The sequence below is a fragment of the Cupressus sempervirens genome, chromosome 5 (assembly GCF_028749045.1).
Source record: "Cupressus sempervirens isolate cs-2001-9-10 chromosome 5, ASM2874904v1, whole genome shotgun sequence".
NCBI lineage: Eukaryota > Viridiplantae > Streptophyta > Pinopsida > Cupressales > Cupressaceae > Cupressus > Cupressus sempervirens.
The window spans coordinates 358,269,817-358,341,905 of record NC_143122.1 but is presented as its reverse complement, the minus strand read 5'-3'; the positions used below and the strand labels follow the sequence as shown (position 1 = coordinate 358,341,905).

Sequence of the window (72,089 nt, the reverse complement as noted above, 5' to 3'; positions counted from 1 at the left end):
GGTAGGGGATTGTTTGGTGGACGATTTTGAGAGGGCATTGGATCATTTGGTGGAGGGTTATGAGGAACATGATTTCTTGCCTTAGTATCATCATTTTGGTCAGCCGTACCTATTAATTTGCAAAACATGATTTCTATTAAAAATAACCTAAATTTCAACAATTTCTATTTAAAAAACCTAATTTTTAACAAATTCAATTAAAAATAACTAATTTACAATAAGATTCATTCAAAACATTAAAAAAGACAAAAAAAACTTGCTAATATCTAATACCCGTTATGAGAACCTATACCAGAATAGAGGGAACTCTGAAACACAAAGAAAATGCAATGTGAAAAGAGCCCTCAGGTTTTTTTTTTTAAATCATTGCAACAGGTTTCAGGTATCTGATGTCATATCAAATACTCGATAAGGCTTGGTCCTAACTTTTTAGCTTTGGTATCAAGATGGGTGGAAAAAAGTCTGAGCGGATTTTGAAACACTTTTAGACATTTTCAAACTCTACTTTTTTCTCATCGCCATTTTTTGGTGCACCATGATCTTGCACATACCCACATACATCACAAAATCCCAACAAAATTTGGGTAGCACACAAAATGAGGCAAAGATAAAAATGTCCAAAAGTTCAACTTCTTAGATTTTGACAAAAATGAAAACCCATTTCCAAAATGTGGTCAAAATACCATAAATCTAATAACATTCTCAATCTGAATTCACATGCATTTATTTCTTCTACTTTCAATTAGGAGAAAATACAAGAATAGAGTGCACTAAACTCCACAAAGAGCAACACAATAGGCACTCAAGGACAAACATGGACACCAATAAAAGACTCCAACTAAGGGGGTCATACATGAAAACTAACCATAGTAAGGCACATTCATTCCAATTGTACTCCAAGGATTGACATAGTCACATTAGATATCATTCCATAACAAATGGCATCATTACCACTATTGCCAAGGTATCCATGCACAAGGACCACACAAGTGTTACTAACCACTCAAAATCCAAGAGAATCACACCAAAAAAATGGTCTAAATTATTCTAACGACGTTCTCAACAAGTACTATCATCCATCCCTGATAGGTGCATAAAATTATGAGATTCACTTCTTTCTCACCTTACTTGGGTCAATGTCACTAGATGAACAAGTTTATAACACTAGGTACCCTAGTAAAAAGACACTATGAGATCATGAAACTAAACACACATGATCACTCGTCCACAACATCTACTATGTAGGTAAGATATGTATAGAGATCCTAATGCTTGAAAATGTGCTTTGATACCAAACATAATGCCCTACTGGTGAATCCTTGAAAAACAAGGATAAAACATACACTGGCATTTTTCTTTTAAATAAAGATTAGATACATGCACACATCAATCAAAATGATCATATAAAGAAAACTTAAATAACTCACAAAGATTCTTAAGTGTTCCATTACTTACAAACACATACATTTTCATCTAGGTGATTAATCATACAACGTAAATCCCATTAGTCACCATGTTACCCTATCAAACACTTCTAGGTTGGGATACTTGTGAGAAGTCACTCCACATGTCCACCCATATATACCCATGCTTCTCAAAAAATGAGTGCTCGTAGGCAATGCAAATTCCCAACCCAGCCCCAAATGAACAATCACTCAACTAGCCTAAATCTGGGAGTTTAGGTCTCGCAAGATCCTAGCATATGCATGCACACATGCTTGCAAGTGGGCACAAAAAAATCCACTTAATATCATGATAAAACCAATACAAGGGTTAGATTCAAGAAATTCAAGAAAAAGAATCATGTATAAAAGTTCACACAATCGATCATCTTGTCAAGAGACAAATTTTCCAATGAATCCAAAATCCACAAAGTAAAACTAGAGGATAAAGGAAAACATAAAGTACAATTCATTTCCATTATCAAAACATATGTCAAAAAATCCCAATAAAATATTGTGGCACATAAAATGAGACAAAGATAAAAATGCCCAAAATTCTAACTTCTCATATTTCAACAAAAATGAAATCCCACTTCCAAAATATGATCAAATACCAAAAATCCAATTAAATTCACAATCCAAGCTCACATGTAAATTTTAGCAAGAGCTAAAAGTCCATATTTACAACTAGAAGCATACTTTCAAATTGGGATATAAAATATCTCAAAATGTCATCGAATTGTTTTGACTTCATGATCCTACTCTTTGTAGAAGAGACTACTAACTTAAAATCCAACTCAAGCTAAACAAGGTGACAGACAAATATTTGATGGCGTGCAAAACAAGACAACATCAAAACCACCCAAAATTCAAACATCTCAAAATTTGATGAAATCAAAAAACCACTTCTAAAACATGCTCAAACTCTTAAAAGTCAAATAAATTTCAAATTTCATGTATACATGCAAAATCCGGTAGCATTGCAATACCAAGACTTACAAAATTCGCATGGAAAAAACATAAAATGCTCACACCTTCCTAACCGAATGGAGCAATCAAACACGAACATGGGGGATGCTAATTCTCAAGCCATGATCCTATTGCAATTTATTTCATTCAAAATAACGAAGCTATTTAAAAATGGTGAGATTTCCTATCTCGCACATTTGTCAAAAATCAAGAAAAGGAAAAGAAATTTGAAGACATTGCCTAATTAGTTGAAATCTTTGACAAAGTAGAGCAATGCTCTAATGAATCCAATAGAATGCTCCACACACAAATCAAACAACTTGATCAAACACAACGAGAAACAAAAGGATTTTCTCCAAGAGGGTTTGATAGAAAATCCTCCATTTCTCATAACAAGAAAATAAGAATGATGCATGGATCAACCAAAAATAAAGGCATTATTGCCAGGAATATTTAAATGATGTTTACACCATAGAGAAGAGACGTGTCTCTTCTCATATTTATATGAGATCCAAATTTGTATTTGGAGACAATCAATAACAATAGCTAGGATTCTACAGTTGTAGAAATTATCCTAAAATAACATGGTATCAGAGCAACAATTTGAAAGACAATTTTGCTTTGCATCCAGATTCGGCTCTTGGGTGTGATTTCTGCATCTAGCTTTAGCTCCCACGTTTGTCTTTATGGTGGCCACTCCGGCTTCCATTCTAGCTCCAACTTTCGCTGCTTTTTGGTCTAGGGCTTATGCTCTGGCTTCTGCTACTTTTCAAGCTAGGGCTTCTTTTAATCCTAGTGGGATATTCGTTCCCCAGGAGCTGTGGGTGGTTTGACCATTTTCTATGCTGATGTGGCTGCTTATGAGGCTAGTCTTGGTGGTTAGGTTGTGCGTCAAAGGCCTTGTGATGTTGTGCCTACTGCAGTTAGTAACCTAATAATGAATAATTTAGAGCCTGATATTGTTGATGAGGTCTCTACTTATGTGGATGATCTCTCCTCCAATGTTGTTATCTTTCATTTTAAGAGTTTATAGCCCTCTTTGTTGGAGCTACATGCTTGGATCACCCGTGTTTGGAAGCCCTTGATTTCAGGTACAGCTCAGATATACCCTATGACAAGGGGTTTTTTCATTATGAAATTTGAAACTTTAGAAGATAGAAATGTAATCTTGCACTATGGTTTCTCATGGGGGGAGAAGTTTCCTTTGATGGCTAAACCTTGGTATAAGGAGTTTGACTCGACAATGAAATCTTTTAATAAGATTCCTCTGTGGGTCATGTTGTTGAATCTCCCCCTTAACCTTTAGGTGGATTTTGTCTTAGAGGCAGGGGGAAGCCCTTAGAGACTTCTTGATGGTAGATATTGCATCTTCCAATGTGTTTAGGATGATGTATGCTCACATCTTGTTGAGATTGATGTCTCCAAGGGACTCCCTAAAATGATTACATTGAAATCTTTGCATGGCCCTTAGATTGGCCTCTTGATCATGAGGGCATCCCCTTCGAATGCAAGATATGTCAAAAGATTGGCCATTATGCTACCCACTACTCCTCTGAAAATTCTAGACCAAAGAAGTCTCCTTCTTGGTGGAAGGAGGTCTCGAATGATCACTACACAGTTCAAAAAGATTCCTCTGATGGGAATGGTGACTCTTCTCAAGACATTATGGTGGCAGACTCGACTGCTATTTCTAATGGCATGACTGTCCCTATGGTGTTGACCTCTTCTAATAACCTTCTTCCATATTCTATCTCTAGCGATTCGACTGTTGCCCCATCTGTGGCTTTGTCTCTAGATTTTGTTGCCCCATCTCTAGAAATTATTGATTCTTCTACTGCGGTTCATTCCTTGGCTGCAGGGGTTTTAGGGGATGGTTGTGGTGTTGTTGACTTTACATGGCAGAGGGCAGCTGGTTTGGTGGAGGAGGGATGGCCAATAGTAAAAGGTAAAAAGGTTAGGCCCTCCACTCCTTTTGATATGACATTACGTTCTCAAAAGTTGGGAATGAAAGGAAAAGCTTGATTACGATTGTCCCTTTCATTGGTTTTCCTGGTTCTTTTGGCATGTTGTTCTTTGTTGTCTAACATTGTAAGGGACCTATTGTCTATTATTCTTTTTTACTATGGGGTTTCAAGTGCCTATTCAAAACCTGTTTGTGTGGCTAATGAGTACTATGTTATCTGCGATGCCACCCTAGTCACTGTGTCTTGTTGGGTAACCTATTTCACCTTTGGACTGTAGTTTTGTTTGGTTTGGGCTTATTTGAAAATTTTATGATTTGTAAAAGGTTTGAAGCTCCCTTCAAAACCTATTTTTTATATCAAAAACATGGTATCAGAACAGGTTACAAATGTAAGAGTTATCAAAGCACTATGGAAATTTATCTCAAATAAAAGAGACTCTTTGTTGAACAATTAGAATACCTTACTAATATTAATAATGGATGATAGAAGTACAATGTTTATTGTTGTTTACAATGCAGTGGAAGTTTATATTGAACTTGTCAATTTTCGTTGAGCCTTGGAGCTTGGGAAGAACCGTTATGGCTTGGTACTGAGATGCCTACCTATCAAGGGTTTGGAGAATCAACTATTATAAGTGTCACTGAATTTCATGGATACTCCTCTATCGCATGGTTGTCGATTATAAATTTTCAACTTGATAAACCTTATTAATGCATTTTAAGAGGGATAGAGATTATTGACAGAGTAAGAGATCTTCAATCGGTTTACCTCACAATTATCCAACATAATTCTAAATTTAGGGAAAGCCTTAATGATGATGTGACTATATACATCTCTGCAATAATCATGGAAGCATTGATTTTTATTTTGTCCAAAGTGGTGCATAGATAAGAGACTCCTTGCAAGACAAATGAGAGCAATGTATTGCATAAATGAAATTACAGGTCATAGAAGTGCACGACATTTCCAGTGGGGTTTCAATAGTATTTGTGCACTTACATGCTAGAAATACAAAGACCAAGAGCATAATTTCAAATTCGGTTTCCTTTTCTTCATACAATGATTTCTTTTTCTAGATATATGATTTGAATTCTGAGGTGGATGTCACTAATCAATGATATCACGGGTTTGGCAGGCATGTGAAGGAGCAAAATGCCCTCATCTTCAATGCAAACAAGTGACAATGGTGCAATATTTATTTTATTGCTTATTATAGCTACTCTCTCCTGGAAGCAGTTAATATAGACCACGATACATAATCAGTAAGGTGACAAGGATTGTACAAATAGGTAGAAGCAGACATCGGTTGTCAGACATCGAGCCTGTGCAAGTGATAAAAGGTCGACATTAAAGAAGCTTCATACCCAGTTGACATTGAGGATGGCTGAAGGCTTTGAGCAGCAAGAACACAACGATCCCTAGTGACGGTATAGAATGAGAAACATCAATCCCAAATTACGCTATATAATGAGAACACATCGATCCCCACATGATGGTTAATGAGACCTCATTCATCATTGAATATGTCAGATTCCAGAACGACCATCTGAGCAAATGGAACATGAATTGTTTCGTTAAACAGTCCGAATCACATATATTTAAGGTTGATATATGTGGCTATAAAGGGTTTGAACACTGCCTGAACAAAATTTAAATCTTGTCTCCATCTAATAACCCTCAGGAATGATGCATGGGTCAACCAAAAATAAAGGCATTATTGCCAGGAATATTTACAAGTCACGCAGCAGAAGAGGATGAACTTCATTGGCATATTTGCTTAACCACTGATTGCATTGTAAGAGGAGCCTTTGCTGTAGTCGGTAAAGGGACGAGAAGGAACCCATATATGTAAGGAAACAACCAGATTATGGGGCCTGTGAAACTATGAACTGTCCACAGTGGAAGAAGACACAGGACGAGCCACCGGGAAGGTGTTCAAATAAAAGCCATCCACGTGGCATTTATCTAGTAACGAAAGGACTTAAAAGGCACTATCACTTTATTTCACTTTAGAAGCATTGAGCGAATTTTTATTGGTGAATCAACCTCGGGTAAGTCAAATCGTGGGTATAGTGATATCCTTAGGTACCCACCCCACACGGTAAGTATAAAGGTATGTTATACTTTCTTAAATATTAATCTATATGAGATGATATTTTTATAAATAATAGGAAGGTTTTAAATATATGTAATAATAATATATGTATTATTGTTACATATAATGGAATTGGTAATATAAATGTTAAACAATATAATTTATTAGTATTATGTTCAGTTACTAATATTGTTATTGAATATAATGAAATATGAAATATAATTATAAACAAGAAAAATAATCAATGATCAATAAGATATCATCTTGAATAGAGTAATTATGTTATTTTGAAGGAATAATATTACACTGTTATGATTATTATGAATATCTTATTATTCCTAATATTATCATTATCCTTGAGTATTATAGTAGTCATGCTCTTACTTTTGTATTTGTATACGTACTATAAGAGCTATATGCTTTGATCTTTTCTTCTGAGAATATTATTACAGGTAGAGTGAGCAAGATAGAGGATATGATTTAGTCAAGCTTTGGTGATTTTGATCATTGATTTAGAGGGAGTAAACAATGTTGAAATGGATTTCTCTAGCAATCAATTAATTGTCGTTATCAAGAGGACCGTGTTTCATACATCGTGACCATGTGATTTTATTGAGCCTGCCCCCTATGTACATCATGAGAAAGTGATGACTTCTAAATGATGTCACTTGTATTTACAGAAGTTACTGTAAGGAAATTTCAGTTGTTGTGAGGCATTAATAAAGTTTTTAAGAATTCATTTCAATCATCTACGAGTCTCTCCTTGATGAATGAAACTTGAAGTATGAGTTGTAAAGTCATTCATGTGGCACAACTATACTTAATCAAGATATTGATGTATTGTGGACGAGTTTGATAAAATGGAAGGGCATGTTCATTTCTACTATTAAACTAAATGAATGTTTGGACCTTCAATGGACGAAAAGAGCAAGTTGGAACTTAGAAAGAAGTTGTCATATTTGATACAAAATTGTTCAACAATATAAGAATGAGTGGAAATTTTACATTGTGTGTTGGGGGGGGGAGAGGAGGGATAATAGCCAATGTTTTATTTCCACTTGAACCTTATTTAGAAGGGAAATGTTTCATTCTCAAATAATCTAAAAAGACAATTTATGAATTTTCATGTGCAGATAAGTATTTTTTTCTTTTACATTTATCTACTCTTTGTTGTCTCTCTTATTTGTAATTCTATACATACTATAAGGGTTATTTACCTTGATCTTTTCCTTTATGTTTGAAGATATTCTTACAAGAAAAGAAGGTCGGTACTTTACATATGCTACCAAATATTGTGTAGACTCAATCTAATGATAGTAGTTCCAAAGACCATGATGATCAAGATGGATAAAGTGAGGCTCTTGAAGCAAACAACTTTGATGATTGAGATTATGAGATTCTTCTACATTAAGAGGGAGTATGACACTTATTCTAAAGTAACCGAGGAGCTTAGAAGATTGATACTCAAAGGGAGTCTAGAAATACATGTGTAACTACATGATTTTGATGGGCCCACTCCTATATATATCATAACGAAGTGATGACTTATAACTAGAAAATTAGATATCCGATTCAAAGTGAGTCTAACAAGAATCCTTGGGGAAGAGAGTCTCTAAGGGATTAACTATTGGCCCTGACTTCCCAAGATCATTGTTCAGAGGGAGAACTTTTTGAGGTGCAATCCTTTGCAAATGATATCTTTCGTATGAGGAGAAGTTCTAAGTGAAACTCCTTGTAATGCATTCTTTTTTGTGAAAGAAAATTAAGGTGAAAGCCTTTATACCACCCTCTGACTGGGTTCATGGGGGTTACTATTTCACATATGATATGTAATGAAAGGTGGTGATCTTTTGTTGACATGTATAAATAGAATGTAATCATTGTAAGATGACAATCTTATAAATGGTAGATATGTTATCATGACAAACTTCATTAAATTGTTGCCACAGAGTGTTGGAAGTCATGATAACAAACAAACAGAAGGTAACCATTGTAAGGTGGTGATCTTATAAATTGTAGACTTGTTATCATAGTTCTTGGGGCCGAATTTTTCCGGACACAATGATAACCAACTCATCATGGTTCTTTGGGCCGCATTTTGCCAAACACCATGATAACCAACTTGTTATGGTTCTTTGGGTCGGATCTTGTCAAACACCATGACATAGTTACTATTATAGACCACACTTAAAGGTGTTGTTTAAGCTTATATTAAAGTTATGGAATTTAGTTCAATTGTGTGTTATAAAATATGAGATGATATCTATTCATGCACTTGAGAGCATAATGTGTTCTATATCAATCCTCCCTAACTAAGAGGGAGTGTTAAAGTTGTAGCTTCAGTTGGATTGATTCAATCTAATACACATTATTGTTATTGGTAATCATCATTCCCTATATATACTTATCGATGTTAATATATATACACACACATATCATTATTATTCATGTTAATATAATATTATTTAAATGATGTTTACACCATAGAGACATGTCTCTTCATGAGACATGTCTCCTCTCATATTTATATGAGATCCAATTCTACATTTGGAGACAATTAATAATAATGACTATGATTCTACATTAGTAGAAATGATCCTAAAATAATAGTCAAAATCACCATCTCCTGATGCCCACTGGTGGGGATATAGGTACACACTCGGATCTTGAATTCGGGGTGAATATACCTAGTACCTATTCAGTAAACAACAAGCATCAAGTGCAGATGCTCAATATATAAATAGTCAAAACACATAAAGACACATAGTCACATGGAGAATGGGGCATTGGGTAGATCTCGCAAACAAGTCAGTACGTCTATGTTCCCACTTCGTACTTGTACCAACAAGCAATCCACACATAACACTAGTGCAGTACAATATAACAACATATAATTACATGATATTATATTTAAATAATCATGTCTAGTCTTTTGAGCATATATATCAATTGAAATTAAAAGATAGATATCCACAACATAGAGGCACAATAATCATGAGTTCAAATGAACATCTTCCATATCCAAATGCAATCCATAATACTAAACCCGAATATAGATAAATCATTTCCTGATTATTCTAAGCATATATCAATGAAAATAACAATTGAATTACTCAAAAACATATATGTCATAATATTTGACAAATCACAAACAGACATCCCAAAGCAACCATCAATAGCCTCACATGTAAAATACACTAGAAAACATCATAAGGCACCATTATATAAATATGATCTAAATACTACTAACAACATAATCAAATATATGAGTTAATACTATTATAGGAACTAGAATTGGGTGCAGTAGTCCAATACATCTCACAGTTCAACCATTGTTCATTGAATAAAATTGTAATACCATATGTTGGCTCCTGATTTAACAGAATTTGAATAACCAAGTATGCAAGGCAAGAATGCGTCTGTGGGCAGCTATCTCCAATAATGGACACAATTCACCAAGAACCTGGGCCAACTATAAGGCTACACTCCTTCTACACTTTAGGCTCTACAAAATCTAGGCGGGTGAACCTCTTAGGATCCAATTATGTGACCAGTGCAATGAGCATAATCAGAATCTAGAATAACAGAGGAAACCCCTAATTCTTCTATACTTAACCAAGAAATCACAAGCATGAAATAGCTAAGAACATAACTCATGGAAATGGCAAGCTAAGTGTGGTTTAAACCTTGAATAGCTTTCAACATAAAAGGGAAAAGATGATTAATATGTTGATATCAGCAAGTCCCAGGTATGAATAACAAAACCTAATGATCCTATCTTTGATCAGTACCTTATCTATTGGGCAATCACATGAATTATAACCATACATCTTCTGGAAATCCTTGACATAACTTCTACATCAAGATCCCTGATCTATCTTTCACCTTGTGAACAGACATCTACTTCAATATGAATCTCATACTTAGACAATCCCATCACGAAATCTGCAAACCCTGTGATAAACACCAAGCAATTACATGACTCTTTGTTCCATCAACAAGACATTTTAATCACATACATTCCAAAACAAAATGCAACCTAATTTATGCTCTCGATTCACAAATTAGAAAAGATTACATATCCATGAGCAAGAGACAAGATTCAGAGTGAATTTGAAACACTTTGCTGCTCTTTATTTGCTCTCCTTGAAACCAAATACATGAAAGATGTACAGAAACACTTCACAAATCACCTAACAAATCTGAGCTATCTGCATAAAACATAAATTGTTGTTCATACAAGAAGAAATGTTGAAGAATGGTGTCTCAGTAGTGAGCGATTTTCTTCTCAAAACCGGAACCTCTACAATGGATGAAAGAAAGAAAGATATAGAAGATAGATGAATTCCCGGATCTGTTATGCAACTAACATCCGTCCACTTGAAATTCAATCCTTTGCAACTGAATAACCTCTCTCTTCTTTCTACTATTTTGATTTGATTTGATTTTCATCATTACCTTGTAATAAATTAGAAAATATTTTATGTTTAATGATGAAAACCCTTTTGCTTGCCAAAATATCTGATCTGCCTAATGAAATGTTGGTGAAATTTTGAGTTTGTATTGATTGAATGTGATTAGAATTCAACCCCAATTGCATTTTCCCTGTCTTTTATGCATATTCAAGTCATTACCTTGCTAAAAATCACAACTGAACTCTGATACTTGAATGCAGTTGCAAGTTAGAAATCTGGGAGAAAACTTAGAATAACTCGAACAGGCTACTTCCTATGCAAAAATCAACTTCGTATTTGAACAATTCAATTTCTCCCGGTTCCAGCAATATATAACATCGCATATCTAACCTTTCGGAAACCCCCTAAATCTTAATTTGAAAATACAATCCCGTGTTATAAGACTTTGGCTTGCAACTTTAAATTTTAAAATTTCAAAAATTTTAAAGTCTAAACTTTAGAAAATAAACTTTTGAATTTAAAATACCATATCATTCTTTTGAAAATATAATTTTAAATGACATTTTAAAATCATTTTATTTTTTGCCCTCATATTGCCCCTCAAGTCAACCTTCCTTTGACTGGGCCCTGACATGTGCCACGTGGCATGCTACCATTGGCTGCCCAACTGCTCCGTCACCTGCTGACAAGGTCACCATGACATTATGCACCCTGGGCCCGCTGCCACGTGGCACCCGAGGGCATGCCCGCATTACTTAACATCCACGCAACTCCATATTGCAAGCATGCGACATCCACAGGATGCGCCACGTGGCGGCATCTTGTGCGTCGCCACCACATCAGCGTATGGGTGCCATCGTTTAAAATTTCTCCACAGTCGAATCCAACTGTTAACTATGTCTGACGCACGGGTGGGACCCCCGTGCAAGCTTGGCTTCCACAAAAACCCAATTTTTTTAAGACGTTAACATTATTGTGTACATTTGTATTTAAATAGATAAAATACTCACCCCGCCACCCATGTGGGATAAAGACCTTGGCTCTGCATTTTTGACTGCTCACGGTTTCCTCATGGCGTATTTGTTCTTCTCTACGTGAGCTTGTTCCTTTGTTTAGCGTGATTTTGTGGGCTTCATTTTAAACATAGCTCTACCTCTTTCTTTGCAAGCGCTGAGCCTTCCCTCTTTAAATGGGCGGCTTTTTACTTGTTTATGCATGGAGTGTTCTTTTTACATTGGCGTCTACTGCCTTTGACCTGCACTTCTTCCTTGTCTACTTCCTGCGTGAGGCTTATTACTTACTCTGGCTTACTTATATGCATATGGCTTGAATCTCCTTGTAATTGCCTGTCATTTGTGTGCCAACTGCCCTCTCCAATCGTGGGAGTCTCCTTATGTCTATTCTTGCTCACATTTGCGTGAGGCTCTTTCAGTATGGATATCTCTCTGTTGACTAGCTAGGCATGAGCTATCTTCAATAGCGGCTTATCAATTTTGCATTTGACTGTGACTTTTGATGTTGATATGTGGACGCCTCTTTTGTTCCCCCTTTGCTAGTAGTCCAAAAGGCGGAGTGCGTACTATGGTACTGCCATATTCAATGTTATTCCAGGCAGAAATGGCAGAAGTAATATTTGATTTCTTTAGTTGTGGACTATGGGCATCATATCCCTGTGCCTTAGGAGCCATTGTATTGTCTTTGACAGGTGTGCTCCGATCTAGTTCTCCTTCTATTGGACTACGCACTGGGATTTCTGGTTTAAAGATGTATTTTTGCAATAACATGGTTCCATGAAATATCATCATGTTCATATTTTTTAGTTCATGTTTTTGTGAAGCTTTTTTACGTTTAGTAATATTAGCATCTTCTCAATTGTGTTCACAAGCCGGCGGCACATGCCCTGATGTCTGTACGGTTCACAAGTTGCAATAAGAGGCATCTTATTTAATAAATCCTCTGCCTCATCAAAGTGTCCAACACGGCCAAGAAAGTCAATCATACATACATAATGATCTGGCCTAGGTGCAATCCCATAATCTCGGCGCATGGATTCAAAATAGTGATCAACTAAGTTCACTTGAGTGCATGCACATCAACAAGAGCACTTTCCACAAAGGAGCTCTCATCCAAGTCGCTTCTGATTATATGGCCATGAGCTTGCTTTCCCAATTCTAATGCTGATTTCATTGCACATGCACTTAATAAACTAGCAAAAGTAAAATGATTAGGCTTCATCCCCGCCATTTGCATTTGAGAAAACAAATTCAAGGCCTTCTCGCCCTGCCCACTCTAAACAAGCCTCCCAATCATAACAGTCCATGAAACCACATTTCTGTCATGCATTTTCTTAAACACTTGGCATGACTTTTCCACTCTCTCATATTTGGATCTGATATTTGTTTACTGTAGATAATAGTGGGTAGCTCTTTTACACATTTAATCTTTAGTCCTATATTTTCCAATCTGGCAAGATTAGTCAAGCCCCAAAGTGGGTCCGGCTAAAAAAATTTCATTTTCGAACAACTGAACTGCAAAACTAACCAACTAAACATCTCGAACTGATTAGAATCAAGTTCGATCACTGAACCATAATTTTAAAACTCATTTTACCATAGATCTACAAATTGTCAAATTTGTGTCAGGAGGCCCTTTGACTGGCTTTAAAAACCGATCTAAACACCTGGTCGAACTTTGCAAATAGGCATACTGACTCTCTCTTCTACATTCTTGCACCCTATCAAATCTCGTCTCATGATGAATTCAAGGTCAAAATATATTCGTTGTCAAAGTTAACCCTTTCGAACTACCTGCATGAAAACATGTCAGAAAACAATAAGCTACATTTGGATTTGGCTTTGAAAACTGGGTAAATCGACACTTGGGAGAACGAAAACTGGAGCGCTGGTTCTCTGTCATGAGGAGATTATAAGTCTGGGATTTGGGCTCATGACGAATAACAGGTTGCAAATGGCGAGTGGTCAAAGTAGGCTACTTGGATTTTACTATTTGGAAATACTGACAGAAAGCATTTTTTATGAATGGAATTGACCTGGGAAAGTGTGCAAACTGATCTGTCAAGACCTAAAAATTGGTACACTTGAAGTATTTTCAGAGGACAACATAATGGTACAATCCATTCGATCTCACCAATCATAGATTAGGAGTTATAATGCCACGAACAGGCATTTTGACAAATCTGCAAATGCTGACACTAGTAAAAAGTTAGAAATTGTGTTTGGAATCACATTTGAAAATTGATCAAATAGATTCATCATGAGATGAAACTTGAAACATAACAAGTCTCTGACGTCTACAATGCAACACAATAGAAATTTTCTCATTTTGGTCAACTAGTCAAAAGTTATAGCACGTCAAATAGGGCTTCCCAGAATTCTAAACTAATTGCATTAGCATGACAATATTAAATGACCAACCTTTGAGGGATTCAAAACCTAGTCAAACAGACTGTCATGTCCCCAAATTTTTTGGTGACAGTTCGATTTAATTAATTTAATTAATGGTTGTCCAAGGACGACTAATTAATTATTTTAATTAAATAAATAATATTAAAAGATAACCTTGTATTTAATAAAGTGACTTGGAAAATATTTAATAAAGTCACTTGAGGGATAAGATCAAAAATGTTCTAGAAGTCTCTGGAGAGGATGGAGGGAAAAGAATAAATAGGCACCCCGGGGCTCCATTCGAATCAAGCAGTTGATTATCTCTCTTTGATTTTTCAGATTGTGATTCAATCACGGGTGCATTGTGGAACCTAGGGTTTCTGCAATTGTCACAGTTGACCATTGAGAACGATAACTCTCAATCGGTACGCAATGTTGAGGGTGTGAAATATCATCCGAATTATTGCAGATTGGAGGTGACAATCAGTCATTTCATCAGGGCGTTAATCTGTGGCTTAAGGCCAATTTTTGTGGTTCTCGCATCACTGCTCATTAAAGGATCAGCTAGTGTGGAATTAATTGCCACCTACACAAGCATTGAAGAACTGAAGACTCGCAACTCATTGGTTAGTTGCTATTCATCAAGTTAATAAGCTAAGGAGGAGGATATTAACAGTCCAGAATCTGATTCATGCCCCAGGTCTGAGGGTTGAGTTTTTGAGGAAATTATAAACACCGATCTTTTCCCAAGCAAGTAAGAACCTTGTCATCCGGCTCGGGCGACCTTCCACACGAAAATTCCTTCATCATTTGGCGATCCATTCTCAAGCAAGACTGGAAGATTTGCGGGTGACTATTGTTTCCGCTGCGCGAGATCAAAGGCGGAACACGGGCCAGATTGAAATCATTTTACCACGCATTTTGCTATACAAGCAGATTATTTGTTGAACAGGGCCGCATAATCCATACTAGTTTTGGGCGCTATCTTTGGAAGTCTATAAATTATATCAAAATCGCACAAGAGTCGGATTGGTCATCTGATCTCTGAGATCAAAGGGCAGAGGCGCATTTGGTGTTTCCAACCGGCATCGATTTCCTTCGCAACCAGTTGTCTTGACTTCCATTTGCATATTGCGATTTGATCCAACATTACTACTTTCGGAACACCAAATTAAGGAGAAGAAATCGTATCAGTTCCACCGGAAGTTCATCATAGCCGACCATATCGCATGCGGGAAGCGCACATCGGAGACCTGGCGGAGTATGAACTGCAGGTCGATTTGCCTGAACGTTTACAGAGCTCAACCCGATCCTAGTATCGGCACCAACACTGGAAAAGAGTGGCAGTAAATTGGTGGTATCAATCTACGTTTTCAGATAGGGTATATTTTGGCAATAATATTGCATTGGCCGTCAACGCTTTATATTGTGGTTCCTGGTCGTTCTTCCTTTCCACGGGGCTTTGTGGGAGGAAGGATCTCATCAGTTTTGATTAGTCGTTTGGAGCTATGTCAGAAGCCAGAACCTTAGCATGTTATTATCCAGTTTTCGAATCTTACAATAAGCAATAAGTCAGGGCTATGGTTTGGAAATTGGATTATGGTCAAGCATAGTAACATTTGATTGAAATAAGACTTCCTCCCTGAACATTGAAGGTACGATTACATTTTGCATTTGATATGTCTTGGTGAATTATGTGAGAAATTACTCCATTCACGACAAATCCCATAGGGTATTAGTACAACTCTGATTACAAGAATAGAATTTGACATCAGTTTGTAACTAGTTCGTTAAACAACCTTGGTTGCTAACTGTTTGACGAAATGTCAAACCCTTGAAGTTTAGTATTTTGGTCGGGGTTATTTCAGTGCTTGCAAATTATTTGACGAATTGCCACAGTACAATATTGGGATTTAGTGACCTTTATAGCTAGGGTCATTTCACAGACTCAAAATGACTCAAAATCTGAAACATACGTTCTTGGATATGGACACTAGACACTCCCAAAGCAGTCTGTCATGAAACATTACTAGGTGTGAGATATTCAGTTGCAAACACAGCCTCTTGTCGTTGTTTGACACAAGCAAAAAATGCAGATTTGACAATTACTCAAAATGGGACTTCACGAAATGGCTCGAAATGTCAATTTAACTTTATGGAACATATGGACATACTGAATGAAAGGTGCTAAAACCATTAAACACCTCTTAGACCTCAGGCTGATAGCTGGGTACAAACTCATCAAAAGCATTTATGGGGCTTGATTTTCTCAATGGTACTCAAAATCGGGAAGGCAATTTTTTGTCCTAACACCATACAAATATAGGTAACCACTAGCGCAAACCTTACTAAAACCATTGAATACAACATAAGTCTCATAATTCAAACATAAAACCATAATCAATTTGTTGATACAACAATACAAATCAAATCAACCCAAGAGTGTAGACCACTCATGGGCTGCAACCTAATCACTTTGAAAGAAAGAACATCAAGGTCACATCCATAAGGAAAGCATTCAAGATGTAAACGAGTGAGGTGCTCCAAAGTGTTGGAAATTGAACGTTGAGAGCCTGCAGGTTGTCCTCGAGCCCCACGCCCATCTACCCTGTCAGTTTGTTTCCCATAGGCATCCATGGATGATAGGCATTTATTTTGGGAGGTGATTTTGAAATTTGAATGTTGGTGAGAAGAAGGAAATACAAAATATGTTTTTTGCCCCTGGTATGAAGCACTTTTGGATACACATCTTCCATGGGAGGAGCAAACATATTGAGATCAGATCTCACTTCATCAAAGAGTTGGTGGAGAATGGGGATATCAAGATGGAATTTTGTAAGTCTGAGTAGCAGCTAGCAAATATTTTCACAAAGCCATTAAGCATTGGAAGTTTTGTACACCTAAGAGAGTGTCTTGGTTTAGTTGATTTGGATCAACAGTGATCCTTGTTTGTGGGTCTCAGGACAAAGGGGGAGTGTTGAAAATTGAACGTTGAGAGCCTGCAGGTTGTCCTCAAGCCCCACGCCCATCTACCCTGTCAGTTTGTTTCCCGTAGGCATCCATGGACGGAAGACATTAATTTTGGTAGGTGATTTTGAAATTTGAACGTTGAGAGGGTAAATAGAATATGACAAAAAGAATGTTTTCTACATTCATTCATTCATTCATTCATTCAGAGAGTCAATTCAGTAGAGCAGAGAAGATAGAAGTTGTAGAGCAGAGCAAAGCAAAAGGAAAGAGATCAGCAGATCTAGTTGGCAAGTGTTTCCCTTGTTCACTCTGTAAGTTTGCTATTGTTGGTTTCGTCCTGTTGAAGCAGTGATTGCTCCAGGGACCATTGTATGCAGCCATTAGAGTTGCAAGTTTAAAGTTCATTGAAGTTTGAAGTTTTACCAGTTTAGGGTTATTTTAGGATTTTCTAGTTGAAGCCGAATGCTCCCAGATTTTGTAATGTTTTTAATCAAAGTTGAATAAAAAGCAAGCAAGCATACTTGAATCCATTGCTCTTCCTCTATTCATTGTTTTCTGAGAAGTTTATTATTGAATACTTCAGCTTGGCTCTTTGGTTTAAGTGATAAAAAAATATTAAGTATATGAAACAAAACAATTGGCATCCTCTGTATCACGTTGTAGTGATTGCCAGGCATTTTTCTTTTGATTGCCGAGCTCTTCTTGCGCCGAGCTAACTCGGCACCTACTACCTGTCACTCGGCAATAGTTTGTGCCGAGCAAACTGTCACTCGGCACCTTCACGTGCCGAGCACATTGCCACTCGGCACCTTCATGTGCCGAGCAAAACTGGCACTCGGCAATTGTTAGTACTGAGCAAATTTTAAGTTTAGGGTTGATTGTGTTATTTTGATTTATATTTCTCACACAAAGGTGTCTTGGACATAGAACTCATAGAACCTACCAGTTGGTCCAAGTAGTTTTCTCCTTTGTTATTGTAGTTTAGGTATCTGTAGCATTTTGTATCGTTGAATTATTGGAATATTTGTTATTTTGCATTATAATCAGCTTGTTTTCTCTTTAGCTCAAATTTAACCCCCAACACAAGCACGTACATATCTATATTGATTTATAGTGTAATCTTTTCTCCTATGCGTGCATATGTCACCTAGCTACCACACAATCAAAAGTGCTCATACAATTTCACCCACCAAGTCATTTCTCATCTTTGCATGCCTATACATCCACTTGTTAGCAATGTTTGTCATCAGCAAAGCCAAAACATATACATCCTCTAGAATAGCAATGCTCCCTACTTAAATGTATTCACTCAAGAATTCCAACTCTTAAGAAACATTTGTGGTAGCTCTCCATACATACTCGATTATCCACATGATGCCCCAAACCCCCAATTTGTTTGAGTACTACAAAATCGTGTTCAAATGATCCACAAATCACAATTAGAACCGGGTCCCAAGTCAAGTAGCCTCCACAACGATGGTATGTTAACATGTGAAATATACAACTAAAAACAAAAAATTACTATGATTGGCATTCCCATGGGCTTTTATTTTACTTATTAGAGCTACAATTACAAAATGTCTAGTGATTTGGACTAACATCAACCATTGTTGTTTTAAATTGATAACTAGGTTAAAGATGTCACAAAAAATCAGTGATTTATTTTGAAGCTTGCCATCTTATCTCTGGATATATGACAATCCAAAGAAAAGAAATAATCCAGGTTGTTCTATTTGTGCTCACATTATCCCTAAGGTTTAGGAGGAATACCATAGTGACGGAAAACAAGTAGCCAAGAGAGGACTTTCAAATATTTGAGGAAAGAGATGTTTGTAAATATATACCAAATAACTAGTCCAAATGTGGCATAGAGGGATATGCATTCATCTATAATCACCTCTTTGAATGCTGAAGATAGTTAAGATAATGATCCTCCATGTCAACCTCGAATATATATATAACGTTGTCCTCTTACATTTCAGTGAGTTGTATTTCTTATTACCATAGTGTTTTTCCATATTCCCTCTCACCATTATGTCTTCGCATTTATTTGTGTCCCTTGCATTCTCCATTTTTATTTTTATGTCTTTACATCATCATGTGTATCCACCATGCGAGGCTGACTCCCTTTACCTATTTAAAGGTGTTTATTCAACACTAATCTTTCGTCATACTTTCCATTCATCAACAGAAATCTGATCATTCCATTAAAACCTTGATGTTTGCTTACAAACCATACCTCTAATCGATTTTCTGTAACTTACTATTTGAATTATCCATAAAAATTTAACACCACACGTAAGTATTGACAAATGACCACAACTAAGATGTTATGAAAAAAACTAAGTAAATAAAAAAATCAAAATTCCTTTACAAATCAATGTATTTTGCAATTATTTGGAACATAAGGGGGGCAGAGAGGAGAGTAGTACGCAGGAAGGGAGCAGGGAGAGGGTGGGTTGCAAAGGAATAATTCAATTTTTTAATGTGTAGGTTACTTATAATTTTTTACATGTGTGCACGATATGCTCATTTCTGTACTGATTTAGATTTGTCATATACGCAGTATGTAAGTGCAAAATTATTTGTCTACTATCTTGAACATTTAGTCTCCTCTTCTAAATGTTATTGCTGCGTCTGGAAATGCTCCAATTCATTTTGCCTTGCAGTATCTGTTGCGTAGCATATGTTGGTACAGCTTTAGGCAGCTTTGTCTATGCATTGGTTGAGAACTGTTGATTTTCCTTAATACTAGTTTGCTGGGTGCCCCTATTCGGTATTTTTTCCAAGGGGAGAAAAAATGCTTTTCAAATAGTCAATACCAGATGACAGTTCAATGTTTTCAATTATTTTCTTATTTCTAATTCAAGGAATAAGTATTTTTTTGGATTTAGATATATCTATTGTTGTGAAATTAGCATTCAATAATCATTAGTTTCTACTTTTCAGTTAATTAAAGTGGCTTCAATCTTTCTTCCCTTTTTCAAGGAGAAGAATAGCATATTGAGATTTAAGGCTATGTTTTCTTTTTTCGTTTATTGGTCTAACTGCCAAAGGCCCCCATGATGATCAAATAGGATGACACTTTAAAAGACCTACAAAGGGATTGGAGAAGGTAAAGGATTTATGTGTGATTAAACCCCAAGCTTTGGTATGTTGAAAAATTTATACCAGACTCTTAGAGGACAATGGTCACAATTATATGCCTCCTTGTAGATCAAAGCTTATAAATGGCATGAAGTCTTGTGATGTACGTGGTTTGAAACTTCCTAGCTTTGGGATAAAAGTAAGTGTTACCAGGATTGCAATCTTCAAAGCAACAGTTGAGTTATTTATGTTGCAATCTTGACATTTTAATCTGTGCCAATATTGACCTTGTCACCTTTGTCAGTCTTCACATTTAGTATTGGCACAGCCTACCATTTGAGTGTCAACCATTACATTATTGCAAAGTGTTATGCAAAACTTGAGGTCTCAAATTTGACAATTTGCAGCAGGTTTGGACACACCCAATAACACAAAACATCTGCACAACCTTATACTCCTAATTCAAACCTTATGACACATCTTTACCATGGTACCCCTTTGGAAGAGTGAATACTCTCAAGATCAACCTTTGATAGACCTAAGTTGTAAATGTGTTTTTATTGTTATTAGATATGTTGTGTTTGTCCGCACTCTTTTAACTCTACTTTGTTTTGTTGTTCACATTGTGGACCTGCTATATCAGCCTCCATGAAGCTTTTATTCATTGCAAATGTCCTTTATCCTGGAACAGGTAACCGATAACGAGGGAACATAAACCGATTGAACCATGGAAATTGAGAGAAAATGGTTACTAAAATTGTCTCGTGCTTCCCTAAATGTCATGAAGACGGGCAAGTAGAAATCCTGAAATCGTGCACATCTAACAAACAAAAATTTATGAACAATCCACCAATCTTGAGCCCTATCATTCAGGTAAAATAGTTATAACCTTTAACTATAAAACCCAGCAGCAGGAATCGTGATTATTCTTATGATTATATTTTATAGATTAGTTTCAAATAATCAGTTTTTTAAACCTGCATTGGATTTTGTTATGATTTGCACAATTCACTGCTCCTCTTTAGAAATTATTAAATATTTTTAGTTTTGCAAAATCTGTTCTCTAATTACTCTTCAAGGAGAATCTCAGAATTATAAAGCCTTGCAAGGAAAGCATACCAATCAACTGTATGTCATCTGTGAATCTACTGTAGATGGCTATGTCAAAGGGAAAGCATACAAAAAAAGATCAATATAATGTGGGTACACACTTTATTTCGCCAAGACTATCATACAAATGAAATGAACTAAGATCATAACATACAATTTCACCAAGCAAATGTTTTAAGCACAGGATTAATGAGAGGGAACTTATGTAAGCAGCTACACAACAGGGGAGCCACACAGAAATCCATATTCAGGAACCCAAATTTTGAAATAAAACATAATAAAGCCCTTCAATGTTATACATATTTAGTGCAGTATTACTCCCAGAATGTGAAACTAAGAAATATCATGCTCCAATATTTATCTGGCCTGCAACCACCACACTTCCAAAGACGAGAAATCATAAACTGAAAAACAACATCCATAAATTAGTTTTCCTATCTGATCTCTGATCTCTTTGCCATGTCTAGTGCTATGAGTTCTTTCTCCTCCCCATGGCTCACAGTTGGCTGTGAATCATCCTGACATTGTTACTCTGCACTGCTACTGCAAAACATCATGGTTCAGGCTGCTGGGCCAGAGATTCCTCCCGTATAGACTTGAAGAGATCAGATGACAGATACCGCTCACCAAAACTTGGAAATACAACCTGCAACACCAATGCAGCAGTACTGTAAGAATTACTTTTTGCTACAACATATAAACTGTCATTCATTCATTGCCAAGGTAACCATTTTATAGTCAAATTCTTCAAAATGCAAGAGCTGCACAATATTTTACAGTAATGTAATAAAGGAGTGGATTACACATATAATATCAGAAAGCTTGTCAACAATAAGATTCCTGCCACTCCAAAATTTGCAATATAAATAATATTAAACAAACAGCAAAGATCTTGACAAAAAGCATTACAGATTTTTAAAACTATGATCTAATGCATGCAACACCGGAAAACAAAAAGGGGCAGCATTCAGGAATCAGTTGAATCCAAATGGTTATCATGAGAAAAGCATTGAATGCCTGGTCGTGTGCTGAATTTAGAAACCATCGTGAAAGTTGTTTTATACTTAGCCAAGCATGCAATAATTTGCAAATTCATGCGTATATGAACCTCCTTGCCTTTCTTGTAGATGTGGGTGAGAAGAATCAGAACCCAGGCAGTGATATGGATAGCTTTGGCTGCTAATGGTTACTTTGTGGTTTTCTCCTGCATGACAATCTAAACGCAATTTTTGAAGGAGGTCCCCAATTCCACAATCAAGCAAGATATTTATCAAACCTTGGCATGTATGTAGGGTTTGACCTGGTGGATAAGTTACCATCGAAAATTCCTACTTAGATCTGCCTTCCAATAGAATTTTGGAGATGGGATATTCTGCAATCCATAGCAATGGTCATAGCTAAGCCTTTGGGTCCATCTCTCTAGAGTCTAAAACCTCGACAAGAAGGTAGTTACTTACGTGCTAAGTCACAGGATACACCGAATTTCATCCATGAAGATCAAATTTCAGCAATTTAACTTTTTACCCTTTCCAAACTTCATCTGAATTTTATGATATTTAATATAATATCATATTGTTATTTATAATAATATTAATTTTTTTAAATAAGATTGAGTTATTTAGTTTAATTTTTTAGCAATGTCAAACTTTTTGACAATTTTGTGGATATATTACTTATATTTAAAAAATAAATGAATTTATATAAGTATTATTTAATTTCAATTTTTTTCCCGAATTTTTACCCTTGCCAAATTTCATCCGAATATTATGCTCAACGAACTCAAATTCGAATTCTACCCTTGCGACTTAGCTTATGCCCATCTCTATTTTGAATATAATTTAAATAATCCTCTAACTAAATCTATGGAGATTAAGCTTGGTAGTATGAATTGGATCCAGCTAAATGATTACAAAGCATTACCCTTTAGATGTCAGACCTGTCATGAGTATGTCAGTTGTAGAGAAATTGTTCAAATCTCAATACTTGAAAAGTTGAATTTCTCAAATGTATGATGAGTCACAGGCTACAAATTCAAAAGCAAAAGGCAAAGCTCTAATCCAATTTGAGATGCAAGACTTAAATGGTTTTGTTCTACTAAAATCATGTTCTAAGGGAAAATTGAAAACATGCCAATGCAAAGATGCTTCTAACATTTCTTGTCCAACAAGTTTGATCCACTTGAACACTTCGAGAATGTGTTTCTGATGGATCATGAGAATAATCTAGCAAAGCTTGAGACATCTTTTCTTGGATGAGATTCAGTTCCCAACCATATCTCTCGGTCAATCCTTTTTTATAGTTACAGATGATTTCAGAGAATAGGAATCTTCTAGTTTTCATAATTGCGGGTTCGACATTCGGGTTTGAAATTCACCTAAAAGAACATGTGTGCGTGCATGCTGCAGCAAACAAGTTCACACATCACCACATGTATTAACGATTCAATTTAAATGAACGTGACAAAATGTCAGAATACAACACCAGCAAAAAATGGTTGACATCAGCTGGTTGGATGTAGAAATTGCATGAAACTGTTGTCTAAGATTATAATTTTCTCTCTCCTCTTTCAGCATTTAATCCTAGATCTTATAAATTGAAACCATCAAGGCCGCGGATCATAGCCCTTAATGTGCCAAAGTTGTGGAGTGTTTGAGGACTACTCGCCAAGTACAACTAGGTTACAAACCAGACTGATTCACCTTGGAATCATAAGTCGCTACATGAGTGGCAAGTGACTGAAAGTCTGATGTCTTTTGGAAGTGCAAGTGACAGTACAGATTTTACAAGCTTTCTCAAGAATATTGAATACAAGCAATAACTTGGTTATAATGTGAGGCACAGCTTAATTACATTAGAATTCACCGTCACAGCTTGATATACTTTACTATATATGACTCAATCAGGAGAAGACCAAAATTGAAGTTTGAAAGGACTGTAGTGTGAAATTTTAAATCTCAATTACAGTCGTCCCTTACAATTCTAAAACATTATTTCCCTTTCATATTAAATTTTGTGGCCTGAAATATCTTCCAGCTTTCAAAATATTGGAGCTCAAAACTAGTATAGTTACCTATGGAAACTCTAAATCTCAATTAGAGTGATCCCTTACACTTCGAAAACATTATATCTTTTTCTTATAAATTTTGTAGCCTGAGATATCTTCCAACTTTCAAAATATAGGTGCCCAAAAGTAGTAGTCACCTATATCACGTATCCTACCCTATTCCATATTTTTGTAAGCCTGTTAAGTGGCTATTAGAGATTGATTGCATCACATCCACAATAGGTTTCACAGTTGTCTTATTCTTATCATATATTATTTTTGTGCTTGGCAATTAGAGCATGGTTAGATTCATCTATAACCCTCTGCTGTCATCAAAAATAGATTTCTTCCTTCCTTTGCATTGATAGTTTCATGGGTGTCAACAGCAATAGTTTTCCTCCTTACTTTCTCAGTGATTGTCTTACTCTAGTTGCAAATGCCTAAGATGTCATTATAAATGAGACTTAGGGTCATCCATAATAGTAGAAGAATTGAAATCATTTTAATTGTCACAAATCATAAACCTAGAATTGTCAATGAAGCAATGGCCTGTTGTTGAGAGCACATTCCGTTGTTTAGGGTAAAGTTTAAACTACGTTCGTTTTCCTCCGACCCCCATTCAATATCAAAAACAATTAAAAGCCTCCAAAACTAAAGGGATTTATGATTGCAAAAAGACAGTAATACTAGAATTAAACAAAATAATATAAGTCCGAGTTCTGTGAGCCTCGTGGATCCTAATGTGACTATACAGTTACCTTATAAAATTAAGTATGTAGTTCATAGTTCTCACTGTAGATAGTAAAAGTGCGCCAATCTCGTCTGCTATAAAAAATTATGCCACTTCATTTCCTGCCATTGACTCTCCAACTGTCTATACCAATGAAGTGGATATTGCCACTTCTGTAACTAGCATGCTGCAAGTTGGGATGTTAAACATACTGTGTTAAAGAAGAAACTGTAGGTTTGTAGAATAGGAATTTTTTTGTGATCATTATTGCACACTAATCACAACAACTATCTCAATGATAATTACCCAAAGTCAGTTTATGTGATTCAGATTTCCCTATAATGTTGCTAGTTCTCAAAGAATTACAAATTATGTTCAGTCCGCAGATTCACACAACCAAAGATACGATCCAGGCATGGACACTAGTCACAGCAGCTGTCTCAATGATATTTACTGAAAGCCAGTTTATTTGTTTTTTTCTGGATTGTTGTTAGTCCTTAAAGAATTACAAAATAATGTTCAATCCACAGATACAAACAGATAAATATTGGAACCATTGCCCAGATATTCATCACACTCGAAGTTGGCATTTGAGAGGATCTTGTAGCCACTTATAAGTAACAAATGCCAAAGATTGAACTCCTGAAAAATAGGTCAATTCATTACCTAATTGGAAAAAGGCTAAGTCATGGCACAGCCAATGAATAAATAATCTGCTTCCTCACTGGTTTGATAGACCTGCTAAAATTATACTTTACAACCTCCTAAGCATTCCATTTTAATAGCCAGCTGTGACAGACCCCATAACAGAAATCAATATGCTAATCCATATCTTGTATTTACTGCGGTTTAACCTAAGTGACATCATAGTAAGATAGCCCAAGTCTTCTATATGACGGTCATCAAAAGAAAAGAGACTATTTTGAGGACTACAAAAGTGCAGCTTAGCAATTTTGTAAGAAAGTCTTCTATGTGACAGTCATTAAGGATTCCTTGCTGATAATGAAGGAAGATGTTAACCAAATCTATCTATCTATCTAAAAATGGGTATGCATATGTCAGTGCCCCATGCAGGAGTTACCAAAAAATCCCCTTGATCATATCAGTGTAATACCTAGCATTGAATGTATTTGAAAAAAAAAATTTGATTTATGTGCTTCCCTTGCTTGCCCCAGGAAGCATATGTTTCAATGGAAAAAATCATCATGTGTATTATGTGTTAGGCTGTTTTCAAGTGGTTGGTTATTAACTTATTTGGGACATATTCAGTTCAGGGGAAACATGTCCCTAACCCATAGAGACACATACCTATCTATCAGTGGTTTCAAATACCATTCTCCTGTTTGAACTTCATATAGAAATTGCTATCTACAATTATTGGATACACAAATTTTAAAGGAAGAAATGTGACTTGCAAACTGCCACAAGGAAAATTCCCTAGCTTGCATTGTTCAATGTTGACTAGCATCCTCGAACTGCATAAGTGCTGTAGGTACAAACAGTGGTAGCTGGAACATAAAAAATGGCCATCAAGTTTTCAACTTATGGGACAATAATGCCAATGGATGTTGACTACAGAAGCTATCCTTACAAAGTAGTTTGGGAAAATGGATCAATCAGTATTGTGATATTGTTTACAATTCTGCAGAGAATGTTCCTGCCTATCCTAACTACAGCACACTTGGTTAGAATCTCAAAACATTATGAGAATATCTTCTACAATGCTTAACATCCTCCCCTAATTGAGACAATGAAACATTGTCCTTTGTGTGCTCAACTCCCTGTGTCATGCATACTAGTCAAATTTTTTTCAGTTATACATGATTAATAGCAAGCTGGCATCTATATTTTTAAATACACTACCAAACAAGCTACAGAAGCAGATAAATTCGACCAGATGTGGCAATCTTTTTTTGAAACACGAGCACTCATTGTAATTAATAGTTTAGTTTGGAATATGTTTACAATTTTATAATATTTTAATGGCTTTACAGATCAGGGTACTTACTGCAATCAGTTTCCCTGAATTTTCTGGTCTCTGTGCTACCCGGATAGCTGCAAGAGCAGCAGCTCCTGATGAAATTCCGACCTGTGAGAAGACAGAAATGAGTGATTAATAAATTCACATGTGCCTAGATTGCCTGAGGATTTTGAGCAATATCTACAAGTAAGCCTAATCCTTACCAGCAAACCTTCCCGAAGAGCCAACTGCTTTGCCATCTCAATGGATTCAGCACTAGATATCTGCAATCAATTAGTACAAGAAATTACCTTATTAGAATTTGACGTATACACACAGCTTATGATGACTTGAAGAAATTAAAATAATATCGAAACCAGAAAATTTTGCGATGTCAAGGAAATGCAATCAAAATGTTTGAAAAATATTAACACAGGGTTTCTTTGCTTAAAATGTCATCAAACAGGAAAATATTGAATAGAATACTATGGTCTAGGAACCCAGAGGATACCTAAGTTAAAACAATTTCCAAGTAGAAAAAAAACATGTATTGAGCTAAAACGCCCCTCTCAAAAAGCTTGGACTAAAGTATTGTTTGGTTGTAGAATTCAATATGGACAGGTAGTGTAAGCTGCACAGCAAGTGGCTGCAAAATGGGGTAGAGAAAATGGTATACTGACTAAAATTGGGGAAAGCACATGAAGTTCAAAAATAGAGTACCGACGTTAAAGGAGGGTCTATTTGGCATGTTAAGAGATGTATGGCTAGCTCTCAATTTTATGACAGAAAAAGAGACCAGTCCTTGATGTGAGGAGGTTGGAAATTAGAACAAGTCATACGATCTTACTAGAAATGATAAGATAAGAAAACATTATTAATGTCCAACAAGAGACCACAAAAGGGTCTAAGGGACTGAAAGTGTATAACCAACAATAAGAGGAGCACCAAACGGTGTCCGGGAAAGAACAAGCGCGAAAGCAAAAGAACCAAAGAACGAAAGACTAGAGGTCCTTCCTACGTGGGAAGGAGTAGTCCAGCACCAAAGGATATGGTCTCGGGTGAAGTGAGCCTTGAACAGTCTCAAAATACCGCTGGAGGTGGGGTGCCACTTCCAAGTGTACCCGCTGCAGGGTCTCATTGACCTATTGTGACTGGAAGTAGGAGGACCGAGCGACCCTTCATGCCCCTGGCAGGAGACACAAGCAAGAAACAGGAAGTGATAAGCTGGTCCAAAATCTGACTCGAGAGGAACTGAACCTGCGAGGTCTGATCAGAGAGCTGCATGGCCTCCTGGAAGTAAAGCGCAAGGCATCGTTGGTCAGTGTATTTGAAGAAAGAAGAAAGAGATCTGCACTCTCTGAATAGGCAATGGAACCTCCCCCTGATCTCGTAATAAATGGGACAATGGAAGATCAAGTGAGTCTCTGTTTCAGCCTCCGCCAAAGTACAAAGGTGAAAGATCTGGTCAGCTCTGTCAATCTGATGGTCCATCTGAATGTGGAGCCAATGGGAACGAACTCTAAAAGAACCTAAGGAGATGTGACGGGCATGACACCCAACACTGAGTCAGGTAGGAAGGGCACACAATGACCCCGTCCTGAATATCCATGTAGTGCTCAACATAAAAGACCATCCTCAAGTGGAGACCCCCTGGAGGGTTACTCCAAGTCATGATAATATATTGTCTATAAATGTCAGGTCTAACATGCCTGTCCAACTCTGTTGAGAGGGAAGGAGGTGAAAGAGAGGGAGACAGTCAATGTCAATCCTGATCAAGCCCAGAAAAATAGAAGCCTGGGCATACCAGCAACAAGCCCTGCCATCAAGATCAGAAACTAGCAACAACCTCAGAAGAACAAGAAGCGAGGAAGGTCATGCCAAGGGCTCATGCCCACAGAAACTCTTCTATGAGATTTGTCAGATAATGGGTTATTCCATGAAGGAATGCCCCTACAATATGAAGACATGGAGTCAACAAGTTTTATTGACACTGCACCTTGACAACAACAGTGAACATACAGCCCACAAATGCTACATCTTCTTGCTGATATTGAAACAATCAACAGTGAGTAAGGAGCAACAACACCAATAACAACTAAGGAGGTCGAAGTCGCATTCAGTATGATGCCAAAGGACGATTGATGATCCAATGTCATACATGTAGCCAATGGGGGTATTTCACCAGAGATTGCCCAAGGGAAGAGACAACACAGTTCCTGTGTAACTGGTGTGGTCTGGGAGACCACGAAGATGAGAATTGCCCAAAGTCCAAGTTAAACTTGTTAAACGTTGAAAGGGATGATAAAGAGGAAGGGGTGTTGGCAGTCACCCGGGTGCAAGCAAAGAAGGCCCATACAATATGAAGACATGGAGTCAACAAGTTTTATTGACACTCCACCTCAACAATGACAGCAAACATACAGCCCACAAATGCTACATCTTCTTGCAGCTATCGAAACAATCGACAATGAGTAGGGAGCAACAACACCAATAACAACAAAGGAGGTCGAAGTCGCATTTAGTATGATGCCAAAGGACGATTGATGATCTAATGTCGTACATGTAGCCAATGGAGGCATTTTGCCAAAGATTGCCCAAGGGAAGAGACAACACAGTTCCTCTGTAACTAGTGTGGTCTGGGAGACCACGAAGATCCGAATTGCCCAAAGTCCAAGTTAAACTTGTTAAACGTTGAAAGGGATGATACAAAGGAAGGGGTGTTGGCAGTCACCCGAGGGCAAGCAAAGAAGGCCACCTACCCACACCCTCCTACTAAGAAGCAAAGGGTACGTAAAGCAAAGGTGAACCTTGAGAAGGTAATGATTGCCAAGAGGGAAACACATGACACAGCAAGTACCTCATTGATAAGTCATGCCGAGAAAAACATACTTAGGCAAATGTTGCAGACAGAAATCCCAGTAAGAATTGAAAACCTTCAAACCATGCCTCAATTATAGATGGCTCTATTAAAAATGGTCCCACCTTCGAGAGTGTTGAATTGTGCAGACTGTATAGAGGACTTTTTCGGGCCATCAAGAGATTTGATGTTGTTGGCCATCAACATAGGTAGACATCCAGTGGTGGTTGAGATGGGCATCCTCGACACCATCCTGATGGACACTATCATTGATGGGGGATCGAGTGTCGATGTCTTGCTTGAGGAAACATGGAAGAAACTAGGGCGACCCACATAGTTGCCACCAACTTTCCAACTCGTAGGTGTAGACTAGCATGGCATCAAACCAATTGATACACTGATGGCAAAAAGGGTAATGATCGGCACCAAATTGTTCATGTTGGATTTTGTGGTAATACCTCTGAAAAAGGAAGGGGTATAATACCATTCTCTGTAGGGGTTGGCTGACACAAGCAAAAGTAAACCATGATTGGAAGAGGAACACCTTGTCTATGGAGAGAAGTAGCGGAAAATTTACAATTGACCTAATGTAATGTCCCAATCCTAGAACACGATAATAAATAAATTTAATTAAATAATTGATTAAAATAATATAATAATTGAGGTAAACAAAATTAATAATAATTAAATAAATAATTACTAGTTAAAATCTAATCATGGATACATTGTATAAATAGAAGTTGTAAGAAACAAAAATTATACCTAATCAAATAATTAAGGAGTTGTGATAACCCAAATTATAATAAATAAATAATATTAATTAACATTGAATAAATTTTATCAATGGTGAGTGAGGACTTAGTGTCCACATCAGAGTTAGAAGCAAAGGAAGAAGTGGACAAAGGGAAGTGATGCATGGAGCCTAATGAGGAAGGATTCCTCCAATTAGAAGGATGCTCAAAAGATGACTTGGACTCATTAAACAGACTATTCCATTTGCATATGGAAGATTATGAGTTCTTTCAATGCAACATGCTCCAAGTGGACAAGGGAACAAAAAAAGATTCATTACTACCCGAGTATGGAGAGTATGAGGGGGAGGCCCTAGTGAGCGAAACTCCAGCACAAAAGTTCGATAAGTAAAAACCAAGCAAATATGAGGAGCCCTCACTGAAGATCACAAACTTAGGAGACGAGGCTAACCCTAAAAACATCCTCGTAGGAGATGATTGGAACCTCGATCTGAAAACGGCAACATTTAAAATTTTCATGGAACATAAGGACAATTTTGCCTAGACAGATAAAGACTTGAAGGGGGTTCTGCCAAAGTTATGTGTCCATCAGATCTCGTTGGTGCTAGGAGTGGTACCTGTACGGAAGTGGCCGCACAGGATGAACAAGAACTATGTTGCACAAGTCAATGACAAAACTAAATGCATGTTGGATGCGGGTATCATATTTTGAGTACAAACAAGCGAATAGGTATCCGACATTGTCATTTCATTAAAAAGGGAAACAAAATCAAATTCAAATATGTGTGGATTTTAGATGTATGAATGCAATTACCATAAAAGACCCATTCCTGATACCATTCATAGACAATATCTTGGAGGAGGTCACCGGACATGAAATTACTCTTTCATGATGTAATATCCTCCCCTGATTTGAACTTTGACTTGTAGAAATTTAACTTAAGGAATATTGTCAAACACTTTGTATGCAAACTCATAAAGCTGATTTCCTCAATAAATTGCTTTCCAATGAGTAGATTTATGAACAACTATGAAGTGACATTAAAATGCATAATACACATCATAACATTTTCACAAACACTTGGCACACATTCAACAGTATATGAAAAATCTGGAAACTCTTTCAATCTGCTATAAAAGGATGATTTTTAAATGTAGATGTGCACTTACAGCTGCCTTAAAGGCTGCAACAACTATTCAGACTTGTATTTAACAATTATTATGCAAAGTATCAAAATTTGACAGAAGAAACCTGGAATTAGTTGCCGTAGTATTTTGCAGATGTAGTCGGCAGCCCTCCAAACTTCTAATCAGCCGGAAAAACAAGTAAACTTGATACCAACACTGTTCACGCCGTACTGTAGCAAAATACTGTTCATGCCGACTGTAGCAAAATACTGTTCATGCGGCACTATAGCAATAACTAACTTCAGATCTGCACCTCAAACCCTTGTAAATTTCTTTATGCGAACGCCCCAAATGAAACCCAGTGTGTTTCCTGAAGTGAAAACACCCTTGATCCTCTTGACTGTGTCTTCCAACAGCAAAGAGAATGCTAGCAAAGAGGGATTCCGTCCTCCAAGCCCGATAATCAAATATCCAGCAACATAACATTAATCTTCATCCAAGCATACAAAAAAAAAAAAGCTCTTCCATTTCTTTTATAGTGTTCTCACAAAAACTCAATCCTTCGTTTTCTCAATGTGGGATAAAACATAACTCCCTTTATGTACCTTATGTCTCCAATGTGTTATAAAAATAAAGGGAACTCTTTTAATTTAAATATTTCCCACAAACTATAGTCTATGCATTAATAAAGTTAAATATTTAAATTTAACTTTATAAAATGGCTTTATCAATGCATAACAAATCTTATCAATGATAAATAAGTTTTCCTGTCGATTTTAAACAATTACCATCGACATACCACTGTGACTAAATGTCCGGCCATGTCCAAGATGACTTACTATAAATAGTAAGTATGCCCAAAGTTGCCCCAATACCCCTCAGAAAGACCTGCAACTGAAACTGTCTAGGCCAAATGGCCTCTAAGCCCCTTTAATGTCCTAGTTAGCCTACGGGACTGTGGGGAAATAGGCTAACGACAACATCATGCTATGAATGCTAGAAAGGGGACATTACACATGAGTGGATTTACCTAGGTACAACTTGATATCCATCACCGAGGATGACACACTAAAGACAATTTTTGTAGTGGAAGATGGGGTGTCCACCTACAATTGGATGCCATTCGAGCTCTAATGCTCCCACAACATTCTAAAGGATAATTTTGCATCTTTGCCTAAATGTCCTTCGGGAATTTAAAGGTTTTCTTGGACGATTGGTCCATTTTCAACTCGAAGGACAAATACCTCGTAGCTCTTTGAGAATACATGAAGATATGCACACAAGAAAGACTTGCACTAAACCCCAAGAAGTTTAGGTTCATGGTACCTCCAAGGAAGTTACTCGGAAACATTGTCTGTAAGGTCGAACTCAAAACAAATCCTGACAAAATAAGGGTGATCATCCAGATGGAGCCACCCATGGATGTCATAGGATTTAAATCATTCCTCGGACACATTGGATACTATCAAAGGTTCACTAAAAAAATTCTCATGTGTCCTATCCAATGTATAAATTGACTCGGAAAGGGGAGCCCTACATTTGGGGAACAGAACAAGGGGAGGTATTTGAAGAACAAAAGATGAGGTTAGTAGGTGCGTCCATTTTGCGTACCCTAATAGGGATAAAGAGTTCCATGTGCACGTTGACACATCCAATTTTGCAATTGGAGCCACACTCGCACAAGTAGGTGACCATGGATAAAATCACTCGATATACTTCGCTGGCAAACCTTTGCCAAAGGCAAAGAAGAACTATAGCACGGCAATAGAGAAGCCTTGGAAATGGTGTATGTTTTACAAAAATTAAGGCACTACTTGTTGGCCACTCCATTAACTTTTAATGTAAATCACCAAGCATTAATGTGCCTAGTGAATAAGTCGATCATCTAGGGAAGAGTGAGTAGATGGTTCCTCTTGCTACACGGGTTTACATTTACCATCGTGGTACGACCCAAGAAAAGCCATGTGAGTGTGGATCACCTTCCTCGTATCAAATCCGAAGAGCCACCAGAAGGGGTGAACAATGACTTCCCTCATGCCCATCTTTTCAAAATTGCAGTTTGTTGGCTCGATACATGAGTATTAGGTAATACCTTTCCATAGCCCAGTTTCCAAGAGAGATGCAATCAGACAAGAGGGAAACTCATCTTGAGAAGCAAAACCTTCCAACAAATACATGGGTTACTATACAAGATTGGACCAGACCATGTGCTCTAACGGTGTTTGATGGAGGAGGAAGTCTCGAGTCACTTGAGGGAAACTCACAAGGGTCCCGTTGAAGGACACATGGGGCAAGACAACTACATAAAAAATCCTACTTGTAGGGTAATGGTGGCCAACTTTATACAATGATGCAAGAGAACGGGTCATAAGTTGTGACACCTGCCAGAGAGCCTAACGACTATCGAAGAGGGACTTTATGCCATTGAACCCACCCTATGTACAACAATTGTTTGAACGATGGGGACTAGATTTGTCGGGCCACTCAAGGCAAGTAGAGCACAAAGGTGTAGGTACATTGTTGTGGCAACAAAATATTTAACCATGTTAGTAGAGGCATGGGCCCTACCTAATAACTCGGCCTTAGTACAATGAGGTTCATTTATGAGAAAATAATTACAAGGTATGGTATCCCCATCCAGATAACCAACGACCGAGGGGGACACTTTGTAACACACATTATTAAGTTGCTCACAACCAAATTCAATATTCTCCACTCATTCTTGCGCCCATACTATATGAGAGAAAATGGTGAGGCAGAGACGACTAGAAAAATATTGCCGTCTATGAACCAACCTGATACCTTGGTGGATTGACGTTTTGATTCTACCTGTGGATTCGAAGGAGAGGATTGGGATGAATGGTTACCATCAGTGTTGTGGGCCTACAAAACAACATACAAAATAACTACAAGACATATTCCCTTCAGTTGACGTACGGGAAGGAGGGTTATAGCACCTGTTGAATTTATGGTGCCAAATCTACGAATAGCAATTGAGAACATGCTAGGGATATAGAGAGCTTAAGGAAACGGTTGTACACTCTCAATAAGTTGCACGAATGGCAAATGATGGCACAATAAGCAATGAATGTATCCCAACAACAGAGGAAGACATGGCATGACAAACACCTTAGACAAATGAGGTTTACAGTAGGACAACTTGTACTGAAATATAACAGTCAAAATGAGATAAAGCCAAGCAAATTTAAGGTGAGATGGCTTCATCCATACAAAGTGTGGGAGGTGTCAAAGAATGGGGCCACAAAATTATGGACACACGACAGAAGGGAGATTCTTGACGCCGTCAATGTGTCGAAGTTGAAACCATATTTTGAGAGGCAAAAGACGGAGAGCCTAGCTAGTCAAACCCAAGACGCAACTTGGTGTAGGAATTAAATTAAAGAGACAAATTTAAAAAAGAAAAAAAAAACAAGCGAGAAAGAGACTATCACCGTATGGCCATCACTATATGATGGTGGCTCGTAGGGTTAATTGTGGTGACCGCAAGCAAAGTAAGGCCAACCCAACATATGGCAACGACATATAAAGCCCTACAACGGTAGCCATAAATCTTGTCAACAATGATATAGAAAGTCGTCGAAGGAAAAGAAAAGCCCTAAAGATTTAATCATTTATACCATATGGAGCATTAGAATTACAAACACAAGGAGCCAAAAGCAGATGAATCATGTATGGCCATCACTATATGATGGTGGCTCGTAGGGTTAATTGTGGTGACCGCAAGCAAAGTAAGGCCAACCCAACATACGGCGACGACATATAAAGCCCTACAACGGCAGCCATAAATCTTGTCAACAGTGATATAGAAAGTCGTCGAAGGAAAAGAAAAGCCCTAAAGATTTAATCATTTATACCATATGGAGCATTAGAATTACAAACACAAGGAGCCAAAAGCAGATGAATCATTTATAGCATATGGTGCAACATCGTGAAAACTAAAAATGCAAGGAGCCAATACCGTCGGTGACACATGAACCGCACAATGGAAAAGTCAGAACGAAGACATGGGGAAATGCAAAATGCATCAGGACAGAAGTTTGAATAAGGGACAGTCTTATTAAGACTGTACAGTAGGCGTGGACGCTACAAGGAGTGAAATGCCATATCAAAACACGTGGAGGTTTTATTCATTATTATATTTCATAAATTTGAAGGAAGACATAAGCATATGGTGAAGGATTGAAGGATTGAAAGCTAGCGAGAAGGGTAGAAGGGTAGAAAGACGCCAGGGTAGTCTGTGTGTACTGGATGAAAAATCCACGACATATAGAGATAGAGAATGCTCGTACGATTCAAACAAAGGGAAAACAAGAAGGCAATAAGACAAAAACACTCTATACGGCACAAGAAAATTAGAGCACATGCAACGGACAAGTACAGAGGATAGGTGCCAAACATGACAAAGTAGAGAAGGTGAATCGTACGACATAAAAGGAACACATACAGAAAGAAAGAGTGCATATTACCAAAGGAGTTTTAAGTTGCAAAAGTCTTATGTTCACCACAGAGATTGTTAGCAAAATTCTGAAGGAGAAAAGAATACACTAGCCATACTCAGCCACATGGAGCATTAAAACCAAACCTAACTGTTTTTTCCCTCTTGTTACACAAAACGACAAGGAAGTAATAGTTATGGATTCAGCAAGCAAAAGCAATTGGAAAGCTAAGTTACAGTCACAATCAAGTAGCTTCACCATGGACAAAAGTGCATGTGTTTTACCTTCGAACATGAAAGTAGTAGGCAACATAAATGTCAGTGCTAGTGCCAGTAGTGCCAGTGGAAAGAAAAAAATCAGGCCATAAGTACACATGAAGGCTCCTTCGAGGGATGCAGTAACAACATAGACGGTAGCATTTGAGGGCTTGAATGGACTCGAATGCAAGAAATGGTGGTAAGACACACCAAAGGATGACTTGATAAAACAAAGTTTGAAGAGGGCACAAGTACAATGAGCAATCCAGATACATGTGTTTTGTATTAAATATTAAAAGAGCGCACTCAAAGTAATGCTAGGCGCCTTCGACAAACACTCATAAACAAGCACTTTTCCATATCTCGGGCGAAACTTGATGGTTTCATTCACTCTGCGGAGTTAATACGAGTGTTTCACATAGCAGAAGACAATGATAAAAAGATTGATATGAAGGCACACAAGATGACAAGGGAGACCAAGGAATTTTGGATAAAGCTGGTATCACTAGTGTTGTTCTTATCACTTTGATGTTAACTTGACTAATATTAATGAAAGATATGGCAGTTCTCTATGTTACATTGCACTTGCTTGTATATGTTACATTTCTCTATCACTAGAATGCATTAATTACCTGTACCCTAGGTGGTAAACACTACATTATCATTATTTATTTATTATTTAATCATGTTCGAGAAAGGGGATATCACAATGATTATGCTTCGAGCAAACATAGAGTGTGATAAATTGTTGTGCATTGGATATAATAATAGAAACAATAAACATGAGTTGATCCAAAATATGAAGCTTATACCCCGTTTCTCAAGCATAAATAGTTACTTCTATATTCATTTCTTAGCACCATTTGATTAGAATCAGGAAAGTGAATCTATCATCAGCATATGTGGAATAGCACTGTATGCATAGAAAAGGATCTGTAGTTCAAAAGAGAAATATGGCAAATGAAACAAAATGGGTTACACAAAACCATTTACGAAACTCATAACCTCTATAGCAAATGAAGATACTAAACCTCCTAAACATTTGATCTCTACACCTATCTCTTCAACATACACAATCCTAAACTCAAACCAACTATTAACTTTTGGAAAAAGTTAAGTTGTTGAAAGAAAATCTTATTCACCAACTTTTAACTTACCAAATCCAGATTTGAAATCAATAGGGAACCATGGCATGGGAATGCTTTGTTCCCATCTTCATCAATTGTGTTTTGGGTTGAACAACTTTTGGAGTTGAACCGGAAAGATTATCAAGATCTGAATCCTCAAGCATTAAATTATTATCAAAATACACATGTTGAAAGATACCATCTTCTAGTAGCTTACTTTGTCATCCATGCTTCCACACAGTTGGTCCTTGGTTAGAACAATTCTTGTCAATTCCATTAGAGCAATCAACTTCAATAATATTTCTTCATAAGTGTGGAATGCCTCCTAGAATATTGCTGAATTGTTCATTGAAATAATAATATTTACTCAATATATGACAAAAGATTTCTCAACAGTCATCAATTACATATCTAGGATATATATCCAGGTCAATAGATCATAGCACTGTACCCAAAGCTGATCAAATACTGAATTTTCGGTATAAGCCTTGCAAATCTACTGACCTAAAAGACTCTGTCCCTAACTGAACACTAACAAAACCAAGGAGTGCCTGTTCCTAAATAGTATCTAAACCAAGGACCCTGTCCCCAATTTGTCAAAGGTAGGAAAAAACCCTGTCCCTCCAAACTTTTACCCACTCTTGTGCTCAGATTCCATCCAGTTTACAAGTACTAACTAGAATTCAAAACCAATGACTAGGCATTTGCTACACTAATGCAAGTTTATATTTCTTGATGGATTGACAATCAATCCCTTGATAACATTCGAATGTTATTATAATTGAATGAATTTCTTAAGTTATGTGTTGTTGAGTATATTTTGTGTTTTTGTTCTAGACTGATGATCTAATTGTAATAATTGCTTGTAGATGATGTTTTTCCAAATGAATTCTTTATCCTTTTATATCTTCCTTTATTGGAGAAGGTTGTACCTCTTCATTATGCAAGGGATGACTCTCTGCATGAAGCATTGCCTTGTAATATCTCTTAATGTCTTGTATACCTCCTTCGAAGAACCACTGCCTTGGAATTTAATTTGCATACTGTTTGATGATAATTGCCAATAATTATTCATTAATGAACCTCAGTTGGCTCCCTTGCTAATAGTTAGTACACCTTTTTAATATTGACCCACCCCTTTGAATTGTGATTAATTTCGTCTCCTGGGCTTTTTATAAAAGCTTTGATCTGTATTGTGAAGGTAATTTTGAGCTGACAAAATTTCAATCTAAAAGACCATCAAGGCTTGAATCCCCAAGCATCAAATTATTATCAAAGTACACATGTTGAAAAATACCATCTTCTAGAAGCTTACTTTCTCACATCATTCCACATTGTTGATTCTTCAATAAAACAATTCGCTTCAATTCCACTGGAGCAATCAACTTCAATGAATATTTCCTCAGGATAAAGAAGACAATCATGTCATCATTTCCTATCACCTAAGCAAGCATATGAATACAAATCTCTAGCACCATTTTATTTCTTTGGTCAATCATTCTTTGATATCTTCAGAAAAAGATTCACTTCTTCCCTAACATGTATGACATTTATTGAAGATGAAAATGACTCAAAACTCAAAAGAGAATTATTTGTGTCTTCTATAGAATGGTTGTTCTCAAAGACTTGTAGAAAACTATAAAGATCTAGCAAATTAAGATCATTTAGCTTTATCTATTAAGTATTTTGATTTTTAATTATTTTAGTTATTAGTTTTAGCTTTGTTGCTTAAATAGTCAAATAGGGATCACATTTTTAGTGAATAGTCAACATTTGAGCTTTGTGTGAATTGTGGTCAGATAAACAATGAATTTTTTTATGTCTGGAGCCATTGTGTTCGTATTAAGTATTGAAGTTAAATCATTAATTTTACATCTTCCAATAACATTTTGAGTTCCCATTGCAGAAATGACAATGAAAAGCCTACGAACCCAAAAACTAAAAGTCAAACAAGGAGTAGGGGAAATTAGTTCAATTGGAAGTATTACCAGTTTCAATTGCCCTTCTCAAGGAATTTGGGAATTTTTCCAAGTGTCAATTTAAAAGAAAGACCTCTTTAAAGTGATTTGCTTCAAAGATACAATCAAACAAATCTACCATTTCAAGGGAGGCCTGGCTATGAAAAACTCATTTTTGTGCCCATTAGTTCTATGGCAGCATTACCAAAGTGAATGTGTGCCTCCTTCACACCAATGACAAAGGCATTAGCATATGTGATAGTTTGACACTTAAGTCTTAAACAAAAGGTAGAGATACAGAGAATATTTGGTGGTGGTGATAAGCATGACATGCCAACTATTATCATAACACAAAACTTGTTGACACTTCTTGGCAACAAGTTTCTTGTGTTGAGCGTAGCAGAGCTCCAAGTGTCAATTTAAAAGAAAGACCTCTTTAAACTGATTTGCTTCAAAGATACAATCAAACAAATCTACCATTTCAAGGGAGGCCTGGCTATGAAAAACTCATTTTTGTGCCCATTAGTTCTATGGCAGCATTACCAAAGTGAATGTGTGCCTCCTTCACACCAATGACAAAGGCATTAGCATATGTGATAGTTTGACACTTAAATCTTAAACAAAAGGTAGAGATACAGAGAATATTTGGTGGTGGTGATAAACATGACATGCCAACTATTATCATAACACAAAACTTGTCGACAGTTCTTGGCAACAAGTTTCTTGTGTTGAGCATAGCAGAGCCTATGGGGGAGCATAGTCACAAATTCATCTCAAATTCCTGAATTAGTGGTGGAGTTGTTACAAATACAAGTTAAAGATGATGTGGTTGATGTCATTGGGAAATTGTTCTTTTTTAGTGGCATTCAATTCCATGTTGCCTACTCTCCTTATTTTAAGGAGGCCATGACTAATGTAGAAAAGGAAAAGATTTAATTTTTGCCACCAAGGGAGATAAAATTGAGGACCACTATCTTGGATAAGAGTTATTCCAAGATAAGCATTATTATCAACCAAATGAAGGCCAAATGGATCTTAAGCAAATTAAGTGTTAACAAGGATGGGTGGACGCTTGTCTATATCACAATGACATGTAGAAAGCCCTTACTTCTTTAAAGCTATTGATTGTTCAAGGCACCACTAAAATACACTTTGCATCTTCAAATATACTATTGAAGATGGCCCTAAGAATGTGAGTGTGGGTCGTCATAGATGTAGCCTAAGTGTATAACCCAATGGGAAAGTTGCTTTAAGTTGCCTACAAACATATTTTTTGGACCCCTTGGTGCGTGCATTCCATGACCAAGACTAAAGGACGTAGGCAAAATTAACTAGGTCAAACTAGTTGACAATTGTCAATGCAAGATATGTGCAAATGTTTATAATGCTATCTATAATCACCACATGTTGCATGCATTATTTCAAACCTTCTCCAACAAGGAATTTCTAAGTTTGCACAGGCCAACTGCACCTTAGACCTTTCATTATTCTTGGAGAGAATGGCTGATTTGCAACAACCCATACAATTAATGCAAATGAATGGAACCAATCCGTCTAGTCCAAGTCAACTCAAGGGAACAGGGTGAAGGAAGTGATGAAGAACAACACGGGTTAATGCCAAATACATAATACTACCTCTAATTTTCATTATGATCCAATATGGTCATGCTCTAGGCCTTAGTACAAAATAATGTCTCTAGATTTCATAATGAAGTGTATGAATGCTTTAATAGCATGCATTGACAAATAAAGGTCTTTGTACAAAAGAAAGACCCCATTTTTCAATCCTATGATGAGCACATGCAACCTAACACTCAATAGAGGTGGGTGAAGTTCAACACTTCCTTTTCAACATGCACAGGAAGTTATAATCTACCATGAGTGGACCAAATTATTTGCAACTTAAAGTCTATACAAGACAGGCGAAGTTGGATAGGGAGATAAGTGCACACAAGGACCCCATTCTATGGTGGCATTTGCATGGGCCTTAATAACTAATAACCACACTAGTTGTTTGCCCCTTGTCACAAACTTGTAGGTTCTCTATCTAAAAGGAACTAGCCCACATAGGCATTCATTCAATCTGTCAAGAGAAATAGACTTCTCTATAGCAAAGCAATAAATCTTGTGGTCGTAATAGTGCCTAACTTGGGATCCTTTGATTGGGCTCGTATTGATGTAAATAAAAGCATATATTATCCCCTACCATCTCAAGAAAAGGGTTCCTAGATTGCAATCCCCAAAATTTGTCCCACTATCCTTTGTCTCCATCCCAAAAAAACAAAAGGAATACAGGAATTAACACTTGGAATTACTGCTTCTATAAAAAGTTAGGTAATGTATTATCTTTACTTAACCATGACCAAGAATCTAACTACATATAAAAGATATAATGAAAGTAATCATCGACATTTTTAATTTAAGTTAGAGAATGAGCAACAATTTATTTTAGGAGTTGTAAGTATCATTTCAAAGACACTAAAGAAAAACATATCTCATACAAATAGATGTCATGAAATGCTAGTCCTAAATAGCCATTTATTCAAAAGTGTGGGCCATTCAACTCTAGATCCAATGAAAAAAGCTTTTAAAATGGGCCAGTGCTCAGTATAACTCGAATGAAGTTATTTGGATTGAAGTAAAGATTCAAATACAATCAAGACCGAGGGATTGCACCGAGAAACCCCAATTCAAGTAAGATAGTTATAAAGAGATTTCAAATAGTGCCCAAAGGAAGAATGGTTATAATAAACTAACCTAAGAACAAAACTCAATAATGTTTTGGTATTTTGTAAACAAGAACTTGATTTGTGTTATCATGTTGATATGTCAATTTTCTCTGTAATTGAAAAGTAATCTTCAACTTGAAATATAAATATTTAAAGAACATTGGGTTATCCATCAAATCGAGGAAAGCGTATAAATTTACCATTAAATTGAGGCAAGAAAATGATTGTAGTCTTACTAGTAAGGGCAAGCCAGAGGTTTTCCTATTTTCAGAATGGCATACAAATATCACAGAAAGAGAAGCCTGAGAAGGCACAAGAAACTTCCAAATTCAATTAATATTAAATATAAGCAGATGCAGTAGTGGCTGCATTAATCGAATGCATCTCACCATGCCAGCATCTTGCTAGTTCAAAAATTGAATGGCCACTGTACCTGTAAGACCTCGTCTAGTATCTCCACATCCAAATTCCTTGGAATAAATCCAGCTCCAATACCTTGAATTTTGTGAGGACCTGAAATTGCAGAGTCAAAAGAAACCATATTCCTTAGCACAAAATATCAGCAGAAATTAAAAAGAAAACTGGATGATTGACATGTTACTTCAAGATCATAAGCAAAGGCTGGACTCAAACACTAATTTAGGAGAATTTTGTTTAACCAGGTTTTCCTCCTGACAGTATGTTGCTCTCAGCTGGCTCCACACCATAGATCTAAGCATAGAACACATTGAAGAATATCATAAGTCATGGACAATCAGCAACCACCGCATTTGAAGAAGCAATAAATGCCACATAAATATATTGTTTGTACTTTAGATGCAGGTAAGAGAATCAGTGAGCATTACAAATACCACAGGAAATTGAATATTAAATAAAATAGAGAATCTCACCGAGACCATACTATATAATGTATTGTTTATATGCTGCATTCAAATCTATTAATAAAATAAAATTAACTGATACTCTTCTATGCTCTGATGGTGCATAAATCGTTCTTCTAAATTGAGTAGTGCAACCAAATGAAGAATGTGAATACCTAATACCGATAATATCATAGTTCTCATTCTTGGACTCTGCACAAACTCGACAGGACAACAAATTTCACTCAACACTTGGGAACTTCAAAAATACTTTTATTTCTTCAAAAAAAAATATACAAAATACAAAACGTATCATACGAGTCTACAAAACATTGGGGAAGTTTTTGGATAGGAAAAGGAAGAAATTTTGGGTAAAAAGTTATTTGCTGATCCAAAGGTAAGTCTGAGCAAGCAAACCAAATTTTAGATAATAGACAAGATGCTCGAATACGTCCAAGCATACAAACCATGCTTTAGATAATAGATAAGATGTTCAAGAACTTTTGAGCATGCAAGCCATGTTTTTATCCACCCTTTCCTCTCATGACACAAACTAGATTTGACTATTAAATTAGATATTTACAAAGCAGTAGACAAATGCAGGTGGACTCTCATAAACATACTCTCTAGAAATTGGGATGTGATCATCGTAGTTATCAAATTGATTTTCTCCTGCATCCAAACTTGTACACACACAATCATCACGTAATATCCCCTACCTTTTATAAGATTTTTATTATTATCTGATGAACAAATAGATAAATGGATTTCATTATTGTGACACGGGAACTTGCACCCCCCTCCCAAACCTCGAAGTACCCGTCCCCGAGACATCCCCACACCGAGTACTTGAGTACCCAAGTACCCCCACCTCCGCCATTTCCCAATCAAGTCACCGCTAGGATGGGTACTTGAATTTCCATTTGAATTTTGATTTTCGAATGTTACTATTGGGTATGTATTATATTACTATGTTGAATGTTCAATGATTCTAGTTCATGTTACAATTTGGCTATGTTCAAGTATTTTAATTTGGTATGTTCTACTGAAACATCATTTCATAACTAGCATTTCATGTTCTATATGTATACTATACAACACCCCTCCCCACCTTGTCCTCCCCTTGCCGTCGTCCCCTAGCTGTCTCAAAAATGAGGCCCATTTTTCTTGCGTCTTAGAAACTCGTCTCGGCATCCCACCATCCCGACGTATCCCAGTACTAGTTGTAAATAAGTCAATTAATAAATAAATTTCATTATTTGATGAATAAAACAAATATATTGATCATTAATATTTAAATTAATAAATAATAATTAAACAGATCAAAAGTTTAATTGAAGATTTAAAAATGTATCAACAACTATAATATAGCTGTCCAATAATAAATATTATTAATTAAAAACTATTATTAAAATACTAATAAAAGTTATATTCAAGGTTGCACGGGTATGCGTACCCAGACCCCTGGTACACGTACCAGGTACTGGTACGCGTATCCCAGTACGGACTAGGGCACATTTCCTAAATTGTGAAATGCCACGTCAGCTTTTGAAAAGGTAGAGGCGGCACAATTTGTCGTGCTGGAAAGTTGAAATAAAGTGTAACCTAAAATGCGGCGTTATATTACCAAAACGCGGCATTAAACACTCTCCATCCACGAGCAAGTCAAAGACGAGGTTAAAGGTTGAACGCAGGTCGAAGACAACGTTGAACGCAGGTCGAAGACAAGGTTTAACGCAGCCGCAAGTCAAAGAAAGTCGGAAAACGGAAGGCAAAGACAGTTTCACGCATTTTTCTTAGACGCCACGCAAAGTTCAAACGCTTCACCCCATTTTTCTACAACCTCAGACTCGGCGCTCGCACAGAGGTATTTTAATTTTTTATTTTGCTGATGAAAAGTTCTGCTCGCATTTACAAAACACAATATTATTTTTCAACGTTTTTAAATTTTGTTTGAGTTTTATTTTAAACTTTTAAGTTTTAAAGTTTTCACTTTCAGTTTTAACTTTTAACAAAGTTTAATATTTTAATATAATAATATATGATGGAACTACGTAACTATAGTAAATACTAAACTTAAAGTTTAAAGTCTTAAACCAAATAAAATTAATAAATATTTTTAAATTTCAATATTTATACATTTTATAACTTTATTGAAATTAATTTTTAAATGTTATTGTTTAACTTTAGTATTTATTTAATTTTTAATTTTTTATATAATTTAAAATTGATAAAATTTAGTTGAAGTATTATTTTATTGATTTAATTAAATTAATTTATCCTTTAGTAGTTTACTATTTAGTATTTTGACTTGTAACAATACACGATCATCTTAAATTTTAAAAAATTTAAATTATAATATCAATATGGATTTTTAAAATTTTAAATAGATGTTTACAATTTAAATAATCATTTAAATTTTAAAGTGAAATTTATTTTAGATATTAAATTTAAAATATAAAGCAATATAAAGCAACTTTAAGTCTTTAATTCTTTTTTATTTGCTATACAATATCTTCTCAACAGTTCGACAGTAATTATTGAATTTTTTTTAAATTTTTCCAGGTAGAATGTCAGGTGGAGGAAAGCAAGCGTTGTATCCTTTGTGGAAGTATGTTGATCGTGTTCGAGGGCCGAAGGGTTCAGGTGGATCAGCCGAGGTCACATTCAAGCTTTGCCCTTTGAAATGGAAAGGTTCTTACACAAGAGTGAAGGCTCACTTCCTTCACATATCTGGGGTAGGTGTTGATCCTTGTACAAATGAGGTGGAACGATATGATCTTATAAGGGAGCAAGAAAGGGCTGAAGGGAAAGTTGCTAAGAAGAGCTCTCATGCTTCAACAACAGGGCATGTACAGAGTCAACATGGAGATTCAGAAGTAGATGTCTCAACTACAGATGTAGCCCGCAAGAGACAACACATTGGCAGCTCAAATCCCATTGAAGAATTGTTTGATGTGATCGGTCGAGATGCTGTTGATGCAGCAATTGCACGATTCTTTTATGCAAATGGAATTGCATTTAATGTTTCTCGCTCCCCTTTCTACATTGAGATGGTCCAAGCTATCCTTCATGCGCCAACAGGGTATAAACCACCTGGATATGAAAAGCTTCGCACTACTTTACTTGATAAAGAGAAAAGTCGATTAGATGAACAAACTACAACACTGAAAAGAGTGTGGGTTACAGAGGGATGCAGTATTGTGATGGATGGGTGGACAGATGCTAGAAATCGTCCATTACTTAACATCATGGTAACATGCAGCAAAGGGCCTTATTTTTTGAAGGCAATAGACTGTTCAGGGCAAGAAAAAAATGCAGAATTTCTACACACCCAGCTATGTGAGGGCATTGAGGAGGTGGGGGCTACACATGTGGTCCAAGTTGTTACTGATGCTGCCCCTGTTTGTAAAGCAGCAAGTATGTTGGTGCAAAAAAAGTACAAGCATATATTTTGGACACCCTGTTGTGTGCATTCGTTGAATAATGCACTCAAAGACATTAGCAAGTTTCAATGGATTACAGATCTCATTGAGAAGGGGAGAAAAATACAAATGTTTATATGCAATCACCACCACACACAAGCCATCTATCGTAAATTTGCCAAGGTGGAGCTACTCAAACCTGCTGATACACGTTTTGCTTCTTACTTCATTCTTCTTGACCGCCTTTGTGAAGTCAAGGGAGCTTTGTGTTCCATAGTTGTTAGTGAAGCATGGACAGCTTGGAGACAATCTACTTCAGATACTGCTGTTGAGGTGCGAGGTATGATTCTTGATGAGCATTTTTGGGCTGATGTGAAATTTGTTGTGGAGTTTATTAAGCCCATATGTGAGCTGATCGGATATGCAGATTCAGATAAGGCATGTTTGGGAGAAATTTATGAAGCAATAGATTCCATGTGTGAAAAAGTGAAGACAATAACTGATATAAAAGACCCTTCTCTATATCCTTTGATAGAGGAGAAGTTACATGGAAGATGGAATAAGCTTAACACACCTCTTCATTGTGCTGCGTATGCTCTTAATCCTAAATGGCATGATATACAAGTGACTGGGAAGAGGGCTCCACATCAGGATAGAGAGGTAATGAAAGGATTTTGGGCTGCAATAAAAAAGATCTATGGCCGAGGTGAGGATGCTGCAATTATAAGGAGTCAATGGAATAAGTTTTCACGTGGGAAAGGTAAGTTTGGTTCTGTGGAAGCTTTATATGATATGAAATTAAAGATAGACCCTATAGAGTGGTGGTGGAACCATGGAGGTGAAGCTCCTGAATTGCAATCATTTGCCATAAGATTGCTCTCACAAGTAGCTAGCTCTTCATCTTGTGAGAGAAATTGGAGTACTTATGGGTTCATCCATTCACTATTGAGAAACCGTTTGGGGTCAAAGAAAGCAGAGAAATTGGTGTACATTCACAGCTCACTTCGTCTCCTCTCTCGTCTAGATCCTGGATACAATGATGGTCCTTCATCAAAATGGGATCAAATCTCACCTGATGGAGAACTTGCTGCCCTTGTGGATGGAGAGGTTGAAGTAGATGGCCTTATTGACTTGCCTATTATTATTCTACCAGCAGAGGAACCTGAGCTCGAGAGTGATGATTATTTGGACAGCATCATAACTGAGGACCTTGATATGGATGATGAAGACATAGAAGACTAGAAAATAGATTAAGATGTCTGATTTTTGTTTTAGTTTTTTGTTTGCATATCAGCTTGCTGTTTATCAAGCTTATTTCGATATGTAATCAGTTTGAGACTTTGGTACAATGCTGATTAACAATAGATGATAATCTATAAAGTCATAAACTTTTTCTGATTTTCACTGTTTAAACTTTTAAGTTTAAACTAGAAGTTTATCATTTCTAATATCAATATGTCCTATCTATATGATTTATCATTATGAAGTTATTGTTCGTATTTAAAGTTTGTCTTCTCTGTTAAGTATCTTTATCATTATGAAGTTATTACTGTTATTGTTTGTATTTAAAGTTTGTCTTCTCTGTTAAGTATCTAGACTCTAAAGTTCAAAACTTTAAACTTTTAAACATTCAGCAGTAGTATATATTATAAATTTATGCAGATACAGGATGCTACAACACTTCCTTTTCTATCCTTAAATTTGTTCAGCCCTCTACCCAGTATGAACGAAACCATTAGATTGCTTCAGAGTTCAGACCCTCATATCTCCTTTCCTAACCTTGCTCAAACTGGTATGACTTAGATTTCAGGTATTTTTGATTGCTGTGGCATATATCAGAACTGTTGCAGACTGTTATAAACCCTCCTGGACATGTACAGCCAGCTTATAGACTCATGAGACTCACCTCAGCATGTATGGCCTCTCTGATTTTCTCAGCCAGTATGGCATCTTGTTCTTAATATCAATGTTGAGTGAGTACTTCTTCAAACAGCAGAGCAATTCCCAGACCCTTCAATCACAATCTTCAGCATACTATCACAGTTTCATATATTAAAATTTATAACTTTAAACTTTAAACATTTTTGGATTTCTTGTTTTGGATGCTCAATGTCATGACTCATGACTGATATTTTGATTTTCAGATTTTCTATAAGATAATTATATATATATATATAAAATATTAAAATTAGACATACACACGTACCCCCGTCCCCTGTTTTGAAAAATATCTGTACCCGTACCCGTTCCCGTTCCCGTACCCACGTACCCATGCAACCTTGGTTATATTGTCATATTGCCATCAGGATTTAACTGTGTAGTTTTTTTTTGTCAAACTCATTCACCCCATGTTTCATGAGTAGTGATTTACATAACCCATCTCTCATGAGAATGAATGGAACACTTAACACGAATTGGACCTAGGTGATGCTCATAGAGGTGAAGCACTGGGACTTCCTAGGAAGTCACATACCCCAGTACCACTCCAGCTTGAGTGCACTTAACTACGGAGTTTCATCCATGGTTAAACCCACTATGCTTGCAACCCCATTTGCAAAACCTTCACCAAGTTTTGTGCCTCATGAACCTTTCATTAGAAAGCCCCTTAAGCTTGTCACAATCAAGAATAGGGCAAGGAATCGCCAAGGAACATTAGAATGAGGAAACCTTAAGAATACCAAGTCTTGTTGGAAATTTCAGGACTTCTGAAATCTCCGCCTTGGTGGAAATTTCGCATCTTTTGAAATCTCCCCTTTGGTGGAAATTTCAGATCTTCCGAAGTCTCCCCCTTGGTGGAAGTTCCTCATCTTCCGAAATCTCCCCCTCAATGGAAATTTTGCATCTTCCAAAATCTCCCCCCTTGGTAGAAATTCCGCATCTTCCAAAATTTCCCCCATCCCTTCTCATTTACTACCAAGCACTGGAGCAGTCCAACGAGGAAGCATTTTGCCTCCTAAATGTGAAAATTCAGAATTTGGATGTTAAGGTGGCCCTCTCCCCAATGGCTGTGATTTTATTTGCAATAAAATTCAAATTTTCTGGGCAAAAACAGTAGGTCCACCTTTAGTTTGGGGGGTAATTTTAAGTTGAAAATTTTGAATCTTTAAGGCCAGGTCAGCCCCTTTTGGTGTTACCGTTGATGCCTATAAGAGGGGGAAATTCTTGGCATTTGAGGCACCAAACCAAAGTGATTCTCATCTGATTTTAGCAGCAGCTTCCTCTGATCCTAGCAGTGCCTTTTCTCTGCCTTTTAGCAGCAGGCCTTCTCCAATCTTTGGCAGCGATTTTCCTGATTTTTGCATCACTTTCAGGCCTGCTTTTTGGCAGCAATTTTCCTAGGAGCAAATCTTTCCCCCTGCCTGTAGCAAGCAGTGTTTGGGACTTTGAAAGGGTAGTGTGGGCTAAGTTGGGGGGTGGCTTTTATCCTTTAGGGGAGTGGCATTTCCAGATTTTAGAGAGCTCGAAGGGTAAGGATGGGCATTGAATCCTGTTGGCTGCCAATCATCCTATGCTTTAAGTAAAAATCTGATTTATGGCAGACTTATACTTTGTTGTGAGCAATTGAAATCTTTGTTCAAGGAAGGATGTTAGGCCCCACATTTTTTGTTAATGCTTTAGAGATATTTTAATGTTCCAAGATTTATAGTCTCCTTCCTCAATTTCCTTGCATGCCATCTATGTTTGATCTCGAGTCTGACTTACATTTTGTTGTGGCAGGTAGAAGGATGACTGGAAATAGGAAAAAGGCAAGGCAGGTCCTAGCAAGGAAGGACACCAAGGATATGGCACCGTCACCCTTCATTCCAAAATACAAGAAGATTGGAGATCCCAATCTAGGTCCCCTTGATATGGTTCAAGTAAGGCAAAGGATGACAAGGGTGCCCAACTCAAAGATGGCATAAATGATAGTGAAAAGTGGGATTGTTGATGTCTCTATTTTCCCTCCTACAATGCAATGTCCGGAGTTGATCCTGGAATGTGCAAAAAATTATAATGCTCAAACAAAGACCGTTGAATGCGGGAAGGAAAGGAAAGTTTTGGTTGTGCTATCAACAAGGAATATAGCCATGGCGTTCAACATACCTTCTCAAGGAGCCGAGGTTTATATCACCCAAGAGCACTACTCTAACCAAGTGGATGCTTCTGTGAAAAGCATGAATGAGGAGTGGATGGCTCAACCATGGCAGCACTACTCTAAGATACTGGGACTAGGCAAGTTAACCATATTGAACTTCAAGTGGGAGATTGGAGACCTTATTGTGATGTTAAATCGGGTAATGGGCGAACTACAGAGAGATATACTTCAACCATGGATGTACCACTACATAGATAGGATTTTATCAGGAACGGTGAGATTCGCCTAGGCAAAGATTATCAACATTGGCATCGACCTTCAATTGAGGGCATTAAAGGAGGCTAAGAATGCAAAGCACACCGGGGTGTTCTACATGACACCCTACCTGGTCTAAGATATAGCTTGATTATTCAAGTTTCCTGGGCTAAGGCTGTTGGGAATGTGTGGGTTGGAAACGGGAGAGAATTTAGTACACGAATACTATCCACAGCTCCACCTCCATAACCGTAAGGAGTTCAAAGTCTTCAACGATGTATTTGCTATGAAGATTGTGAGGCAGTTGCAAGTGGCTCTAGAGATGAGACTTTCTAAAGAAGCAAAGAAATTAATAAAGTAATATGGGTCATGGTGTATCCAGTATAACAAGTTCACATACATTCACATATGTGAAAGCACAGTGTGCCCGAGGAAATTACCAAGGTACTCGACAAATCAGATAATTCTAATGGAGGTGGTAAGGCAACTTCTCTCCTATGGCACGATTCAAAGGGATAAGCACAAGCCAGGTCTCCAATTCCCATTTGGCCTTGGTGGCGAATCATATCCTTCCTTGGTAGTGGCAAAATCAGCAAAGACCAAATTGGAAAACTATGGGCTAGGATTCTATCATGCAAGGCAAAATTTCGACCTTGCGCGGATGATCAAGAGGGCATATGGGAACCAATATTCCCACATCCCGCACTTAGAGGATCATTGGGCCAATGCAAGTGATGACTCTGAAGCAAGGAAGAGAGCATTCTCAAGACTAACGATGGATGAAATTAGGAAGTACAAGTGGAAGGGAACACAAGTTCCCAACGAGTTGAAGGATGATAGCGAGGTGCTTCGAGAAGACTTCGACACCACCAAGAACCATGCACTAGATCCAATTGATAGGGAACGTGAAATGGAAGTTAGCTTGGAGGCCCTAATGATCCCAGTTTCCCATAGCACTTAGGAATGGTTGGATCAAAAGATGCTGGAATTGGCAAGGAAACAAGTGCATTTGATTTACCATAAGATGAATGAGGTTGAAGATATCGAAGAGGAGTCATCCGAACGGCTGCAGGCATCAAATGATCAACAAAGGGAGTCCAACATGAAGAGGAAGAACACTACAAGGGCGTCACTGGGTGAAAACTTGAAGGAGGCGGTTAGAATCATTAAGTCACCAGCAAGAGTACAGGTACGGACGACTCCCCCATCCAAGGAAAGTGCCACTTCAAAGAGAATAAAGGCCACATCCCCCAAGAGGAAGGTGATACACCAAGAGATCTCATCAGAATCGGACGGCAATACAAGTGAGAGCTCTTCGAGATATTCACCATTGAGTGCTTCTCACATAGGGGTACCCTCTGCACCAAATGGCGACAATGATGAGATGATTGATATTGAAAGCTCCTCTCCGCAAGGACATATCCCACCTACAAATGAAGACCACAATGCAGATGTTGTAGTACTTCTAGCTCAGAAACAAAAGAGGACGGAGCCTAACCCAGGACGGAGCCTAATCCAGGACTGGGAGAATGCACCGCACCTGATTAGTTATGGGATACATTGCAAGGCGAACAGGACATCGTGGAGGCAGGACCAATTGATAATATTGAAGATCTTGTAGATCAGGAGGAAGGGACTCACCCAGCGGAGAGGTTGGCTAAGGTGATATGGGATGACTCTGAGAATCCCAAATTTCAAATCGCCATCCCTAAGGTGAACAAGACAAAAGATGATATCCAAGTTGAGGACTATGAGGTAGTTGAGCACGAGTTGGGAACCACCACGAAGGATATCGAGTATGATGAGGCTAAATGAGCTCTTGATGCCCTAAAAAGAAGGGTGGAAAGCGAAACTGCAGAAAAGATCAAGTACAAGGCAGAGTGTGATGGAGCCCAAATTTTTACAAAATTTAAAAACTCCATTTATGATGTGGGAAGTTTGATGATATATTATCAATATTGTTATAAATGTTTTGTAAATGGTTAAGAGGCTTATGTGAGTGAGGATGTTTCATTAAGCTTTTATAAGGAGGAGTATATCCAGCAGTACATCAGTCAAAATTATGCTTCCTATATGAAGAAAGAATATAAATTGCTATGAGCAAGTGTCTCAAAGTCTGAAGCCTCTTATCAATTTATTTCATATCAGTCTTTATACATGGAGAAGTAAACAAGTCAGGAAAACTATTTAAGGCAGTGAGTATTTTTAGAAGGTAGAGATATCTGTATTTCGGTGATGTTTGTTTCTAAAGCAATGAATAGAAGATAGTGAATCAGAGATATATTATCGTCATTTAAGGGTGTTTTACTAATACTCGAAAACATTCTGCAGCCCCTGACTGAAACTGTTAAGGAACTTGGATCTGAGGTAGAGTTTTATTTTGTTCTAATAATTTATTTACTGTGAATTCAGATGCTTATGAAATCTTCTTTTATAATCAGTTGCAGAGATATATATATATAATGTTTTTCTGATTTCAATGTTGGCTTCGATTCTGAGTCTTCAACCAAATAGTATTGTTCTGAAACTTCAAGCAAATAATAATGATCTCTATTAAATGTAACAGGTGAATGCATATATATCAGACCAAAGGTAATAACATGTGTTGACTTAATGCTTTTCCATTGATCTTCTCTTTCAATATATATATTATTAGAAGAGTCATGTCTGATTGTATAGACATGAATCTACGTGCCCTTTGGGCTCGTAGGATCGTGTCTATACAATGAATGACCCTTAACTAATCGTGTCTTAACCAATACAACATTAACATATTCATTTGCTCTGATCGGCAATACCAAGACATGCAATATTGATCACAATCAGTGATCCCGAATTACATCTGTTTGCCGAAGATGATAGTAATCTGAATATCAACATGATCAGTGCTATGGATATTCAGACATCATGCAATCTGAAATATGTAATGGATTATCAGCACATTAGGATTGATCAAATCAGATCGAATCAATATGACAGTCGATCAGAGTAATGTATGTTTGCACACACACACACACACACACACGCACACGCACACACACATAGATCTACACATATATGTATGCATTCATATATTAGTCTGTTAAACACATCTTGAGTCATAGTCCGATAATATATATCTGACAGATGCTACAATTTCAACACTCCCTCTTAGCGAGGGAGGACATGACTGTCTCACAACATGATGATCTAGGTTTTATCAATCTTAAAAAATGCTCATCAACACATATATCCTAGAAGGATGTTAGACATCTGATCTCCGGCACATTCCGGGACAATAGCTGGGTATAGTCTATCAGATGTCCATCTTGATCTTAATGTAAAATAGAACCATGATCTCTGCCTCAATCTGGGACTAAGGTAGTCTATCATAATTCATTTCATAGTCATGAATACTGACGAAGACCAAGATAACAGGTTTATCATGATAATGGATCAAGAACTCAAAGCAACACAAATAGTATAACGACTTCTGGCTCATTCCAGGTCAATAATAGTAGTCAATCATGATACTTTTGTTATCATACTATCCAGCAAATGGCAAATTATTCAATGCAAACGGGACATATTGAACATTTCCTTGCATATGGATGCATATGCATTGAATCCAATGTAAGACATGCCTAGACCTACTAGAGTTACACCAATTCAAGATGACGAGGTGAAGGTAGGATTCTCCAGGTGCATTGATAGGAAGTATGATAATTATACTATTGGCCATATTCACACTGAGTGGATGAAATTTGTCACTCATAAGGGTTTTTCAAATGCAACAAAGATGGATATAAGAATTATGGCACAAGAGGACCCAATTTTGTGGTGGAATTGTAATGGAGTACAAAAAGAAAAGATTACCATGCTAGCCAATAGTCTGCTATCATAAGTTTCTAGTTCTTTAGCTATAGAGAGGATCTGGTCTACTTATAGCTTTGTCCACTCTCTTAAGAGGAACAAACTTACCTCTAGGAAAGCAAAGAAGCTAGTGGTTCTCCATAGTGCTTTGTGTATCATTGGCAAGGAGAGCTCAATAGGATTTAGAGTCGAAGGAGTCAGCACAGATTGATGAGGATAAATATTCAGTGGCTTCAAATGTGTGGCTAGCTGGTGTTCATTTGGCAGATCTTAAATGTGAGGAGTCGAGCAGTTTCAATGATGAGGAGTTTTCCTTGAGGGATGATTAAAGGCCTCTATTCACTCCATTTTTTATATTTTGTACTTGTTTTGATATCATACTATTCATTGCCATCTTCTTTATGATATTCTTGATATAATAAAAATCTTTCATTCCTTGTTTCGACAATTTTATTTTGTATTCTAATTTGTAATTTGTAATGAGATATGCAATGTTCCATTATTCAACATTCAGTTATTTAGTATTTGGCTTTTACAAGTTTGTTATTATACTTCTTATATTGTTATACATCTTTTCATAACTAGCATTTCAAGTGCTATACGTATAGTATATAGTATATACAACACCATCCCCCTCCCCCGAACTAGACCCCCTTGCCCCTCAGTCTCAAAACCCATACCTCCATCCCCTCATCCCTGGTCCCCTAGGGCCCGCATTACACTATAAAAATATTATATTCAATTCAGATTCAGCATCTTTTTGATACACATTAAATCTCCAAAGCCTTGAAAACCAATGTAGAAACCCTCAAATATGACGGACAATGGTAAAACTAGCAGCAACATATAACACACCGAAGGATGAAACATCCAACAAATCATTGTAGCAACAGTTTAGCAGCAACATGCAAACCCGAAAAATATCTTCAGGTCCTCAATGAATCAACATATTTGATCCCTTGAAGAAATTGTCGAACATGGGAAACAACAGCTTTTGTTCCCGATCCCAAATGTGGAATCCAAGAGAGTTTTTGTCCTCATAGACCCTAAAAGAATGGAAGGTTTTTCTCCTTGGGTGCCAAAACTTACAATTAAAATGTTAAAATGAAACCAAGATGGCTAATGAAGCTAGGCACCCTCTTTTTATATTTTTCCAATTTGGACCCTTAATTAACGTTTCCTCCGATTACTATTCAATAATACTTTTATTTTATTTTATTTATGGTTTAGTATTTAAGAGAGCTTTCAATTTCAAGTATCTAAAAATGCATTTTATCTTTATGTGTTTGAAAAAGCTTTTTATTTTGATAACATTATTTAAGTAGCTCATTAAATTAGAAATTGCTAACCAACACTTAAACTAATATTAAAACTTATTTCCATTGCTTTGCCCTTTAATCTGCGGGAAATGAGAATAGGCTAGAGGTTTTCTCAATGGCATTATTTCCAATAGGGGGGCCATGAAATTTACTTTGGCATTGACAATGTCATTGCTTCAATATGAATTTTGTTCCACTATATTTATAGTTGGTGATGTTATTGTCACTTTGTCTTTTATAATTCATGTTGGCTGGTTGACATTATGAAAATGATGTCATTTAATGTTGGAACATAGAATATGTTATTTGGGAAATAAGTTTCACTTTTTTTTAGTTTGTTTAAGTATATTCTCTCTGAACTTTTTTTTTTATTATTTAATTTTCAAATGTAATTTTTTTGTATGTCATTAGAAGTCATCCACCCCATCCTCCATAAAATTTGGGAAATATTTTTCTGTACCCTGATATGCATCCTCATCCCTGCCATCCCCAGCATTCAGGCAACTTTTCACCATTCCCAGAAATGCATCCCTTCGTCCCACAATATCAGAGGAACAATAGGCTTACACTTTTGTACAAGTGTCAAGTAGTTGGTTTGTTTTAGGCAATCTCATTGTCATGCATCTAAAACATGGTGTGTATATTTATCATTTGTTTGATAAAAGAATCATATAGACTCAGTTAACTAAAACACTGAACCAGCCAAGTCTGGTACTTCATTGCTGTTAAAGAAAGAAAATTTATAGATTCCATATAATGACAATGATTTTTAACACGATGGACAGACCTTGACGTTTGGATTCTTGTTTTTCAAATATCGACCAACACCAGTGACTGTCCCGCCAGTTCCAATTCCTGCAACCAAAATGTCAACCTTGCCCTTTGTGTCTGCCCAAATTTCTGGGCCTGTGGTCTCATAATGTACCTAAAAAAATACATAAGAAAATATCAAGCTGCAATAGTGTAAATATATACTGATACTTGAAAGCTAGAGTTGCTTCAGTCTGGAATACACAACAGAAAAATGAAAACTTGTTGAAGTCGTTTGCTATGCCTTGGGGTTTGCAGGATTGTCAAATTGTTGGAGCATGTATGCATTTGGAGTTTTCTTTAATATTTCCTCAGCTTTTTGGACAGCTCCCTTCATGCCCTTGGCAGACTCTGTGAGAACAAGCTCTGCTCCAAAAGCCCGTAGTAGAACTCGTCTTTCCAGGCTCATAGATGCTGGCATAGTTAAAATAAGTTTGTAACCCTTAGCTGCAGCAATGAATGCCAGACCAATCCCTGTGTTGCCACTGGTTGGCTCCACTAGTGTGGTCTGTACATACAGCCAAGTCAGTAATTATTTTCCATTTTTATTAAATGAAAAGATGACCAATTGTCAGTAATTTATAAATTAAATCAAGCAACAAGAATTCCTATAAAATTAATAGGACACTTTAGTAAGCTCCAATCAGAACTTTGCCATAGTAAGAAAAAAATGATAACATTTCAGAAAAAGCTGTTCAATCTGCTTCTATGATATAAACACTCACCACGCCAGGAGTAATGGCCCCTTTAGCTTCAGCATCAGCTATCATACTGTAGCCTATTCTGCAAAGTAAAATACAGATTGTATCCATCGTATTTTCTTAAAATGCATATTCATCAAAAATACTGGGAAAAATGTACCTGTCCTTCACACTAGAGCAAGGTTCCATGATTTCAAGCTTTGCTGCAATATTTGCAACACAGCCATCTTTTACAACATTGTTGAGATACACCATAGGTGTCCTTCCAATAAGCTGTCACAAAATGGAAATATCGGCATTGTAGTCATATATAAATTTGAAAGTTTATTCCCACATTTCCACAATCATGAACACAAAATACTGTATTAAGAACAGAAGCAGGAACCTTGAAAGCAGTCCATCGGATCCATCCTATCTTCAAAAAACTAGGATTTATTACTTGCAAACATGACCTATGTAGTTAATTGTGGCTATAAATCAAGGGAATGAATTAGTATTCAGTGGACAAATAAAGGTTAGTAATACCAATCAATAAGGTCTACATATGATTTTATTTTAGAGGACATATACATGTATTGTTAGGATAATGATGTAATATATACATTAACAAAGTCTAATAAGGTAGCTACAGAAAGTGTTCAACAATGTAACTTCCCTAGAATGATATAAACATATTGCAGCGGCGAGCACATAATATTCACAATCCCTCATTCATTCTTCTAAAATTTGTTATCAAATCACACAAATCTGAGTATGGGGTATGCTAAACATAACACTTTGGAAGAAGAAGAATTCAAAGATGGCAAAAAAATTGTGAAGGCCTACAAAAAGGAAAATATGAAAAACAAAAACCCCATCAAAGTGAGTATAGAGGTGACGTGTGTACCAACACTGTTGAGCCCAACTATTAAGGGGCAAAAATCAAAGTGAAGTACCACTACCAAATGCTGAACTGAAAATAAATTATATCTGACTCAAAACAAGCTCAATTTATTGTTGTAAAGACTTTACCCTTGAAAGATATCATATATTCTTCTGCCAATTTATATTTCTCAGAATTGCTATGTTATTGGTATTTTGTTTATATTCTTGTTTACTCTAAGTATTGAACACACGCACCAAGGGAGTAAGCATTTTGGCATTGTTACCTGATCGAATCTGAAGATTTATATGAAGGCTAACAATGGGGATGGCGGAATAATGGGCCGCACATTTGACCAGCAAGAACTGATAACTAACAGTGACGTCGAAGACACTATGGAAGAAACCCATATGGATTAGCTGACAGAGAACTTGTTGCACATGTGGGAGGTTTCAGTCAACCAGCATGGGCAGAGGGGAGCTTGAGAGAGAGAAGTCACTCAAGGCACCATACAGGAAAAACTCACGGTGCAACTGACTGTTTACAATCTTCTCAGAAGTATTCCTAGATTGTTGGCCTATAACCTGATAGATGAGCAAAGACGGTGGAAGGAAAAACAAAAGGTACAAGGTCAGCGACAAATACTACAATGGTACGAGGAAGGAACCAAAGGGCAAAAGAAGAACGTGATGTGAACAAATGTCATGCCTCTGAAAATTCCACCAATTGATGCCCCTTCTTCCAAACAAAGAAGACATACTTGGAGAGAAAGAGGAGGGAGAGAAGGAAAAGCATTGATGAGAAGATCTCTTTGAATCAAGAAGCGGAGTGAAAGGTGACAAAGATTGCAAAGAATCGTCAAGGGATCCCCAATCCCACCACAAAACAAAAGTTGGAGTGTCAACCAAAGCCATAATAGAGAGAGTCGGAAACTAGCTAACAAGAAAGGCGGGGCGAGGAGATTACCATAAACCTACCACTCCCTAATGAGATAGTAGAGGATCTTGACAACCAATCAAACAATCTGTCTAATAAACAGTAAAAAAACAAGGACTCAAAATCCAACTCCACACAAAGTGGCTCATCAATGCACTCAACACATGACAAAGACAACAAAGAAAGATTATAGACGAACCTAAACAAGGTAGGCATCATCATCCAGATGGAGAGTCCAAAGGATACAACAAGGGTCAAATCATTCTTGGGACATGTAAGCTACTATTGAAGATCTGCCAAAGGTTTTCCATAGATCTCATAACCACTAGACTAATTATTGAGAAAAGAGGAGTCGTTCAAGTGGGGGTTAAGCAAGAAGCATTCATGGAACTTAAGTCCAAATTGATAAGCATGCCCATTCTCACATACCCCAACTAGGACAAGGAGATCCACATACATGTGGATGCCTCGAACTATACCATTGCTGCCACCTTGGAACAAGCTAGCTCCGATAGGTTGGATTACCCAATTTTTCCACTAGTTACCTCTTCTCGAGAGTTGAAAGGAACTACAGTATGACAAAGAGGGAAGAACTTGGCATGATTTACTCTGTAGAAAAGTTTCGGCACTATTTGTTGGCAACATCAATCACATTCTATGCCGACCATCAAGCATTGATGTACTTGGTCAATAGGCTGATCATTCAAGGGAGAGTGAGTGGGTGGTTGCTCCTACTAATGAATTCACCTTCAATATTGTGGTATGGCAAAGGAAAAGCCACATAATAGCAGATCAACTTTCACAAATCAAATCGGGAGTACTTTCAAAAGGAGTCAATGAAGGCTTTTCAAGCGCTCGCCTATTTCAAATTGCAGCATTGCCACCTTGGTATGAAAGTATAGGCGAATACTCATCACATTCCCCTATGGCATGCCACCAAGTGAGCATAGGAAATTGGCTCTAAAGAGTAAGACATTCCAACTTATCAACTAGTTATTGTACAAGATAGAGCCGAACCAAATCCTTTAAAGGTGTATAATGTAGGAAGAGGTACCACGGATGCTAAAGGAGTCATATGAAGGACTCACGAGAGGCCACATTGGCCCAAATGCCACCACATGTAAGGTACTACTAGCGGGACTATAGTGGCCAACCCTACACACCAATGCACAAGAGTAGGTTCTTGGATGTGATACATGCCAAAGGGAAGGTAAGTCATTAAACAGGAACTTCATGCCATTGTTTCCATCGTAATTGCAAGAACTATTCAAGAGGTGGGGTTGACTTTGTTGGACCATTGAAGGTGTGAAGCATGTACCAATGCAAAAACATTGTTGTTGCCATCGAATATCTAAAAATGTGGGTGGAGGCAACAACACTTTTGGACAACACTGCACTCAGCACAGCAAAGAACTTGTATGAAAAGATTGTAACCCAATTTCACACACCCATCTCTATTACAAGTGATAGAGGGGTACACTTCACAAACCAAGTCATTCAAACAATGATGGCAAAATTCAAGATATTTCACAACCTATCAAGTTTTTATTACCCACGTGCCAATGGTCAAGCCCAATCAACAAATAAGGAATTTGTGTTGATTTTGTACAAGTCTTGTGGAGTGGAGCAAGAAGACTGGAAAGAAACACTTCTCGCTACACTATGGGCCTAGCTTACCTCATACAAAGCCGCCACAAGGCACACCCCCTTCCAGCTTATGTATGGACAAGGGGCAGTGGTGCCAATGGAGTACAATGTATCGAGCCTCAATTTGCAGTAGACAATTGGCTCAGGGATAAAGCTTTTGAAGGAACGGGTGTTTGATCTCATGAAGTTGGATGAATGACGACATAGTGGGCAGTAAAAGCGGCCCAAATAAGGAAATTAACACAATAATCACCTCTGATGGTTGAATTTCCAACCAGGACAATTAGATTGGAAGTCTAATGGTTGTAATGAAATTAAGCCAAGGAAGTTCAAAATCGGTTGGCTCAGGCCCTACAAAGTAAGGGAGGTGGGTAATAATGAAGCAATTAAGCTCACCAACCTAGATGACAAACCAATCAAGGAGTCGATGAACGGATCCAAATTAAAAATCCATTAGGAGAGGAGGATACCCACTGTAGGAATCAATATGCTAGTATATGCCACTCATGGGGATTGGACTATTGGGTGTGATACAATAATTGAAGAAGACCCTGTGATACAAGATGAACCATACAGGTCAGAACAAGACTGGGCTCGCAATGAGGAGAGGTTGGCGCAAAAACATGTGGAGGGAATCGCAACCCCCCTGACATTGCAGATGACAATGAATAAATTTGCATAAATTTTGAAAAGGCTTTGTGCATTCATCAATTACTAGGAGATAAGTATTTTATTTTGAGTATTGATCAAAAATCTGTGTTATATAGTGTATGGTTATTGATTTCTATTATGATTGTGAGATGGAGATGTTGGTGTTGCATATTAAGAGGGAGGATACTACCACAATTCTATTATGGTGATCAAAGTAGTTATTGATTGAGAGAGAGTCCTTATGGAATACACACCTTTCTTATATATGTTGTTAACGATTTTGACATTGTAGAAATTGAGCCACTTGTTGGAAACAAGTCTCAACTGTGATTTCCTTTCTTGTTGATGATGAGTTCTCATTCATGTGAAATATATAAAATTGTAAGGACAACCTAAAAACTCTCACTTATGAGAGATTCATAGTGAGCATCATGTAGAGAGAGTTCATGATGTCATCACGTTGAGAGATTCCGTGATGGGAGTTGGAAGTCATGTTGAGAGCGTCCATGATTGTATCACGTTGAGAGAATTAGTGATAAAATATTGGTTGTAAACCTTACTAATTTGTCATGTTGAGAGAGTCCATGACAAAGGATGGCAAAATGCAGTAGCTCAAAATTGAAGATCTCAAGGCTATGAGTATAGAATGAGGAGAGACTTACAGATGATTCTCTTACTTGGGAAGCGCTGAGTAACATTTTTACAACTAGTGATACAAAACAGATGAAAATGATAAAATGAAGAAAGTGTTGGGGCATGTAGAGGTGGATAAAGTAATACAAATGCCTATATTTAACATTAGAGAATTTGAACAGGTGCTAAAGGCAATGGTGGTGCGCTATGATCACCACACACACCAAACTACTATTCCTTATTGTAGCCAGCACTACATCACAATCTCTTTCCAGCCATTTGAGCTTTACTCGAGTATTAACATGCAAAGGAATAGCAGTGCCCAAGAAACCACCCAAGAAGATGACAATTGATCAGAAGAGACACTTGCTGGAACTAGCATGTAGAAGTGATTTATCAGAGAAAGACTGGAATAGCATGTGGAATAATAGCAGAGGCGGGGTACGAAAAAGATTTTCCTTTCCACAGTTGCCTAGAAGTGCATTTTGGATGTGATCAAAACTCGTCTCACAAGTGCAAGTTGCACATCTGACGTCATCGTATGGCAACTCAATCTTATGGAAAAACAGGCATAGGTAAGATATACAATTCAGTGACAAGTTTAAAATACTGCAAATATTAGGCATAGGCTCTGTACCCAACTAGATTTTTACCATATGGCTCCACCCAGGGAAGCACCTAAACTATCAATATGTACAACTACGAGTACTCTATGCCCAAAAGGTCAGTAATCTAAATCTGTTGTGAGATAACCCATCTCAACTGCTCAGACACAACACACTAAACAGTGTTTTCAAACTTCACCAATTGACAAATTTATTTACTTCCTTCACAAGGTAAAAGAATAATCAATTAGTGGAAAATAGACTAGAACATTTTTCCTGATTTGAGCCCTTCATTCCTGCCATTTCAGCCCTAACATTTCTCATGAATTCTGGAAATCTTTTAAAATCTCTTAGTCTATGTTACACAGGGACACGTCCCCCATTTTTGGCTCTCTGGGAAACACATCCCTTGCCGTTTCCCCGTCCCCGTCCCCATCCCCAAAACACAGGGTGGCATTTTAAAAACCAACACAGGTCAATGTTTTTCTTAAAAATAGCGAAGTAGAAACTAATCCAAGTGGGTTTTGACATTAACTAATGGTTTTAACCTGGCACTAAGTTGAATCTATGTTTCATGCATTTATCAAAGTGTTGGAGTCACAGGCTTATTTTGTGTCTTAGACAAGACATTTTCTAATTTCACTATACTTATAATATATTAATATATTTTGAAATTTTCATATATCTCTCCAAGGTTCGAATCTCTCCATCACCATCCACCCGGCACCACGCAAACTGACACTTCAAACCAAATTACAGGAACAAAGTATGGAGAAAATTCCATAAATGACAGCTAGGTACTGTTCTGACCATGTCCCAAACCCACTTGTGGACACATTCTTTCAAGTATACTGTGTAGTGTGTACACACATACTTGTCCCCTATTTTTGGCCCTATAGGAGATGTCCCAGAAATGTGTCCCCCCCTTCTCTTCCCTGAAACACCATGGAACATACCTTTTAATAAATAAAACATAAGATTGATTTTTGAGCAAAATTCTTAGATTATACAGTATCATCCCCCATAAATATACTAAAAAGAAAAAAGGAAAAAGACAAAAGGCCTAAGGACCAGCTTACTAAAATACTTAAGTTCAAGGATAATCTTAAAGGCTAAAATTTACTCCAAAAACTCTGGCATGGTTTGGTTTACTTCTGAGATTGGTTATAAATTTATAGGATCAAAAACTAAAGGACGCAAAATGTCAACAGTATATATATAAGATAAAAGTTTAAAATCACCCTTGTTTTGTAAAGGGACCTATCAAGAGCCAGAATGTGCGCTAGTTAGTTTGAGACCTAGAAACCGCCTTTACCTGGTGACCTAAAGTGTACAAGGGGGAACCTCAAGATCCTCTACCCACCCGGACGACCTTCCTAAGCTGATGGATTTCTCAAATTGAGTTAGGAAACTTCTCTAAATCTAACACCAAAAAGATTTCAGTTGTAAAATCAGAAACAGTGATGCAATAGCATCTCTGCGTGCTCTTATATGCCATTAAATAGAATAATGGTGGAATATTTTTAATCGTGTCCTTGACACCGGTAATAGTCTATGAAACTGCAAGGTTACAAAGCCCCGCCTTCCATGCACACATTTCTAAACAATCTAACAAAACTGAAAGTAAGCAAGAGCAAAATAAAAAGTCATGATACTGGCAATTCTTTACAGGACTAGTTCTTCTTCTACGATCGTGTCGCTACTATAATTCAGATTCCACAATAGATTGTTCAATTGACGAACCAAATTCATAATTAGGTGCCCTGTTCCTATTAAAACAAGCCATATATGATAAGCCTATGTAATTAATATAACGCAATAAAGATTTCAGTCACAATATCAGGAAAAGCTATGCAAGTGAGACCTCACCCTAACTTAATAAGTGAGATAAATAATCATGGTGCCATTACGATTCAAGCATTTCCATTTAGGGCGTTCAATTTCAAAAAATTCCTCAATTGAATTAACGTTAAAGGATATTCACATCAGGGTGTTTATCTGCGAATCAAAATCATTATCAGGTGGCGTATTCCAAATTTCCAATCCAAGTAACAAAATATGTTCATGGACTTCTTCATCTGGGTGCAATTCACATATTTCCAGATTAAGTGTTCCTTTTTTAGGACAAAATCATAGTTGGTAGCGAATTACAATAAGCAAATCACCATCCATCCACCCAACCCAAATGGAAGTCAATATTCAATCGAATTTAACTACCGGACATGAATACACACCTGAGTGACATCATCTGCAATATTGAGAGCTTCCAAGTTCTTTTGGGTTTCCACAGAAACTGCCTTGCATACTGTAAGCAACTTCAACTTCTTGTTACTGTTCATGTTCACTGCTGCCTTGAGCAACTCCATGTCATTGCTGCTGTACCATTTGTTAGTAGCATGTCCCTTAGCAATAAGGGCACCCCTGGCATTTGGGGTACCTTTGGAAAGACCATGTTTGAATACATGGGCTCGAGGATGGGCTTGAATGGCTTGCATGATTCGATTCAAAGGCCCCTTCAATCAATGATGAAGAGCAAAGGCTTGTTTTGGCTTAACTAAGATTCAAGCCCAATGTTGAGCCGATTTGAAGAAAAGAAAACAGTCTGCAGATGCTAAAGAGGCTTTCCCATTCCTTTAAGGGTCAAACTCGCTATCTTCCCAATGCGGTTATGCTGTCTTCACTCAGAATGAAAATAAAATAACAATTTTTAAAAAATTATTTATATATTTTTCTTTGTTTCTTCCGGCTGTGATTTTTCCGGTCTTTTTAGTCCACTTCAAGATGACGAGGAGATCGACAATTATTTGATAAAGATTTTTCCCACGCTTCCAATTGCATGCTTCCGGGGAATCTTTCACAATGAATGGCATTTGTAGACTATGATCTTTTCTTGGAGAAATGCCGATTCACACTCCTTTAAATTGATGACCACCCTTAATTAAAATCTTTTCATTTCATTTCGATAGTTGCAATTTTTCTGTTGGACCAATTTCAGCCGTACGCAAGTTGTTATCCTATACTTTATTTCACTTATTCAAAATGCAATAATTTCTTTTTAAAAAGACATTACATTCTATTTAATTTTATTCAAAATGCAAATAATTTCTTATAACTTTAAAGGCCTTTCACTTCATGTAACTTTATTCAAATGATTAATCATAAGATTGTATTTTTATTAATATTCAAGAATATTTGGGTTTAATTAATAGTGGATTTTAGTAGTTTTTGAAATTTTAAATATTTATAAACAAAATATAATTTATTTTTTAAATTGTTTCTTTAAATTATCATTTTAATTATAAGGATTAATTTAGTATTTTTATAATAATATATATTTAGTTTTGAATCTATTTTGATGACATATAGTAAATTTAAATCAAATAATTTTTCACAATACATAATAGTTAGTGTTGTTGACATCTTACACTCTTCATGGTCTTAGTAGCTTTCAACTATTCTTATGATAGATCCCAAAATGTGATTCAAAATGTTGATGCAAACAATATACACACAATCAAAACCAAAAGAAACAAATACCAACTATGATAAATTTTTATAATTATTAGGAAATGAGCTAGTTGCCGCTCATATTTGTATTATTGTCACGTCCTATTGTTACCTATCCCCCTAATTACCACTCATAAAAGGCCCAAAAATGATAGTACATGTACTAAGAGTCTATCATGCATGTACTAATAGTTGATCATTTTTAGCTTTCTTGGTTTTTGACCGGTCCATTTGTGCAAAAAGTACTATTTTTTTGGTGAGCAGCTATGAGGGGGTGAACATAATGGGTTCGGGCAAACATTTTAAAATGACACTTTTAGACCACCTTGCACTCTACGAGTTCTATAGAGAGCTCTGTAATTGTGGGAAAGCCAAAAGGTTAGCTTTAAGCTCTTCACTCACCTATAGAGGTTCACTGAAAAAATCAATGAATGTTGACATACAAATTAGGAATTGTAGGTGTGTGAAGTTAGCTTGGATGGCTACTGGGTCATTTACTGTATATTCAATTTTGAATTAATTTTGATTGAATGTCTTAATATATTACATGATAATAAGTGGTGTATTATTATATTCAGTTTGGTTTATGATCTAATACTAACATATGTTTCATATTCATTTATATATGTTTTCACGCATATGACCTTATTTATGTGCATTCTCATATGTGTTATTTACATATCATTCATTAGTATATATGCTAGTTGCATTTAAAAGTTAGCACGTTTCCATCTTGTGTTAATCATAAGTGTCCTAGGAGTGATTCCAATTAATAAAATTTAAATTTAAACCTTCCCACCCCTTTTCCTTCATCGTGGTGAACAACAAAATGCCAAAACACTAGGTTATATAAGCTATTACACTCTAGAGAAATGTTTGGAGAAACTATTCATGGATTATGTCCTTGTGTTATTGATACTCAAAGGGGAAATAGTTATTGACATGTGTAAATACATTTTCCTTATGCTTTATATCATCATTATGATAGACGAATGTGGTATGAAATATTGATGCAAAAACTAGTTATATTGTCGAATCTAGAAGCTACACTATGATTAACTTGTGGATTGTGAAAATATTTTGACTCTTAACTTCGTATTGGTGAATAGATTTCCTAAATTGGTGTATTTTTCATTGTCAATAAATGGATGGTATATCTAAAATAGTTGATTCGTTTTTTAAAGAGATATTTCAATCATATGTCAATTGCATGGGTTGCTACACAAAATCATGTCAATATATGACACTAAGTTCCTTAGCCTATTTTTATGTACCTATGGAAGAAATTGAGAATGTACATCTCAATTATAGCTTAACCTATTATCTATGGACGTACAAATAAAAAAAGGTTGTCAATCAAACTATTGGGAATATGCTCAAGTGTCAAGGGAGATACTATTTCACTTAGTGTACATAAGATCCTTACAAGGTGTCATAAATCTATTAGGAATGGAAATTGAGGTACTTAATGCATCAATACAAAAGCTAAGAGCTTCACACAACACATGAAAGAGGTTCATTCATAGGTCAAGTAATTGGAGTACAGTAGCATAAGGTGTAAGTTAAATGCAAATGAGCATCAAAGAAAGGGATTATCAACAAGTTGAGTTAGTCATGATACATCTAAGAGGGGAATAGTTTCCTAAAGGGGCATATTGTGATTATGAGTGTTGTGTCAAATGATATATGATCAAGTATTTTCATAGCTTAGCACAACAATAACATACATATTGTATGCCCCGTTAATAAATTAAGAGGGGCAAGACCACCAAACTCATTGTCCAATAGGTATACATATTATTCCTTGTAGAATAATAGAAATGTATAACGACTTCTCTTTCCTCTGATCTGACCAAACTTGTTCTAATCTTAATACCAAATCACCGACTTTGCATCCAATGATCCCTTGGATCACTTACTCACATTTACTGAATGCTTCACATATCACACTTGAATTCCTTCTCTCCAACAAGGGAAATATCCTTCCTTTATACCATATCCTCAAAATAATTCCTTGAGTCAGCCTTGAGGCTTTCCCAATTAATTATAATAGGACCTCTTTAAGATAAACAATAATTTTACAACACTTTTGTCTCACATTCTTTACAACTTCTCACATGGCGACCTCTGACCTTGTGCACTCACTAACATCATCATCAGGATGTCTATTTTCACTATCCAACTTCGCATATCGAGATCCTATCTCTGTTATAAGATACAATCCAAACATTATAAATTGTTTCTTAGGTACTCTGTGTGTATTTTGTCCTTTGTAAATCAGTCATACCTTTTGCATATCTTTGACTCTATGTATTCACACTTATCTATGTCATCAAGATACAGTGTAGAAAATATCCTTAACTATGCTTGACCTGATCATTAATACATAGTCTATATGACCTTGTTCTCTATTTGCTACTATGTCAGTCTTCATAGAAATAATGCTATATTGACATCAATGACAAACACTGTCATGAGAAGCATGTCAATCATGCTAACAATCTCCCTAAGTTTTCTAGCAATGCTTAGGATACTCCCCCAAAGAAATACCATCAACATTCATGCTAACAATCTCCCCCTTTGGCATTGATGGAAACATAGATAAGTTCCAAGAATACCAAATCAAATTGTTGTTGTTGTTCTCTTCTTTTCAAATCCTCTTCATCAATCAAATCTGAAACTCACTGGAACACTGCTCTGTTTGTTCTTTCTCATTCTTAGGATTGACATCAATTGTTCACACTTTGACTCACAGGAACAATTCTCATTCTTCCATTCTTACATGGATGAAAATCAATTGTTCACAACTTCTTCCCATTCAATGTTTCTCTCTATTGACATCAATCATCCATTATAAAACTTCTCCCCCATACATACATAGGAATTTTTTATGTAATCTCTTCCCCACACATAGGAGACACTTATCCATTGACATCAATCATCCATTATAACACTTCTCCCCCATGCATACATAGGATTTTTTTCATGTAATCTCTCCCCCATACATAGGAGACAATTTTCCCTCATTCATAGGAGATGTTTTATCATGTATACTTCTCCCCCATTGATATCAATGACAAAGGATTCATTATGTCAATCATCTGCTCCAAGTCTTCAACCAGATCAAGTGTCCAAAGACACTATTCGAAACCATCTATCAAGAGTCCTTGATGACTCTTCTCATTTTAGATACTCCCCCATACACGAAGCATCAACATTCAGTCTAGATAAATAATAGTGCTCTATACCACTGGACTGATGCAATCTCTGCATCATTTACTCAGAAGTAAGAAGGAGCATAATCCCAAGAATACCTTGCAAATACTCATATGAATCTTTAGGCAAGGGTTTCATAAAGATATTTGAAATCTTATCTTTTCTACTTACTCCAATCTGCTCTCTTTCTCAGCAACTTTCTCTCTCAAAACATGATACTTAAATGATATATGCTTAGTCTTAGAATGCAACTCAGGATTCTTAGACATAGTCATTGTAATTGTGTTATCACAATGTACAATAATAGGTTCTAAAAATTCTATTCCAATGTCCTTTAGCATTTGCTTCATCCACATGATCTGATTGCAATTGTTTGATGCTGCTTTATACTCTACTTATGTTGTATTTTGTGAAATACAATCGTGTTTCTTGCTTGGCCAAGAAACCAATCTTCCTCCAAGAAAAAATGCTCCGCCACAAGTGCTCTTTCTGTCATCCACAATGCCTACCCAATTCGCATCAATATAAGCACACAAAGTGAAATCACTTGATCTATCATACTATAGTCCAAAATTAGGTGTACCCTTTAGATATCTGAGTATCCTTTTAATTGTTGCATAATGAGATTCATTTGGATCATCTTGAAATATTGCTACTATCCCAACTACATTTAATATATTTGATTTGGCGTGAGTCAGATATTGTAAACCTCCAATCATAGATCCATACTTCTTCTACTCAATTGTAGGTTTCTTATCTTTGCTAGATAACTTGTGACTAGTTATAATAGGTGTACCAATAGGCTTACAACTTTCCAAACCAAATATTTTCAATAAGTATTTCAAGTATTTTTCTTGTGATAGAAAAATACCATCCCTATTATATACAATCTGTAAACCCAAGGAAAACTTTATCTCGCCAATCATACTCGTTCTTCATTTCATCAACAAACTTATCACTTGCTTTAAATCATTACCTCCAAAGATTATGTCATCAACAAATATTACAATGATCAATAATCCATTTTCATTTCTTTCAAATATAAATTATTATCTGTCATACCTTTAGCAAATCCTAATTATGCCAAATATTTGTCCAACCTTGCATACCAAGTTCTAGGTGCTTTATTTATACCATATAATACTTTTTTCAATATGCATACCATGTCCTTTTCTTCTGTCAAAAGAAATCCTTCAAGCTGTTCAATGTAGACTTCTTCTTCAAGTTCTCCATTCAAAAATGTTGACTTTACAATCCATTTGATACACTTTAAACTTCTTACTTGCTACATAAGCCAAGAACATTCTTACTACTTCCATTCTAGCATTAGGGGCAAATGTCTCTTCATAATCTATACCTTCTTGTTGTGAATATCCTTTTCATACCAATCTTTCTTTATTCCTCACAACTTCACCTTGTTCGTTCATATTATTTATGAATACCCATTTAGTTCCTATAGCATTCTTGTCTTTAGGTCTAGGAACCAATTCTTGTCTCTTATTCTTTGCAATTTGATCTAGTTCTTCCTTCATTGCTTGAATCCAATGATCATCCTTGCATGCCTCATCTACACTCTTTGGTTCAACTTGAGAAATCAGACATAATTCCTCATGTACTTTGTTTCTTGTCATCACTCCTTCGTATTTGCTTCCAATAATCTTATCAGTAGGGTGATTCTTTGCCAAATTTATATTCTATGTAGTAGTTGTTGCCTCAACTCTTATATCTTCTCTTGGTTTAGATCCGTGTTCTTCTATTTGTTCAACAATCTAAACATCATTCTACAAATCATTGTTAGTCTCATAGAACAACTCAACATTTTCATGATTAGTCTTTGGATTAATTTCTTCATCTGAGTCATAATCATTGGCAATAGTTACTAAATCTATCTCTTCTATTACTTCCTCTTTCTCAACCAATCTAAGTCTACCATCTTCATCATCACTATCACTCAAGAATCTTTATATACTTGCTTTAAATTCTTCATCATCGTCAAAAAGGAAATCCTTTCTAGTTTTCCTTACTCTCTTAGGACATCTGGATGAAAAATGATCAAATTCTTTGTACATGTCGAATAGGCAAAAAAAATCATACCTTTATCTCCTTCCTCTTTCCAACTACCATAAATGATTCCATCAAACTTAGGACTTCCCTTTTTGAAGTAACCCACCATTGATCTCCCAAAGTAGTTAAGCTTTTTCTTCAAGGACCTGATGCTCTGATACCAATTGTTAGAAAGTAAAGTCCACCAAGATAACTGGGGGGGTGAATCAGTTATCCA

At 36.7% G+C, this 72,089-nt stretch overlaps 1 protein-coding gene across 1 annotated transcript; it reads right to left on the bottom strand.

Annotated features, from left to right (window-relative positions):
• Positions 1-21,702: 21,702 nt before the first annotated feature.
• LOC149556207 (cysteine synthase-like) lies at positions 21,703-65,755 on the bottom strand. The gene is made up of 10 exons (XM_089830339.1): positions 65,320-65,755; positions 57,912-58,024; positions 57,776-57,833; positions 57,295-57,558; positions 57,028-57,165; positions 43,114-43,165; positions 42,888-42,967; positions 27,414-27,473; positions 27,238-27,318; positions 21,703-22,102 (listed from the first exon to the last, which is right to left on the bottom strand). The coding sequence occupies exons 1-10, from the start codon at positions 65,578-65,580 to the stop codon at positions 22,010-22,012; spliced, it is 1,200 nt and encodes a 399-aa protein (XP_089686465.1). The 5' UTR covers positions 65,581-65,755; the 3' UTR covers positions 21,703-22,009.
• Positions 65,756-72,089: the final 6,334 nt, after the last annotated feature.

What these genes read in the sequence shown, in the direction of transcription:
- LOC149556207 (XM_089830339.1), bottom strand. Translation starts at nt 65,580, where the DNA reads ATGCAAGCCATTCAAGCCCATCCTCGAGCCCATGTATTCAAACATGGT. An exon ending in ACTGTCAGGAGGAAAACCTG is followed by an intron (nt 42,968 to 43,113) that starts GTTAAACAAAAT and finishes CTGCAATTTCAG; the next exon opens with GTCCTCACAAAATTCAAGGT. An exon ending in ATTCAGGGAAACTGATTGCA is followed by an intron (nt 22,103 to 27,237) that starts GTAAGTACCCTG and finishes TTGGTGTTGCAG; the next exon opens with GTTGTATTTCCAAGTTTTGG.